Source organism: Procambarus clarkii, chromosome 51, assembly GCF_040958095.1.
Source record: "Procambarus clarkii isolate CNS0578487 chromosome 51, FALCON_Pclarkii_2.0, whole genome shotgun sequence".
Classification (NCBI taxonomy): domain Eukaryota; kingdom Metazoa; phylum Arthropoda; class Malacostraca; order Decapoda; family Cambaridae; genus Procambarus; species Procambarus clarkii.
The window spans coordinates 9,164,104-9,236,192 of NC_091200.1; the positions used below are offsets into that span (position 1 = coordinate 9,164,104).

Here is a 72,089-nt window from a genome sequence, read left to right on the forward strand (position 1 = left end):
GAGAGATTGAGAGAGAGAGAGAGAGAGAGAGAGAGAGAGAGAGACAGAGAGAGAGAGAGAGAGAGAGAGAGAGAGAGAGAGAGAGAGAGAGAGAGAGAGAGAGAGAGAGAGAGAGAGAGAGAATAAGGCGCGGATAATCGGGATGTTTTTATACATTTATTTCTTGTGTTGTGGTGAAGAAGTTTGTGGTACAATATGGACCTCATCTTTATTATCCAGGTCCTGGAAGCTCACACTCGCTAGATAATTAATTCCAGCGGCACCAACGGTTCCCGAGTACAAGACAGGTGGGTGGTGAGGTGCTATGGGGGGTGGGGTGGATTGTGAAGGAGGGGGGGATATGAATGATTGGAGAGGGGAGGGGGGACATACAGTGGTCAAAACTCTTGGTGGGGGGCTACGGGCTCAATATAGACCGTGCTACATGGACATCTTGTTCTCAGTAGCTAAATGTACAACAACAACAACAATCGTGGTGGGTTGCAGAAGGAAAGGTATAATTTACCAACATTACTGAACAAAAATGTTGATTGTATTATACTCTTAACAAAATAAAAGCCACTCGTGTGTTGAACTGTCTCCTGTTATCGTTTACATACAGTTATATCCGAAAACAATAATACAGGGTTTGTGACATATGAGTTTATGTGTTGTCATGGCAATTGTTCCTGTCGTTAGCCTCATATATTTTGTTTTAGTGGGACACAGGCCAGACCGAGGATGTAGTGGTCCACATGGGAGAACGTTGCTGGAAAAATGGAAATGAGACATAAAAGGTTGGGAACCACTGCACTAGCCATTCTACTTCATTTTATTAACACAAACCCAAGAGCCGAAGCTCACCTCCCTCCCCCCCAGCAAGCACAATTAGGTGAGTACCGAGACATCATTCAACATACCCACTGTGTGATTTAGTAACGCAACGCTGATTAAACAGTTCTAAATATGATTTAAAACTAACTTGCTGAACTAATGAAGTAAAGTTGATCAGTGGTTGTTGCCAGAAGACCAAGCTAGAGTTCAAGTATGTTTATTGAGATAAGCAATAAATACATCTCAAAGGGATAGAGTAGCTTAGGCTATTTCTACCCCCCTACCAAGCTAAACTGATGGGGCTGCGCGCGCCCGGCCCCCAGCGTGTGCTGGCGGCAGTAGCCTCACCTTCACACCCTCCGCCACCACCATACCCTCACCACCACCACGCCAACCACACACATCTAAACAACGTGATACATATATTATTGAGCTTAAGAGTAGCAGGTGAATGGTAAATGGGTGAGCAGGATGGAGTGTGGGTCTGGGTCCGGCTACTGTGGATTCTGTTCCTGGCTACCTTACCACCTTACCTCTCAGGTATGTAAACTTAAGAAATGACTGCATCTGTCCATAGACAATATCGCAGCCCATCCTCCTGTTTTGGTAGTACTTATAGTAACGATGAGGACCATAGTATATATACCGACGTACAACGCAATTAGAAAGTAGAATTCGTCACCATTGAGTTGGGCAAACCGGAAAACAATTTTCTACTTATGTTGCAAAGACAAACTAACCTAACCTAACCTTCCTAGGCCTAATACGATTATCTGAGGCCTAATATTGTAGATACGTGAGCTATACTAGGCCTACGAATATTAAAGTTTGTTTTTTAGCTTAATTTTTTCCTACTCTATAAAGTGAATAGTACAAATGTCTACTATGTAATTGCTTTGAACGGCAATCTTTGTACTATGGTGCACATAGTTACAAAAACTACTATATAAACAGGAGAAAGGGTTGCTATATCCATACACTATAGCAACTGTTTGGTATAGTTGTGAGGCAGACAGTAGGAACAGCCTCTTTGAAAGTATTAGGAAGTTAGGCCTTTATGACATTGAGGTGTAACGTCGGCTGAAGTCAGGAATTATGACTTTAACAACAAGATAACTTGGGCAAGTCAGTCTGCCTGAAGTATACGAGTATGTTCCTGATTACGTTTTACCTAAGCGTGTTAATAAGCGGATGTGTTATACACCAGTTATACGTAACAGGATCCACGTGTTCATGATTCCCCTCAAGAGAGTAAAATGAAAACCAAACAAAATGTTCTAACTTCAGGCTAAGTGTAGCTGTTGCAACAATAGCAGGACTTGCAAGTAGCAATGGTGCTGAAATTAAAGACCTAAAGACTGCAACATTGGCACTTTAGATTAAAAGAAGAACTAGGAATTAGAACTGTATATTTGAAAAATCTTTTTAAGAAATGTGTATCCTAGCTCTGATAAAAAACAATACGCTTGCATATTATTCAATCAATATTTCTTAAATAATATGTTAGGAAAATGTTTAATTATTCGTCAATCTTACAAAAATAAAAGTAGTAAACCATCTTATAATCCATTTAGTATTTTAATAAGATCATTACTAATGGAAGACGCTGATACGGCCACTACATTGCAGAAGGCCTATACTGGCCAATACTTCTGACGATGTGTTGATTAATATGAAAGTGCTTAAGTATTTTTGTTGTTTCATTTTCCTTCCTGGCTTAACGGTGCCATATGTGTGTATATATATATATATATATATATATATATATATATATATATATATATATATATATATATATATATATATATATATATATATATATATGCGAACAAGCCTGAATGGTCCCCAGGACAATATGCAACTGAAAACTCACACCCCAGAAGTGACTCGAACCCATACTCCCAGAAGCCAAGCAACTGGTATGTACAAGACGCCTTAATCCACTTGACCATCACGACCGGACATAATGAGGTGATAGCCGAGGCTATTTGAACCACCCCACCGCCGGCACTCGGATAGTAATCTTGGGCATAGCATTTTACCAAATCACCTCATTCTTTGGGGCACACGTGAGGAACACAAATGCGAACAAGCCTGAATGGTCCCCAGGACAATATGCAACTGAAAACTCACACCCCAGAAGTGACTCGAACCCATACTCCCAGAAGCCAAGCAACTGGTATGTACAAGACGCCTTAATCCACTTGACCATCACGACCGGACATAATGAGGTGATAGCCGAGGCTATTTGAACCACCCCACCGCCGGCACTCGGATAGTAATCTTGGGCATAGCATTTTACCAAATCACCTCATTCTTTGGGGCACACGTGAGGAACACAAATGCGAACAAGCCTGAATGGTCCCCAGGACAATATGCAACTGAAAACTCACACCCCAGAAGTGACTCGAACCCATACTCCCAGAAGCCAAGCAACTGGTATGTACAAGACGCCTTAATCCACTTGACCATCACGACCGGACATAATGAGGTGATAGCCGAGGCTATTTGAACCACCCCACCGCCGGCACTCGGATAGTAATCTTGGGCATAGCATTTTACCAAATCACCTCATTCTTTGGGGCACACGTGAGGAACACAAATGCGAACAAGCCTGAATGGTCCCCAGGACAATATGCAACTGAAAACTCACACCCCAGAAGTGACTCGAACCCATACTCCCAGAAGCCAAGCAACTGGTATGTACAAGACGCCTTAATCCACTTGACCATCACGACCGGACATAATGAGGTGATAGCCGAGGCTATTTGAACCACCCCACCGCCGGCACTCGGATAGTAATCTTGGGCATAGCATTTTACCAAATCACCTCATTCTTTGGGGCACACGTGAGGAACACAAATGCGAACAAGCCTGAATGGTCCCCAGGACAATATGCAACTGAAAACTCACACCCCAGAAGTGACTCGAACCCATACTCCCAGAAGCCAAGCAACTGGAGTTTTCAGTTGCATATTGTCCTGGGGACCATTCAGGCTTGTTCGCATTTGTGTTCCTCACGTGTGCCCCAAAGAATGAGGTGATTTGGTAAAATGCTATGCCCAAGATTACTATCCGAGTGCCGGCGGTGGGGTGGTTCAAATAGCCTCGGCTATCACCTCATTATGTCCGGTCGTGATGGTCAAGTGGATTAAGGCGTCTTGTACATACCAGTTGCTTGGCTTCTGGGAGTATGGGTTCGAGTCACTTCTGGGGTGTGAGTTTTCAGTTGCATATTGTCCTGGGGACCATTCAGGCTTGTTCGCATTTGTGTTCCTCACGTGTGCCCCAAAGAATGAGGTGATTTGGTAAAATGCTATGCCCAAGATTACTATCCGAGTGCCGGCGGTGGGGTGGTTCAAATAGCCTCGGCTATCACCTCATTATGTCCGGTCGTGATGGTCAAGTGGATTAAGGCGTCTTGTACATACCAGTTGCTTGGCTTCTGGGAGTATGGGTTCGAGTCACTTCTGGGGTGTGAGTTTTCAGTTGCATATTGTCCTGGGGACCATTCAGGCTTGTTCGCATTTGTGTTCCTCACGTGTGCCCCAAAGAATGAGGTGATTTGGTAAAATGCTATGCCCAAGATTACTATCCGAGTGCCGGCGGTGGGGTGGTTCAAATAGCCTCGGCTATCACCTCATTATGTCCGGTCGTGATGGTCAAGTGGATTAAGGCGTCTTGTACATACCAGTTGCTTGGCTTCTGGGAGTATGGGTTCGAGTCACTTCTGGGGTGTGAGTTTTCAGTTGCATATTGTCCTGGGGACCATTCAGGCTTGTTCGCATTTGTGTTCCTCACGTGTGCCCCAAAGAATGAGGTGATTTGGTAAAATGCTATGCCCAAGATTACTATCCGAGTGCCGGCGGTGGGGTGGTTCAAATAGCCTCGGCTATCACCTCATTATGTCCGGTCGTGATGGTCAAGTGGATTAAGGCGTCTTGTACATACCAGTTGCTTGGCTTCTGGGAGTATGGGTTCGAGTCACTTCTGGGGTGTGAGTTTTCAGTTGCATATTGTCCTGGGGACCATTCAGGCTTGTTCGCATTTGTGTTCCTCACGTGTGCCCCAAAGAATGAGGTGATTTGGTAAAATGCTATGCCCAAGATTACTATCCGAGTGCCGGCGGTGGGGTGGTTCAAATAGCCTCGGCTATCACCTCATTATGTCCGGTCGTGATGGTCAAGTGGATTAAGGCGTCTTGTACATACCAGTTGCTTGGCTTCTGGGAGTATGGGTTCGAGTCACTTCTGGGGTGTGAGTTTTCAGTTGCATATTGTCCTGGGGACCATTCAGGCTTGTTCGCATTTGTGTTCCTCACGTGTGCCCCAAAGAATGAGGTGATTTGGTAAAATGCTATGCCCAAGATTACTATCCGAGTGCCGGCGGTGGGGTGGTTCAAATAGCCTCGGCTATCACCTCATTATGTCCGGTCGTGATGGTCAAGTGGATTAAGGCGTCTTGTACATACCAGTTGCTTGGCTTCTGGGAGTATGGGTTCGAGTCACTTCTGGGGTGTGAGTTTTCAGTTATATATATATATATATATATATATAAAATTAGTATATTTTGGTAGCCGTCTTTCTTGTAAACATATCTTGTTGAATGTGACCGAAAAGGTAAGATTAATAATTCTAACACAAATCTTCTCAATATTTCTTATGTTTTTCTTCACTGTCGGTGGTAATAAAAATAACAATTCTCCGAAATTCATTTTTTAATTGTCTGACGCCTGAACGCGTTTCGTAATTCGTATTACATTTTCAAAGACTTAATTTACACACAAATTCTTCGAACTTATACTCTATTGGATGAGGTGATATGGTACAAAAGTTTTGGGTGAGGTGACAAACACAAGACAGAACACGAAACAATGGGTATAAATTGGATAAGTGAACATATGAATGGAAGTAACTACAGAAGGTCTATTGGCCCATACTTCCTCTTGCTACTTCCATATTGGTTCGGGGTCTTGAAGTAGGTAGAATATAGTTGTGCATTAATTAGCTGTTGATTGCTGGTGTGGACTTTTTGATGTGTAGTGCCTCGCAGATGTCAAGCCGCCTGCTATCGCTGTACCTATCGATGATTTCTGTGTTGTTTGTTAAGATTTCTCTGGTGATGGTCTGGTTGTGAGTAGAGATTATGTGTTCCTTGATGGCTCCCTGTTGCTTATGCATTGTTAGTCGCCTAGAAAGAGACGTTGTTGTCTTGCCTATATACTGAGTTCTTTGGGGCTTACAGTCCCCAAGTGGGCATTTAAAGGCATAGACGACGTTGGTCTCCTTCAAAGCGTTCTGCTTGGTGTCTGGCGATTTTTTCATGAGTAGATTGGCCATTTTTTTAGTTTTATAACAAATTATCAATTGTATTTTCAGATTTTTGTCTGTAGGGATAACATTCCTATCAACAATATCTTTCAGGACCCTTTCCTCCGTTTTATGAGCCGTCGAAAAGAAGTTCCTGTAAAATAGTTTAATTGGGGGTGCAAGTGTTGTGTTGGTTGACTCTTCAGAAGTTGCATGGCGTTTTACCTTTCTTTTTATGATGTCTTCAACGAAACCGTTAGAGAAGCTGTTGTTGACTAGGACTTGCCTTACCCTACAGAGTTCTTCGTCGACTTCTTTCCATCCTGAGCTGTGGCTTAGAGCACGGTCGACGTAAGCGTTGACAACACTCCTCTTGTACCTGTCTGGGCAGTCACTATTGGCATTGAGGCACATTCCTATGTTTCTTTCCTTAGTGTAGACTGCAGTATGGAAGCCTCCGCTCCTTTCCGTGACTGTTACATCCAGAAAGGGCAGCTTCCCATTGTTCTCCATCTCGTACGTGAAACTCAACACAGAATTCTGCTCAAATGCCTCCTTCAGCTGCTGCAGACATCTGGCATCAGGTACCTGTGTAAAAATGTCGTCAACATACCTGCAGTATATGGCGGGTTTCAAGTCCATGTCAACTAAGACCTGTTTGATGGTACCCATGTAGAAGTTCGCAAACAGGACACCTAGGGGAGAACCCATGGCGACCCAATCTATTTGCTTATACATGTGCCCATCTGGGCTCACGAAGGGTGCCTTTTTAGTGCAGGTTTGGAGTAGTTTCCTCAGTATGCTTTCTGGCATGTCAAGAGGAATGCAAGCCGGGTCACGAACCGAAAGGGTAATATCAATGATTCTAACACGAATCTTCTCAATACTTCTTATGTTTTCTTCATTGTTGAGGGAAGTTGAAAAATTAACTCTCCAAAGTTCATTTTCATTCTATATTTATGGTCTGACGCCTAGGGATGCGTTTCGCCAGACACTCCTTACACTTTCGAAGACAAATTTTCCATATGTTGTATTTTCCATACTCTGTATTTTACATACTTCCGTATTTTCCATACTCTGCTAAGGCTCATGTTCGCTTGGGGGTGAGGTGATACAAGACATGATTGAGATGAAGTAGTGGATCAGTGGCATAATATAAATAAGAGCTGCTTCCCATAGGCCAATATGCATTCTGCAATTTCCTTTAATCTCATGTTCTAAAGCGAATTCCGGACGATTACCAACTTTATTTCAAAAACTCTTATGTGGAACATCTCTCCCTCTTTCAGTACCCCAAACATCAGAATCACATTTAGTTTGTCCTGGAAACCTCACACCTCAGCGACTGTACAGTGCTTCCAAGCACGGCATCAACCTCACTCTGCATATTATCTTCACATTCAGCAAGGGAAGAGAACTATCAGGACAAAGTGCCAAGCCATTACGACTATATACAACTTGGAAGGAGTCAGGATAAGGATTTGGGATGGGACGGGGGGAAGGAATGGTGTCCAACCACTTGGACGGTCGGGGATTAAACGCCGACCTGCAATGAAGGGAGACCATCGTTCTACCGTCCAGCCCAAGTGGTTGGACGTTCAGGAATTAATGCGCCAACGTCTAGCTCGCGTATCTGGTCTGCCTCTTTGCCACAATTTCGATCTGTCGTCGCATTTAATAAGTTTGTGACATTAGCCGTCCGGCGCCAGCCTGTACATAATTGTCTCTTTAACCGCGGCTCTCATGTCCCGGCGTCTGGCGCTGGCTGCAGCCTGAGAGCTCCAGGGAGCAGGATATATAACACTGGCAGTACTTCATATACCACATAGCAGGTTATATAACACTGGCAATACTTCATATACCACATATGCTGTATATATTACCAATCTGAAAAATGATGATTACTTACACTGCTACTTTCAATATCACAAGAGATATTTCGTGGAATAAATAATCACCAGATATTTCTGCTAGCACCTTTGTCACTCTGTCACTCAAGAACCGCCTCTCCAACTCTATTTTGAATTTACTCATATATCTATTTTTTTTCTCTTCAAGGTTATGCATCGCTGAGTGAGCAAATTTGTCTTGGCACTAGCAAGGGAGCGCAGGGGGTTCCGGCTGTTCACTGAGAATCGAATTAGGACCGAGTGAAAAGAATTTAAGACGAGCCAAGAGCACATAGGCATTTCCAGCATTACAGTGGAGGACATTATAGAGACCGAGGCTTCCACTACAGTTATCGTTCCTCCGCATGTCACTGTCAATAGAAAATGACGGAGGAATTCTATACTTATTGTCAGACAGAACGTTGTAAAATTACATGTACTCTAAGTTAGGGCCAGTGTGACACGCTGACGCAAGGCGAGGGTGAGTCAGTGTACACCCAGGCATTCACCTATTTGTATTCCCCTATTTCCCCAGTGGGAACCCAGAGTCTTCCGGTACAATATGCGATGCTCTCGACCCACTTAATTCATTGTATACCAAGCCGACAGTTTAGACACTGTTTTGTGTATGATCCTGTCCTGTGTGACAGTGAATACGAGCATCATCTTCACTCCAACAGAACTAATAGGTCCGTTATGGAATACCTCGCTGCCGAAGTTCTGGAGGTCGCCGGTAACGCCGCACCTGACAACAAGAAGACCCGTTTCATCCTACGTCACTTGCAGTTGGCCATCCACAACGACGAAGAACTCAACAAACTTCTGTCTGGCGTAACCATTGCACAAGGAGGTGTTCTTTCCAGCATTCAGGCAGTTCTTTTGCCAAAGAAGAAGTGACTTGGAGACTCAGACTTGGCAAGATTGTAATTAATTTTGTCAATAAAGATATTAATAACACTATTCTTGCTGAGAACCATTTATGTTTCTAACTCATTACACTTGGTCATCACTCTTACACTCGAGAAGTCCCTCTTCGCATCTTTGTGTTTTGTCTAAGAAGTGGCAGAAGTGTGTTTATATGAACCCCGGATCTTTCTCTGCCTAATTCACCAAGAATTTCATGTACCATTTGGTACGTTGTGTCCGGTCTTCAGCTCCCTACACCTGATGTCATTACGTTGTAATTACTTGCATGAAATTATAAAACGTAACCACTAAACCAGTATGCCTATATAGCACAAGGAAGGATATGAACTGGGATAGATGAAGAAAAAGTTCCCAACCACTCGGACTATCGGGGATCGAACGCCGGCCATACAAGAAGAAGTAAACTCTAGTATCAATATGTTGCGCCATCCTTTCAGTTTGTCCAGATAGTTTGGAAATTTCATGCTGTCTTTCTCCGACTTAATAATCTTCACATTTTTGTTTATTTATCACCAAATAAGAGCAGAATTAGAATATTCCCTTTGTAAGATCATGTACACATATCAGCTAGGTTATCAGTGAGGTTATCAGTGAGGTACCCTGCTGTTGGAATGATTAAATAAAATGGGATGATTCCTGTATAATTTATCCCCAACACTGTGACTTCAAAAGAAAAATAATGGAATTTACTTGTATAAAAAATAATACAAATTTAAATATCTCCTCAAGGCAGTGAGTGGTTACCAGAATTAGTGAACGATTATGTTGTTGTTTTAGATTTAGCTACTCAGAACGAAATGTCCATGTATCACCGGCTATGGTGAACCCGTAAGAGCCATTATGTAGCCACGAGGTTATTACCTACTGCTTACACCTCTCTCCAGTACACATAACTTGATGCCATAATCTCAGGTCTCTATATTAATTTATTTTTCAGTAATTGAAAAATATAAATATATGGACCAGTCACAGACTGATCGTTCAGTGATGGTATCTTCCTGAAGGATCGGGGTTCAATCCCCTAAGTGTTTGGGTACCGTTCCTTCACTCAGTCCCAGTTACATATTCTCATATTTTTTTCCAAGTTTTATATAGTCATACTGGCGTAGTGCTTTCTCCCGATAATTATCTCATCTTGTATAAATATATAGGAAAAACGCCACAAATTCTTTCAATATGTTTCTCGCATCTCTGCCAGCCTGCAGTTAACATGACATGTCTCCGTATGATGGTAATGAATGTGCACTCTTTCTTCAGTTTTATTTATATTACAATTGTTCTTATTAATCTTAAATCTTTTTGAATTACTTTGTAACGTTGCTGGTGGCAGCCCATGCCGGGCACGGAGAGAGCAAGAGCAGTGGCTTGGGTCTCCTGGTGAAGGTGTACGGCCTCCAGGAGGACATGTGGTCTCCGCCCTCCACCCTCGTCTTCCTCCGCTACAACCTCTCCCTCAAGGTGACTATAACTCTGGCCTCTGCTTCAGCAAGTCTTCAGTGTTAACTGTACCTAAGGCACCGTCTACACTATTCATATTCTTGTAGGTAACATTCTCTAACAGTCTTCAGTTCGTCCAAATATAGCCAAAGTTAACCCATCCAAACCCCATCAAACCTCCCAAAGGGATTTATACACCCAGAGGTATATCCTTCACGGTGTATTTACACTGAGAGGTTTAGTCCTGGACTATGTTCAGCACTAAATTATACGTGGTGGTTCATCAGTAAAGTATTATGGTGGTCTAAATAACCCACCATATGTTTGATAGACCTTAAGTAACACGAAACCAAACCCACAATTAACACAATCACATTAATTCTCTATAAAACTCAGCAGCCTCTTTGACTACGACCTGGCATGATTGACAGTATTACAGTAGTCTACTGATGACCTACTGAGCGCCTTGGTATTTTAAAACGTTGTTATTGGACAGATTGTACCCATGTTACACGTATCTGGCTGTGTCACGCACTCACGGGTCTGGCTGTGTCACACACTCAGTGACAAACACAGGGCTGGCTCCGTGTTTGAGCTAAACTTTGTTAACTTCCACACACTGTAGTTCTGGCTATTATGTATCCCTTCAGTGTGACACATGCTTAATGTATGGAGGCTGCTCAACATTTTGTATATAAGTACGTTTTTTCACGATTTTTTGTATTAAAATCAACTCTGCTTAACCCAATCTAGTGCAAGTCAATTTAATCTATCCCAGCCCTAACTTAACGTAACATATCTAAACGTAGCCTAACATAATCTAACCCAGCCTTAACTTAACGTAACATATCTGAACGTAGCCTAACATAATCTAACCCAGCCTTAACTTAACGTAACGTATCTGAACGTAGCCTAACATAATCTAACCCAGCCCTAACTTAACGTAACGTATCTGAACGTAGCCTAACATAATCTAACCCAGCCCTAACTTAACGTAACGTATCTGAACGTAGCCTAACATAATCTAACCCAGCCCTAACTTAACGTAACGTATCTGAACGTAGCCTAACATAATCTAACCCAGCCTAATCTAAAGATATGTTTTAACAATTACAAAATGAGGACTGTGTTCCGTACAGGGTTACCCAAACTCCGAGGAGGTGAGTGTGTGTTACCGCATCAAGGCCACCAGCTTCACCAGGCTGGAGCCCCATGTCTCCATGGCCGTCTCTGACATCTTCGCCAACTCTCTCTACATCTGTGAGTAGCCTCGCCACACCTGGAGTGTTGTAGTCTCGCCACACCTGGTGTGTTGTAGCCTCGCCACACCTGGAGTGTTGTAGTCTCGCCACACCTGGTGGGCTGTAGCCTCGCTACACCTGGTGGGTTGTAGTCTCGCCACACCTGGTGGGCTGTAGTCTCGCCACACCTGGTGGGTTGTAGCCTCGCTACACCTGGTGGGTTGTAGTCTCGCCACACCTGGTGTGTTGTAGCCTCGCCACACCTGGAGTGTTGTAGTCTCGCCACACCTGGTGGGCTGTAGTCTCGCCACACCTGGTGGGCTGTAGCCTCGCCACACCTGGTGGGCTGTAGTCTCGCCACACCTGGTGGGTTGTAGCCTCGCTACACCTGGTGGGTTGTAGTCTCGCCACACCTGGTGGGCTGTAGTCTCGCCACACCTGGTGGGCTGTAGTCTCGCCACACCTGGTGGGCTGTAGTCTCGCCACACCTGGTGGGTTGTAGCCTCGCTACACCTGGTGGGTTGTAGTCTCGCCACACCTGGTGGGCTGTAGTCTCGCCACACCTGGTGGGCTGTAGTCTCGCCACACCTGGTGGGCTGTAGTCTCGCCACACCTGGTGGGTTGTAGCCTCGCTACACCTGGTGGGCTGTAGCCTCGCCACACCTGGTGTGTTGTAGCCTCGCCACACCTGGTGGGTTGTAGCTTCGCCACACCTGGTGAGCTGTAGCCTCGCTACACCTGGTGGGCTGTAGTCTCGCCACACCTGGTGGGCTGTAGCCTCGCCACACCTGGTGAGCTGTAGTCTCGCTACACCTGGTGGGCTGTAGTCTCGCCACACCTGGTGGGCTGTAGCCTCGCTACACCTGGTGGGCTGTAGCCTCGCTACACCTGGTGGGCTGTAGCCTCGCCACACCTGGTGGGTTGTAGCCTCGCCACACCTGGTGAGCTGTAGTCTCGCCACACCTGGTGGGTTGTAGCCTCGCCACACCTGGTGAGCTGTAGCCTCGCCACACCTGGCAGGACGTAACCATCTTTACTACTCACTATCGTCATCACTATAGGCATCTTAATCATGTAGAAAATACAGCCCAGCCTCCTAAACAATAGTACAATAGTAATCTGATTCACTAAGAATTCTATTGAGGAACAAGTGACTGCGAGGGATGGTCGTGAAGCAAGAGACATGCACGTCCTGGAAGTCCGGACATTCAACAAGGATATGCACGACCATAAGAGGAACAATGCAGTTTGGACAATAAGGAGCAGGGCGGCGCTTTCTAATGTCACAGAGACATTAGAAAGAACCTTTTCAGTGTCAGATTATTTAGTAAATGGAATGTACTAGGAAGTGATGTGGTGGAGGCTGACTCCATACACAGCTTCAAGTGTATACAACCCCATAGTCTCAGGAACCTGTACACCAGTTGATTGACTGTTGAGAGGCAGGCCCAAAGAGCCGAAGCTCAATCCCTGCAAGCACAACTAGGTGAGTACACACACACACACACACACATTTAACCCGGACATGACACCCCCCCCTATGACAGTCGGTGTACATCTACCAGTCAATCTGCAAAGTTTGGTGAGGCTGGCCACATGATTCTAGTCTTCAAGTTTAGCTAAACAAAAAACCAGACAGACAGACATCCTATTTTATTGATGTAGATAACATAGATGTTGCTTTTTAATTATCTCTATCTTAAACATATCCTCATATACTCCTCTACTGGAAAACATTCGTCACTTTACATACTAAAAACTTACAATCCTCCTTTCAACTTAAATGTCTTCAACACCTCATTTGTATACAAGTGCATTTATATACTAAATATTGTGTTAAGAACGGGGTTATGTTATAAAAGCCCACATTAAGATATAGGTGAATACATTGCTCTTAATATTTGTCTGCAGATCGACGAGGCGAGGATTTAGATATGTACTACGACGAAATCGTCCAGAATAAGTTTCCGAACTTCAAGACGGTCCTGATGCTTCACCAGTGGGTTCACTACTGCCACGTTTTCACCTCCGGACACTACCGTGTCTTTGTTAGCGGGGTGGAGCTGACGCAGGGGCCTCTGGAGGGGCAGGTGATGTCGCTCCCGCTCAACTCTACCCTTATACTAGGTCAGGACCAGGACAGTTTAGGAGGTGGTTTCGAAACCGATCAGGTGTTTCGTGGTCACATGACTCAAGTCAACATCTGGAACAGGAGTCTCAGTCAGCAGGAAGTTGAAGATATAGCCAAGTGCAAGCAGTTGGGACAAGGAAACATCTTCTCTTCAGACACAGATGATGTTGAGGTTTTTGGGGCCAGTGTCTCGCAGGAGCGGCTCGCCACGCTGTGTCAGACCACAAGGGACTTTGTTATCTTGCCTGAGGATCGAAATCACATCGATTCTCTTCTCTTGTGTCAGCGCCTCGGCTGTGACATGTATGGACCATCGTCGCGTGAAGAAAACATGGAGTTGTTTAACAAATCATTACTTTTTAAAGATAAATGCTCAAAATCTCTTATCTTATGGGTCGGTTTAACTGACGAAGGAGAAGAAGGAGTATGGCGCAAAATTTCTAACAACGAAATAGTTAAAGAAGTACCGTTTAGAGACAGACAACCCAATGGATATACGACTGAGAACTGTGTGTATATGAACCGGGATAGTGGACTTTTGAATGATGTGCGTTGTTCGCTAGACTATATGACCTGCGTCCCATGCACGAGGAACACGACCCGCACCCTCCGCTTGAGGGGCTTGTGCCTACTGCGAGAACATGAAACCTTTTTCGAAATGCTTGGCTACATCAACCAGAAACCATATTTTCACGGATATTATGGTTTTATGATTTACATGGTAGAATCGAAAATTTGGGTATTAAAAAATATCATAACGAGTGAAAATTTAGCAACTTTGACACTTCCATCTGTAAAATCTTACCCACTGGGTAAACACAATTGGTTGATCAGTTCAGAGGTTTGTAACACTCGTGTAAATACGAGCATCTTACTGTCTCTCTCAGCCTGTGATAGTTCTGAATATACCTGCAATAATGGTGAATGCATTCCCAAGGAGCAGAGATGCAACACTATAGACGAGTGTTCTGACTTCTCTGACGAAGATGGGTGTACGCTGGTGAAGCTTCCTCAGAGCTACAGGTCTGTAAGACCTCCGGACAATGTGAATGGCGGTAAGGTCCTGGAACTTGAGTCGCTGGTCCAGATCCTACGGTTTCTCAACATCAACGACGTCAAAAGAGTCATTGATCTGGAGATTAATGTACTGATTACTTGGAAGGATCCGAGGCTAAAATATCTTAACCTGAAAAATACGACGGAAATAAATCGACTTTCTTCAGCGGATGAAAATAATATCTGGAGGCCAGTAATTAACTTCCCAAACGTTCATGATGGAAACATTAAAATGTTCACCGAACAACTTTTCCTCAAAAAGACAGGCTTACCACTCGAAGTGGATTTCAACGATGCTAATATGGGTATGTTTTCATCTTTATATGCCTTAAATTTTGAGAGTAATTGCGGGACTCGAACCAGGGTTCAAGATTTGATATATCTACATGCTACAACCCCTAGAGTAATTTTATATGAACTATGAAATAACCAATATAAAAATTATTTAATTCTTCGAGGGCACTGGTCGCCAGAGTGTAACGGAGGAGTGTCTGGGACACCCTACCAGTGCTCCCAGTACACGCGGGAGAGACCAGGCAGTATAGCCAGGCATCACCTCCTTCCATTATACCCTCACCCCAGTCTCTCTCCCGGTTTATGTGTATATATATATATATATATATATATATATATATATATATATATATATATATATATATTTAAAACATATTTTCCTCGCAGATATATCCTACTCGGGGAAGTCAGCTTCAATCATTCAGCGACAGCACTACAGGTACCTTGGCTTATTTCCACACATTATGCATGCTAATTTTATATATATATATATATATATATATATATATATATATATATATATATATATATATATAATTACATTTTCAAAGACTTTAGTTTACAAATACACAACTGAATAGAACTTACGCATCTCCGATTTTATATCTACATTTTAGTGAGGTGGATGGGGTGAGGTGGCATTAATAGGGTATTAATTTCATCGCTGAAATGAAATTAATACCCTATTAATGCCACCTCACCCCATCCACCTCACAAAAATGTAGATATAAAATCGGAGATGCGTAAGATATTATATATATATATATATATATATATATATATATATATATATATATATATATATATATATATATATATATATATATATATGTGTATGCAACCCATCATCCTGTTTACATAGTATTTTGTAACTATGCGGTTATATACTGCGCAGAGACATTGATAATACTCAATGTTGAGAGTGGTTGTTGTTGTTATTTAAGATTCAGCTACTGGGAACAAAACGTTCCAAGTAGCACGGACTATGGTGAGCCCGTAGTGGACTTACCTGGCACAGGAACAGGGCTGTGTTGAGAGCGGTGAGAGGCATGATTTAATAGAATTATACGGTCAGGTGACAAAGATTAAGCAAGAAAGAGAAGGGTGGGCAGACTGCATTTTCTTGGACTGTCGGAAACCCCTTGACATAGTACCCCATAAGAGACTGGTGCATAAGTTTGAGAAACAGGTAAACATTATTGGTTAATAGTGTTTAACACATCTGTTTTTATATTGGTACTAATCCATCGTACATATATTGACGTAATGGACAATTAGATCAAATTTGGTACTATTCACTTTATTGTCCGGAAAAAAATAACGCTAAAAACTAAACTTTAATATTCCTAGGCCTAGTAACGCTCATACATGTACTGTATTAAGTTTTAGAAAGCTTGTATTAGGTCTAGAATGGTTAAGTTAGTTTTATTAGCAACATAAATACAAAACCTTTTTCGGTTTGTCCAAATTCAATAGTACCAAATCCTACTTTTTAAGTGTCCATTACGTCAGTATATGTACAATGATCCACATCTTTACTATAAGTACTATCTAAACAGGACAATGGGCCGAATAATGTATGATGTATACAAATGTATCAGAAATACGACTGACATTATTGACTGACTTAATATTCGTTTAATTACATAATAAAGAAGACTGTTGCTTTCAGTGGGAGCTTTGCTTGCGTGTTCGACGTGTTCTATTACCCTTTCGACACCCAGCGTTGTGTCCTGCTGCTGCAGCTGTCCTCCGTCAGCCACGAGGTGGTGACCTTCTCCGCGGAGCTGGCCGCGGTCGAGTACATGGAAGGCAGGAGCCTGCCTTCCTACACCGTCACCTTCTGCTCAGTAACTGTCACTCACAGAGGCAGCAACGCCACCCGGTACCCTGTTTTGTTGGTGAGTACCTCCGAGCTGGTGCCCGGTACCTTGTCTGGTCGGTAAGTACCTTTCAGGTGGTGCCCGGTACCTTGTCTGGTCGGTGAGTACCTCCCAACTGGTGCCCGGTACCATGTCTGAGCGGTGAGTACCTTCCAGCTGGTGCCCGGTACCTTGTCTGGTCGGTGAGTACCTCCCAGCTAGTGCCCGGTACCATGTCTGGTCGGTGAGTACCTTCCAGCTGGTGCCCGGTACCTTGTCTGGTCGGTGAGTACCTCCCAGCTAGTGCCCGGTACCATGTCTGGTCGGTGAGTACCTTTCAGGTGGTGCCCGGTACCTTGTCTTAGGTGTCATCCGGTACCTGGTTTGGTCGGTGAGCGGATGGTAACGTCATGAAGCTGTAGTGAACTGTGTGGTGAAATACACAATTTCAGGCAACAGAAAGGAAAGGATGGGCGTGATATGAAAAATAATTTGTGTGTTTGAGGTCCATCTTTATGATGGATATCACAGAACACCTAAATTACCTGAACACAAAGATGCAAGAAATTGGTGAGATAATTATGTGACCATTTCTGTCTGTGATTAAATCTAGCCGCGATATCAGATAACAGGTTTAACACACCTGTTAACTGCGGGTTTACTTATGTTTCAACCACTTAATATAGTATTTTGGGTCATGTTATTTTCACAGGTGGAATTTGGACTGGAACGGCGATGGACGGTGATAGTCTTGAATGTCTTTCTTCCCACCGCTCTACTCCAGGCCATAGGCTACGCTACTCTCTTCCTCCACACCAATGACCAAGGGGTGAGTGAGTAATGTGTTCCGTGTCTCACTTTACTGGTCTCTTCCAAGCCTCTCACAGTTTGACTTAAGACTTACATATTAAATCTTGAACGTGAGAAAGCATATCACTGACAGGCATCATGGTCGAGGTAGAGCAAGGAGAGTCCCACACTTTTAACAAATTATTATCCTAAACACGGATATTGCTGCACATTCTCACCAATTTGCAGACCTATCGATGACTTTATATAAAAAACTAATCACAAACCGACTATATTTTTATTATTGTGTCCAAAACCTATTTAGTTGAACTATTCTTAAATTTTGTATTTTTATTTCTGACACGAAGGATCGTCTTACGCTGAGTCTGACGACGCTGCTGGTGCTCTACACGCTCTTCAACAACACCTCCGATGCCCTTCCCGTCACCGCCTACGTGAAAATGATCGATGTGTGGTTCTTCTACTGCATCTTCCTCCTATTCTCCATCATCCTCTGCCACGTGAAGGCTCACCACCAGTCTGAGAACCTCGGGAAGGTGACCCAGGTGACCCCATCAGGCACTATGAAGGGTGTGGCTCGGCCGGCCTTCACCGTGGACATACTCAGGACGGCAAGGGTGATCATCGTGCCCGTGTCAGTCGTCATCTTCAATGTTCTCTACTGGTCTCTCCTGATATTCGGTTCCAATTCTACATCCAACTAATATGCTGAATACTTTAACTTTTCAGATAACTTATCCTTGCGTTAACCAATTTTTGTGTACTATTTTATTCTCATGATAATGACATTCGTAAAAAGTCCAGTTGATTGTAAAGTTTAGCACTGGTAATAATCGAGGATGAGTGTGAATTAAATGTTTACATACCACGTGTTACATGAAAATATTGTGACTACTGAGGGTCAACTGGTGCTAGTTCGTTAATAATTAACAACGTCAGTTTGAATAATGAACTATGTCGGTGGTTCTGGCATCTGGATATTATGAAGAAAAAAACTGTCTCAAGACCCAGTAGCCTCCATTTTGTCAAAAATTTTTTAATACTCTGCGCGTTATATGTATCTACGTGTGTTATTATATCTCGGTTTGAAACCGGTGAGAGTCTCTTCCTGCCCTTCAAGCAACAGCTGTAATGAGTGGTTGGGAGAGGTGTGTCCAGATTAGTTTTTCCAGTACTAATGTCCCCGAATCAACCTACCCAGGCTTTGCGCCCTGGTGAGGCCACTCCAGACCGACAACCAGAGCGCAACTCCATAGTCTCCTGAGACTGATGGATGCCTACTCAATGTCCTCGGTCTTTACTACTAACCGGTGATGGTACAGTATATAGCCTAGTTAACTATAAACCGGAGGTTGGTGGTTTACAACAGCCACATGACGCATTTAAATTTAAAATACAAAAGAATTTTCCATTGCACTTATCCATTAATTACTATTATCATCATAATTCTTGCGAGTGTGATATGCCAACTAAACATTATTTTATATATTTTAGTTTTTCTTAGGGAAATGTGTGTGCTTAGGGGTACCTACTAACCCATCCCCCCCCCCCTCATGCCCTGTGGTGGGGGGAAGGAGACCCCTGAAGCCACATAAACATCCTACACCCCCGGAAGTAACAAGGGAAGGAAGGGAACAATACTTATGGAGTACTTACGAGTTTTCTCAAAATATTACTTATTGTTTATTTATGAGCTTATATGCTTGTTAATTTTACGAGTATATATTCTAGTATCTTAAGAGTTTAGATATTAATTTTGATTTAGGAATTTGTTAAGTAAGTACAAGACTATGAATTATTTGTGCCATTTGCAGTTGTGCAAGTACTCTAGTTAAGAATAGTTTTTGCAATAAATGTTCGCATCTTAAAGAGGCGCATGTTTTATTGTCCCTTCTAGTTCAGTACTCTTATGACAATACTCTTATGGTAATATTCTTACTGTAACACTCTTATTGTAATGCTCTCATGGTAATACTCTAATGGTAATATTACCATTAGAGTCCAACTCCATAGTCTCCTGAGACTGATGGATGCCTACTACTAATACTTTCATGATAATAATTTAGCGGAAATAATATGGTAACAATCTTACCGTACTGGCATAACAACGGCTGTCTTCCATATTTTCTAATAGTTCTGTTTGGAGTGATTTGTTATGCATGAGAACCCTGCCATCACAGAGCCTCTCCCTCTGCCTCCCTCTCCATGATGACACCGTATTTGGGGCTGTACCCCACTACAGTTCTGAGAGCCTTGAGCCTGTCTCTACATTGTTGATGTAACTTACTGACTGCAGTTGAGGTAAAAGATGGTGAGATCCTGGCTGGTGCCGCAGCCTTTTCCCTGCCTCCTTACTCCAGCTCTGGTTATCTCAAGAGATTTCCAGTGCTGGTTGGCTTGACACTATCTCCCTTAGTTACGGCACTTTTCCTTGCTCTTTCCATGTGTCTGCAGGGGTCTAAATGTGTCTGCAGGAGACTAAATGTGTCTGCAGGAGACTAAATGTGTCTGCAGGAGACTAAATGTGTCTGCAGGAGACTAAATGTGTCTGCAGGAGACTAAATGTGTCTGAAGGAGTCTAAATGTATGTAGGAAGTCTAAAAGTGTCTGCAGGGGCATTAATTTATCTGTGTTTACTAGTTGTGTTTTTACGGGGGTTGAGCTTTGCTCTTTCGGCCCGCCTCTCAACTGTCAATCAACTGTTTACTAACTACTTTTTTTTTTTTTTTTTTCACACCACACACACACACCCCAGGAAGCAGCCCGTGACAGCTGACTAACTCCCAGGTACCTATTTACTGCTAGGTAACAGGGGCATTCAGGGTGAAAGAAACTTTGCCCATTTGTTTCTGCCTCGTGCGGGAATCGAACCCGCGCCACAGAATTACGAATCCTGCGCGCTATCCACCAGGCTACGAGGCCCCCACCGGGTCTAAATATATCTGTAGGGGTCTAAATGTGTCTGAAGGGGTCTACATGTGTCTGCAGTGATCTAAATGTGTCTACAGGGGTCTAAATGTGTCTTCAGGGGTCTAAATGTGTCTTCAGGGGTCTAAATGTGTCTGCAGTGGTCTAAATGTGTCTGCAGGGGGGTCTAAATTTATCTATAGGGGGTCTAAATGTGTCTGCAGGGGGTCTAAATGTGTCTGCAGGGATTTAAATGTGTCTACAAGGGTCTAAATGTGTCTACGGGGGTCTAAATGTGTCTGCAGGGGTCTAAGTGTTTTTGCAGGGATCTAAATGTGTCTACAGGGGTCAAAGTTTGTCTACAGGAGTCTAAATGTATCTGCAGGGGTCTAAATGTGTCTAATGTGTAAATGGTTTGTGGCGTGATGCTAAAATTTTAAGGGATACAGGAGTATCCAATCTTTACTATTAGAGAGTGTTTTACAATATATATACAGTCTACAGAGACTGGGGAAGTAATAATTATACAGGGAATCACTGGAGAATTCCAGACTGTATCCTTGAGGAAAGTAAACCTTGAGTATGATTTTATTAAAGGCAAAAGTTTAGTAGGTGTTAGTCCTAAATTACCATTTGCTGGCGTTCATCTAATTGTGGGGTATGAACTTGCTGGTAATGACCACCCAATAATGCTAACTAAGCCAGAGGTGATTAGGGCACGGACTGATTCTGAGGACACGGTAATGTACTCAGCATGTACCGTGACCCAGTCTAAATCAGAGTCTCAATTAACAGAAACTTCCAATAGTGCAAGTCAGGAGACAAAAATAGAGGTTAACAAATCAAATAGTGAAGTGGATCTTTGTGACACTTTTATGGCCAAGGTGGAAGAAGCAGATGGGAACAGGATGGGGAGGTGTTCCCTGTTACGTACCCCTATATGATACGTAAGTAAATATATTAATATGTACATTTATAATTGTGTGTAAATTACAAGCATGTATATTGATATACTTATATGTTCTATGCAAACGTACATTCATGTTACAGTGTTGGCGTTAGGCCCAACGTATCGTGGGAATGATTGTTTTATTTCTTTGTGTGCTCAGTTTTCCCACGGGAACTAATGATTTATATGTGATCATATGTGGGTAACAGAGGTGAAAAATAATTGAGTGAACTGTATCTGGCAAATTGTCGTGGGACCGTCCGTTGCTGGGTGTGCATGCCATTATTTCCTTCTGTATGCATATTTTAATTACTATGTAAAGAAACAAGTACTTTATTTTTGTATATCAATATGTATTAATTATTCATTAAGTTAGTTTAAGATTACTCTTGTCACAATGTATTGCTCCATTGTTGAAATAATAAATATTGTAACTTTGGCAATTTGTTCGCGGGGCAAGGCAATGTGTTTTGACTCTCGCGTTATGTTATTCAGTAGCTGATCCGGAACCAGGGAGATAACATCTTGTTGGAGTTAAGTTATACATTTTTGTTCTGTCATAGCCATACATATAATAATTTTAATTTAATGTCTGGAAGATACAGTGATATTTTTAATGTGATATATTGTGACCAAATAATCATCTGTTTGCTATTGAGATTTATTTAATATATATGTATATAAGATATTGTATCTATTCTTCAGTCCTAAGGAAGATTTATTATTGTGCTCATTACTTATCAAGGGGTTATACTGGTGATTCGCTATTGAAAACAGCAGTTGTCTCGTATCCCTAGACGTAATTAAAGTTTGGCTGCTGTAGGGTCACGAGCCGTAACGTACGATAGGTAACATTCCCCATCTAGGGGAAAGGGGGTAGGGGAGAGTATATGACGACCACACACCCCAATTGTGACACGGGGATTCCACGCCGGGGCGCCACACGCCGTAATGGCCTTCATAGACGTAATGTACAGAGCTCGAGTAGAGTCTAAGACCTGAGAAAATCTTCTCCACTCTACTTAATCGATACTCTTTAAGTAAACTTACTTAACTTAACCCAACCCTACCTGACCTAATCTAATAAAAATATAAACATTTGTTTTATATAAGGTATGCACAAGGTACAGTGACGTCACTATGAAGTCATCATTTTATGTCAATTCAGGTATTAGATTCTACTGCGTATCTGAATGTTTCCTTCCTTTGGTTCCTCGGTGATATTCACATATGTCGCATATACTGATGTTTTCCTATTTATATGAGACTCTGGTGCTAGGCTATGGCTTATGTAACGTTTCTGATATTTTTGCATTTTGAGAGGTTTCGTCTTCCTTTCATTTCATTTTATTTAGTGGATCATCTTGTCATTTTCCCGAATATTATCATCTTCCATCTGTCTGGGTTCAAGTCTGATAATCATTTCACTGACCATCCCTCAAGTTCGTCAAAGTTGTCCTGCAGCTGTTTGCAGTTTTCAAGTGTTTTGAATCGTCGTGAATTTTGAATCAATTTCCTCTGTCAAGTAATTTCGGTATACCAAGAATATCAAGTTCATAGTAATAATCCTCGTGACTTCCCACTACTGTGAGCCATCTCATCTACCCGTAACAGTATCCTATCAGAAAGGTACTCTCTCATCCACTTTATTACACTTCCGGTTACCACTGATTTAGTCTTAAGTTTGTATAGCAAACTTGTGGGGAATTGAATCATAATCCTACAGACAGTCCACAATCCGTGCATGGAGTCTGTCTGCACGACCACTGTCGCATCCTCGTAGCAGTTTTCACTCGATTACCCATATTCGTGTCCCCCCCCTCCCATATCATGTGTTCGTATCCCTCACTAATATTCATGTCTCCCATATATTCATTTCCCTCCAATGTGCTCGAGTCCCTCCCATGTACTCGCCTCACTCCCATGTGTGTCTGAGCACCTGCCCAGGTGAAATCATGCCTCAGGGAATGAGAGGTCAAGGGCCTTAGTGATGCACTTGGGAGGCTGCCAGCCCCACGCCCTGTTGTGTTCACGTCCCACCACCTACACTGGTAATACGTATTATATAATATTAGTAATAATACAAATAATAAGTGATAAAATATTAATATAACAATAATTATTATTAGGTAATAACAATAATAATGAGGTATTAGTAATATATATATATATATATATATATATATATATATATATATATATATATATATATATATATATATATATATATATAGGTGTATACTGGCAGCAGGTTTTCTTTCAAACATGTCTCACTGAATATGACCGCATATTCTGTATTTACTATTTTCTGATTTAGGGCTTCTATCCCTCTATTTTCTTAGCATCAGGGCTTAGCTGAAATAGGAGTTCTCCAAAACTCATTTTCGTAATTTTAAGGTGAAGAAAAGAAGTGAATTAATATAGAATGTATTGCAACTATTTATACAATTTGCACAACGTTTCGAACCTCCATGGTTCATTCTCAAGTGAAAAGAATTTTCAGGTTTGGTTGATTTTATACCAGCACTGGGTCAGGTGATAAGACAATAAAGGTGAAAATATGGGGGATACATAAGAATAGAGGTAACTGCGGAAGGCCTATTGGCCCATACGAGGCAGCTGCTATCTACATACAAAGATTAATCAAGTGTAATTGGCCTGTTATGTTGAACGGTATCTTCTGTGTTGGCATCGTTGTTCTGAACATAACAATGCCAACACAGAAGATACCGTTCAACATAACAGGCCAATTACACTTGATTAATCTTTGTATGTAGATAGCAGCTGCCTCGTATGGTACTAATACTGGTACTACCACTACTACTACTACCAGTGATAATACTGGTACTATCACTACCAGTGATAATACTGGTACTACCACTACCACTACCAGTGATAATACTGGTACTACCACTACCAGTGATAATACCACTACTACTACCACTGATAATACTGGTACTACCAAGAATAATAATAATAAGGTAATTTCTAGTAATATGAAGCTGCACTTAGGACTTAATGAATCAAGGATGAATCAAGGGGAAAGTATCGAAGCTGACAGACACTTGGATGAGCAGTTGTGGAGTTTGGATAAGCAAGATAGGGAGTTTTTCTTGGTCAAGAAATATTTGGGGAGGATGGTGAAAGGAGAATCTGGATCAAGTTGTAGGAAGAGCAACAATAGGTGGGAGTATTGCGGGTCGCTGGGGGTGAAGGGACGGGTGGAAAGCGAGCATGGAGCTGCCCCAATATATATAGTGGTGTAAGGTGGAGGAGCCAGCAGTGGTGACGGGTCCAGGGTCGAGGTAACACCGCTGCGCATCACCATAAATTACCATCGAGCTCTTTCAGCACTGGTCACGAGCTCCCTCAACGCCAGAGCGTGACACACTTAACAGATTGATGAAGATTAAGCTACCCAAGTGGTGGCACGGGCATGAATAACCCATAAAGACTATTAGTGAGAGAGGTAAGTAAATCGCCTAAGCCAGGCTCATTCAAACTGTTTTATATGAGAAAAACTCTAATATTTGCTAGTATAAAAATAATATTGAGAAGGCTAGGTATTTTTTTGTTTTGTCAGCAACAACTCTGTCCTTGTGTTGTTTACCACAATATATGTCGTCGTCACCACAATATATGTCGTTGTCACCACAATATATGTCGTTGTCACCACAGTATATGATGGTGACTCAAACCGACCTTGGCTGCAAGACAACCAATGTACGTCGAAGGCTCTTTGTTATTCAAAAATATTAAAAATAATAAAATTTTCAGGACCAGGTGGAGTAGCCAGAAGATTCCGTGGCGTCTTGCAGGTTGAGAACCCCAGGCTACCAGGGACCCTATAACCCCCTCCCTCACCGAGACCTGCAGCGTCATGCTTCACTTCTTGCAGGTAGTGTTGCGAGTCTCTGGCTTCCTGGCAGCCACTGTCGCTACCACACTCAGTTTGGAACATATTGTTATCGACGAGCAGGTTGTGTTGATTAAAACTTGTAATTAACTTGCCAGAGAAGAGGAGTTGTTCGTGAGACTAAGGTCTACTGGACTAGGCTTAAAGTTGGTTAGGAATGAAATTGGTCGTTGAAGAGTGAGTGACCTTCCTTTATCACAACTGGAGAGAGGTCAGGTCTGGTGGGATGTCAGTAGGTGACGGTGAGGGATTATCTACTATACTTTAGTTTTATGATGTATTCACTTAATAAGAAAGAGTAATACTGTTGAGGAATCCTTCAATATATTTTATGGTGTTGTGGTGGTGGAAAGCAGCAGACTCACTACCCAGTCTCCTAGTTTTATTGTTTTCTACAATGCTGAGTTTAGCATCCTGAAGTTCATGAGGTGTTGTTGCTCCTGGTTCGTGTGTGTGTCACAAGTGTTGTTGACGCAAGATAAATACGTCGGTTCGTAAACTTTTGCCTCGGAGTGTTTCAGTGATGTTTACATTACAACTCTTACATTGTTAATAACAACTCGAGTGTGTGATGGTGCTGTTGGCAGTCCTGCTGCTGACGAGGACGCTGACTATACTGGAAGTCCTGTGCATATTCCCTATATTGCACGGGCTCACCATAGCCCGTGCTACTTGGAACCTCGTTCCAGGTAGCGAATCTTTGACAACAACAACCATCCTATATTATCTGTATTGTAAGTGCTGGTTAGGTTTGTTGTCTGTCCTCTGGGAAGAATGGCACGCTGCTCCGGTTATATTTTGTTAGATGATCATTTTTGTTGCTCGGTTTTTGCATTCTCTGATGAAGGATTCAGGGAACAGGGTATTTGAAGTTGAGGAAGGAATCAGTGATGTACGAGCACTTGTCAAGGAACTGCTGGATTCCTGTCTTCAAAACTCTATGATAAATCCGGTTATTGTGTCTCCTTCATCATGCTATGATGGTAGAGTAAATACTGAGGGGTTTTATAGGACGGTTTGATGTAAACTTTGAGTTTCAGTGAGTCACTGTCAATCTTAGTTTATGTCTAAGATAGGGTGTTATCTTTAATTTTTGTAATTAACTGAAATGTAGGTTACATCATTACGTCAGTTGCTAACATTAGTCAGGTGTATATGTCGTGCTTTTATAGTTACGATATCATCAAGATAACGAAGTCATCCCAGTGCTCGTGACGATGATGGAAAATGGTCATGCCTCCAGAAATTCCATGAATAAATTAGGAAACAACATTAATAGGAGACCATTACTGAAGGATAACTACCATTCTACCATCCTCCGCCCTGCAATGATGCCATTGACCTGGCAGACCTATTCATACATTGTAATTACTAACAAGGCTCTCAGTTCTATCGCCAACAATTTGGCACGACAAATTAGTGCTATCGTTTCCAATTTATTCATGGATTCTCGCAACAGGACCATAGTCCAGCATTGTCACAAGTGCTGTTAAATGGCTCCGTCGTGTACCATTGCAATAACTGAGGTGAAGAGTGAAGATGATGTGGTTGACTATAACGTAACACTGGTGATGCTGCAGGTGGTGTGGGTGGCAGCAGTCATGTCCCAGGCACTGCTCGCAACATCCTTCCCACTCTCGGTGAGTCTTATATCAACCCGGTTTATTTGAAACATATCAGAATGTTAAATTTTGTCTCAATACTGTCCATTATCTAATTTAAATTTATAAAGGGTGGTAGAAGACAATATGTGAGTGCACGTTGGAGCCCCACAAGGCTCCTCCGGGTGCTGCCTATCCTCTTCTTCCAGACTGAGGGTCTCTACACAGTCTGTCTTTACGTGAGTTTATAATTTCACCCTACAAACCAGAGATGGTACCACCTATTATATATATATATTATATATATATATATATATATATATATATATATATATATATATATATATATATATATTTATATATATATATCACTTGGTCCCGAGGAGTCTTGACTCAATTCCCCCCCCCCAAGAGCGAGAGACGATAGCTTTATCAACTACACTAAATATTAAACCACAAGCAAATATTAAGCATTTGTCCAGTTAATCAAATATAAACTTGAAATAAACGTTAAGGTATAAAAACTACGTTGAATGATGGAAATATTCACCTCTTTAGTAAAGCTTTCCTGAGCAACACAAGGTGTTTTTATTAATTACTCTACATTGCATTTCTAACGACTTCACTGATATATGCACACGTAAATATTCCTGTATTTTGATTCGTTTGGAAGTTTAATAAAAAAACGCATTCAGTCCACAGACGAGTTCCCGGGTGGTCAGGCCGGCCACGTCCCTCATGCCCCCCCGACGACAGCACGTCCAGATCATCACGAAGGAACTATTAACCCCATAGCAGTCATAAGACCCATCACATACCCTACTCCATTCCCCAGACCAGCCAAATAGAAGTTCCTGTACATAGAAAAAACCTGCTTTTTCTAGACCAGCTGGAGGACCTAATATATCTTAAAGGTACGCGGCGGATGTAAGATTACAGCACCCTGCTGCTGTTTTCAGCACAAGCTGACGTTGCATTCCCAAACACCAACAAGAAGTAAATAAGGTTGCACTTTCCAAGCCAACTCCAGGTTCCAAAATTATTAATAAACAATTCTAGGATATGATCCTGTAATTATCGCGGCTGAATTATCCTGCCGCTTTTTCTGAACCACCTTTAAACCAACATTCTACTTCAGAACTTCCCAGGGATCCATGACCAGTTGCCAGGCTGCCCTGAGGCAACCGAGGCGATGCATGGCGTCGCCCTGGTACTGTACTGCAAATATCTCACCGATTCATATTAATACCTGTCTAAATGTCTAAATACTCTAAACACCTGTGATTGCTATTAAAGTCTCGCAATTATTTTATATAAATCTTATTAAGAACTCTGCAAATATTCTCGACCCTGGGCATAGGTTGGTGCTCTTAAGTAACTAACGGCATGTAAACTTACCTGTTGTTCCTTGAATATATTTATCATAAAAAATAACTAAAGTGTGTTTACTGTATTTGTTTTCCCTTCCAGAAATAGGTTTTTGATGTGAGTAACTTGTTCTCAGACACTGTACGTGTTGGTGACACTAGGCTATTGCTACTCGCTCACTTGGTTTACAATTTGGCGTCACGTGATTTTTTTGTTAACTTCTATTTATATTTTCGAGGACAAGCTCTTTGATAATGATGTAAGGTACGGAAGGGATGGGGCTTATCTCCCTAGGACAGGGATGGGGTTTATTTCCCTAGGATAGAGAAGGTAATTTACAAAGTTCAGTAGAGGAGTTTGAATTAAAGTCCGACAAACCCAGCAACAATGTACGTACTGGCCAAGTCTTAGGTGTCTGCTGGTGAATGGCAAATGAGTTTTAATGTTGAAAATGCAAAATAATACACCGGGATGATTGTGTAGCCATGTGTTGACACGGGTATTTATTTGAACAATTTATGCGTGTATCAGTATGTGAAGCTATAGCGCAATAAGGTATGGGATACTTGATCACTACAAACACATAATGGCATGTCTGGTGTGGTCAAGCTGATGACAATATAGTACACACACTTCTTTGAATATTATGTTATGGATATTACAAAGTCTATTGTAACGCTAAACTTATTTTTCACTATTAGTTTAAATATCATGGCCATTATTAAGTACAAACGCACTATTAACAACAATAAACTCATAACACACTAACACGCGGGAACAATAAATAGACAGAATGAATTGACATTAAATACAAGAGTGCATCAGAGGCTCAGGAAACTAACTACAGATCCAGCCGTAGTGACTGACAGCAGGCGTCAGTTAATTGGCCACCTGTGGACGCTCCTCCTGCTGCAGGTCGTCTGGTGAGGCAGCTCAAGTCTCACCTGTTGGCCTTCAACTTCCTCACCTGGATATTAGAATTGCAGTTACTTGTGGTATTCGAATCCTTACGATGTGAACATAAGAGCCCACTTAGTGGTGGACACCAAGATGAGATTTTAGCGTTTGAAGAAAACTATTTACAAAGAAGAGGGAATTCTGGGTGTTACCGAGCACTAAATGCAGTTATTTGTGATGATAAACACACGAGCAGTCACCAGACTTAGATGGCGTATTGGCAGACAAATCGTTGATTTAGATGGCATGGCATGTCGTTGAGGACGGGATGCCAGTCACTCCTGAGGGTGAGACATTGTTCCACTGGCCTGTTGTCATTGTCAGGCTGTCTGTTGCCCCAGTCAGCGCTATCCACCACCTCCCCGTTCACCCAGCGCCATCCACCATCCAGACCCAGATCCATTCCTCCGATCCATACCCCTTTCGGCCCTGGAAATAGTACAGAGACGCATGAAATCATTTCTCTAGTAGGCCAATAAAGCATTAGGATGAGTGGATGAGTATCCAGCACTTGAAGTTTGGGGAAATAGGGTGTATGTGTATTTTCCTTGAAGCACTTACCTAACACCGTCTTCAGAGTAAAGCTTGAGCTCCTGAGCCGTCATTCCAACTGTCGTTCATTTAAGCAATGACTCCCGGCTACTTTATTCTTGTTATATGTGCTTGAAAAACTACAGTTGGAGGAAGCCTCCACTATTTTCCCCTGTAGTTCGTTTCATTTACTGACAGACCACACACTGAAGATGTTTCCTCACATTCCTGCGTGTCTAGCCTAGTCCTCTCGCGCTACGCTGTTTTTTTTTTCCATGGATATTCCTGCGCGGGCCCTAAGCCTCTGACTGGCCCACTAAGTGTTGCTTGTTTCTGTTTTACTTGGGCGGAGTATAAGTATTTATGACTCGTATGGTCGCTTCAGTAAGATTTTGGTCCATATGTTTAACAACTTCTTCGGCTCTGTTGAATCTAAGTTGAAATCTTAATGGGTTTGTAACTCTCCTCCTCTGTGTTAGATAATGTTCCATTGGTCTGTCGGGCTCTACGCTGCTCCTCACCCCTACATTAAACATTCCGTCTCTATAGCCTGAATTTCAGCGATTTTTTTTTTTTTAGAATCATAACTGTCTGGATCATGTCTTTTCAATTTAAATTTTCTTCCTATGTCGTTGAGCTTAACTTTTTCAGTTTATCCTAGTAAGTCAATCTCTTTAACTCTGGAACAAATTATACTTCTGTACTTTCTTAATGTTTGCACAATACTTTTGGAGGTTGAGGCTCCACACAGGTGCTACAGTCTAGCACTGGTCGAACATAGGCTGGATGAAGCATTTTAAATGCATTTGTGTTGACGTTCGTGTCCTAATGTCCGCCAGCTTAGCACGTGTGCTGATGCGAGTCTATTAATGTGCCGCCAGAAATAGATTCGGTGTTTCTACTTCAACATTTTGTTCTCGCTGACCATGTTATTCCTCCCTCTCATTATATATAAATATATATATATATAACTGAAAACTCACACCCCAGAAGTGACTCGAACCCATACTCCCAGAAGCAACGCAACTGGTATGTACAAGACGCCTTAATCCACTTGACCATCACGACCGGACATAATGAGGTGATAGCCGAGGCTATTTGAACCACCCCACCGCCGGCACTCGGATAGTAATCTTGGGCATAGCATTTTACCAAATCACCTCATTCTTTGGGGCACACGTGAGGAACACAAATGCGAACAAGCCTGAATGGTCCCCAGGACAATATGCAACTGAAAACTCACACCCCAGAAGTGACTCGAACCCATACTCCCAGAAGCAACGCAACTGGTATGTACAAGACGCCTTAATCCACTTGACCATCACGACCGGACATAATGAGGTGATAGCCGAGGCTATTTGAACCACCCCACCGCCGGCACTCGGATAGTAATCTTGGGCATAGCATTTTACCAAATCACCTCATTCTTTGGGGCACACGTGAGGAACACAAATGCGAACAAGCCTGAATGGTCCCCAGGACAATATGCAACTGAAAACTCACACCCCAGAAGTGACTCGAACCCATACTCCCAGAAGCAACGCAACTGGTATGTACAAGACGCCTTAATCCACTTGACCATCACGACCGGACATAATGAGGTGATAGCCGAGGCTATTTGAACCACCCCACCGCCGGCACTCGGATAGTAATCTTGGGCATAGCATTTTACCAAATCACCTCATTCTTTGGGGCACACGTGAGGAACACAAATGCGAACAAGCCTGAATGGTCCCCAGGACAATATGCAACTGAAAACTCACACCCCAGAAGTGACTCGAACCCATACTCCCAGAAGCAACGCAACTGGTATGTACAAGACGCCTTAATCCACTTGACCATCACGACCGGACATAATGAGGTGATAGCCGAGGCTATTTGAACCACCCCACCGCCGGCACTCGGATAGTAATCTTGGGCATAGCATTTTACCAAATCACCTCATTCTTTGGGGCACACGTGAGGAACACAAATGCGAACAAGCCTGAATGGTCCCCAGGACAATATGCAACTGAAAACTCACACCCCAGAAGTGACTCGAACCCATACTCCCAGAAGCAACGCAACTGGTATGTACAAGACGCCTTAATCCACTTGACCATCACGACCGGACATAATGAGGTGATAGCCGAGGCTATTTGAACCACCCCACCGCCGGCACTCGGATAGTAATCTTGGGCATAGCATTTTACCAAATCACCTCATTCTTTGGGGCACACGTGAGGAACACAAATGCGAACAAGCCTGAATGGTCCCCAGGACAATATGCAACTGAAAACTGAGGTGATTTGGTAAAATGCTATGCCCAAGATTACTATCCGAGTGCCGGCGGTGGGGTGGTTCAAATAGCCTCGGCTATCACCTCATTATGTCCGGTCGTGATGGTCAAGTGGATTAAGGCGTCTTGTACATACCAGTTGCGTTGCTTCTGGGAGTATGGGTTCGAGTCACTTCAGGGGTGTGAGTTTTCAGTTGCATATTGTCCTGGGGACCATTCAGGCTTGTTCGCATATATATATATATATATATATATATATATATATATATATATATATATATATATATGGGACCTAAAAAGGGGGTCCCGGTAGTACAGTCGGGTTCGTTCTCGACGCACAATCGAGAATTCCGGGTTCAAATCCCGGGCGGGACAGATATGGTTGGGCATATTTCCTTTCACCCAATGTGTCTGTTCACCTAGCAACAACTAGGTACTCCGGAGTTAGTCAGCTTGTTGTAGGGTTGCATCCTGTGCGGGGTCAGTAATTTGACCCTTGAGGAGGGGGGCCGCGATAAAAGCCTAATGTGTATGAATACACTCTGGCTTTCTGTCCCCCCGGTACAGTGAATTATATTGCTCCTCATAGATACGTCTAACCTTCGCTTGAAGCAATGGTATGGATCCCAACAATGATCATATGGGACTCCACTTGTGATATTTTCCCATTTCGATATGTCACTTCTTACTGGTATTCGCCGTTTCCAGTCCGTTAGGTAGTTCTTCACTCAATCTAGTACTCTACCAGTTCCTTCGGTCTGGCTCTCTAGCTTGCAATAGAGCCTCTTATGTGGGACAAGATCAAATACTTTCTTACACTATCAATATGCAACCTGCCCAACCTCTCCGTCCTTGTCTTAGTCAGCTTACTGTGGAACTCCAGTAGGTTTTTTAGGCACGATTTCCTCTCCGTGAACCCGCTTTGGCGCTAAGGTGTGTGCGTGTGTGGGTATTCACCTAGTTGTGCTTGCGGGGGTGTTGAGCTCTGGCTTTTTCGGTCCGCCTCTCAACTGTCAATCAATCAACTGATTTTTTCACACACACACACACACACACACACACACACACACACACACACACACACACACACACACACACACACACACACACACACACACACACACAGGTATGCCACTAGGTTAGTCCCAGAACTAAGAGGCATGAGTTATGAGGACAGACTACGTGAACTGCACCTCACGTCGCTGGAAGACAGAAGAGCTAGGGAAGACATGATCACCACATACAAAATGCTCAGGGGAATTGACAGGGTGGACAAGGATGGATTATTTAACACGGGTGGCACACGCACAAGGGGACACAGGTGGAAGCTGAGTACCCAAATGAGCCACAGAGACGTCAAAAAGAATTTGTTTCAGTGTCAGAGTAGTTAGTAAATGGAATGCACTAGGAAGTGATGTGGTGGAGGCTGACTCCATACACAGTTTCAAATGTAGATGTGACAAGAGCTCAGGAATCTGTACACCAAAAGATTGACGGTTGAGAGGCGTGACCAAAGAGCCAAAGCTCAACTACCGCAAGCACAATTAGGTGAGTACACACACACACATACACACACATACACCACTCTCACCCAAGTGTGCCATTCTCTATGGTGTATAACAGGTCACTGGAAACAGGAGACTTACCAGAAAGTTGGAAGACAGCTAACGTGGTCCCAATATACAAAAAGGGTGACAGGCAAGAGGCACTGAATTACAGGCCAGTTTCCTTAACTTGTATACCATGCAAGGTGCTGGAGAAGATCGTGAGGAAAAGGCTCGTGGAGCATCTGGAGGGAAATAACTTTGTAACGCACCACCAACATGGGTTCAGAGATGGTAAATCGTGCCTCACAGGTTTAATAGAATTTTATGACCAGGCAACGAAAATTAGGCAGGAAAGAGAAGGGTGGGCCGACTGCATTTTCCTGGATTGCCAAAAAGCCTTTGACACAGTACCCCATAAAAGGCTGTTAAAAAAGTTGGAGCAACAGGCAGGAGTAAAAGGGAAGGTGCTCCAGTGGATAAGGGAGTACTTAAGCAACAGGAAACAGCGAGTAACGGTGAGGGGGAAGACATCAGAGTGGCGAGATGTCACCAGCGGAGTCCCACAGGGCTCAGTACTTAGACCCATTCTGTTTCTAATATATGTGAACGATCTTCCAGAGGGTATAGACTCATTCCTCTCGATGTTTGCTGATGATGCAAAAATTATGAGAAGAATCAAGACGGATGAAGATAGACAGAGACTACAGGATGACCTGGATAAACTGGAGGAATGGTCTAGAAAATGGCTGCTGAAGTTCAACTCTGGAAAGTGTAAGGTGATGAAATTAGGCGAAGGGAGCAGGTGGCTGAACACAAGGTATCATCTGGGAGGGGAAATCCTGCAAGAATCAAATAGAGAGAAGGATCTGGGGGTTGATATCACACCGAACCTGTCCCCAGAGGCCCACATCAAAAGAATATCATCAGCGGCATATGCTAGACTGGCCAACATAAGAACTGCCTTCAGAAACTTGTGTAAGGAATCTTTCAGAACCCTGTATACCACTTATGTAAGACCAATCCTGGAGTATGCAGCTCCAGCCTGGAGTCCATACCTAGTTAAACACAAGACAAAGTTAGAGAAGATTCAGCGGTATGCCACCAGGCTCGTCCCGGAACTGAAAGGATTGAGCTACGAGGAAAGGCTAAAGGAGCTGAACCTCACATCCCTGGAAAACAGAAGAGTAAGGGGAGACATGATAACCACCTACAAAATTCTCAGGGGAATTGACAGGGTGGACAAAGACAAACTCTTCAGCACGGGTGGGACACGAACAAGGGGACACAGGTGGAAACTTAGTACCCAGATGAGCCACAGAGACGTTAGAAAGAATTTTTTCAGTGTCAGAGTAGTTAATAAATGGAATGCACTAGGAAGTGATGTGGTGGAGGCTGACTCCATACACAGTTTCAAATGTAGATATGATAGAGCCCAGTAGGCTCAGGAATCTGTACACCAGTTGATTGACAGTTGAGAGGCGGGACCAAAGAGCCAAAGCTCAACCCCCGCAAGCACAATTAGGTGAGTACAATTAGGTGAGTACACAGGAAGCAGCCCGTCTAACTCCCAGGTACCTATTTACTACTAGGTAACAGGGGCATCAGGGTTAAAGAAACTGCCCATTTGTTTCCGCCATCGCCGGGGATCGATCCCCGGTCCCTAGGATTTAAGAGTCCCGAGCGCTGTCCACTCAGCCACAGGCTCCCTGTGTGTGTGTGTGTGTGTGTGTGTGTGTGTGTGTGTGTGTGTGTGTGTGTGTGTGTGTGTGTGTGTGTGTGTTTAAAATATTCTGATGACAAACTAGTAAAAATTATGGACAAAAAGTTACAAATAAAACTGAAAAAAAGTCACTATCACTTAATGGTGAAATCACTGCCCATCCCAAGCCAATTACCTCGTTCTTCCGTGATAAAAGCCTTGAGTGCGTAGAGGTGCTTGGGGGCGGAGAGATCACCGCCCATCCCGCGACAGAAGTGCCTTGCACTGTGCCAGCTCAACACACTTGGGGACAGGTAGAAGCACTCACCCACCACTGCCGTAAACGGCTTGGGACACGTCACTAACACCTCCAGATCTGAAGAGACGACATGCATTAGGCGCCTCGTACTAAATACTGAAAGTACATAAATGACGGTACTCTTTCGTTTAATTACAGTGTATTTATGGTTGCGACTTTCAGTACCAGGTAAAACCTGTTCTGAGGATGAGGTTAGATAATGTTGAACCAGAAGCCTCGTCTCCGCAGGCAATAGACCCGCATGCGTTACTGAGAGAGCCAGCATGAAGTGTCTTCTATCCTTTAGCTGAACACCCAAGTCTGGTCTGGGATAAGAAAAGATCCCAGATCTAGGAACAATTAAAATCAGATTACAAGTAAAGTGAATCAAGTATATATTTCTCAATAATTCATCAAGTATATTTATCAGGATAGATATCATAATTCAAGCAGTCAAACTGAAGGTTCACTATTAATATACAAAGTGAGTCATTACCAAAAAATTCGAGACCATTACCACTGTCTGCCCCCTGATAGTCACACAACACTAGTAAACACGACTAAGTCACCTTCACGTTCACTCACCGAGGACTGAGTCTAAGTTGAATAGAGAGGGGGGAGGGGGGGAGGAAGGGTCTGCAGTTGACAGGCAGCGTCACCCCCGACCGGCCGACAGCCTATCTCGGCGGCTGTCTGCTGCCCTGCTGTGCTGTTTCTGTTGTCCTATTGCTTATCCCTCTCCAATCTACAGCTCTCTTAGTATTTATTGGGAAACCTAGTAGCTAACTCCGCCCACAAGTAGATAGCCCCAGGCACTCTACCAAGCCACACCTAAAACTGGCAGCCTGTGTGAAGGCTACCAGGCTACAATTATCAGATTAGCAGAAGCAAGGTGAAATTAGCATGAGCTGACCACAGGTCAACTTGAGGTCATTAACGCTTACAGGTGTGAGTTTCAGGCCGACAGAATGGCGCTTCTCAAATCCTTGTCTGTGACTCATGAACCATATATATATATATATATATATATATATATATATATATATATATATATATATATATATATATATATATTAAATAAAACTAACAAAACACCTTTACGGTGTTACACGGCTTCTATGGGCTGCTTCCTGGGGGTGTGTAACAAAAAGGAGGCCTGGTCGAGAACTGGGCTGCGGGGACGCTAAACCCCGAAATCATCTCAAGATAACTTCAATATTTCAAGATAATGGCACCTGCAACCCGTCCTCAACTCAAGTCCATTACATCCAGCGGTCGACCCCACAAACGCATTCATAAATTTGTACATGATGTTCATTCAAAACAGGAATGTTCTCAAATATAAATTAATAATATTATAATATATTAGCATATTGTGCATATATACGCATAGGTCGGTTAGGTGTTTAGGTTCTGTTAGCAATTATTTGTATTTGTAGTACGTGGGTGAAGCATTTACAGCGTTGTGATTCAAACAAAATTCGTCAGTGAAGCACTTGTTCCGGAAGTGTTCGAACGTCAGCAGTTGTACAGCAGCAGTTGAAGCATGTACAAATTTTATGAATGCGTCTGTGGGGTCGACCGCTGGATGTAATGGACTTGAGTTGAGGACGGGTTGAGTTAGTGTAAAGCCAGAGATGAGACCACCGACCACAGACAGACTCCGCCAGAGGGTTGCCGCCCCATCACGCCCTCCTGGAGCTCCCACAACAAATCAATAATCTAGGTGGTTATATAACGAATTCTCTTGTCGAGGACTATAGCTAGTGGGTTGTCCCCTTGTTAATTGTACCTGGATGAAGTTGTAGCCGTTATACTCCCCAAGCCCGGCCCAGGCCAGGCTTGGCTTGTGAGAGTTTGGTCCAACAGGCTGTTGCTTGGAGCGGCCCGCAGGCCCACATATCCGAACCAATCGACCAGCCCGATTGATCCGCAGCATTTCTTTCACAAAAACAAAAAAAAGTTCTGTTTTTTCTTGAAGACTGAATTTTTTTTAAGCATCCTTCTCAGCATTCTAAACGAAGAGTATTTTGTATTTTCTAAGCAAATCAAAATTTACTTTCCTATTTATAAGTTCTATTACAAACGTGATACATTCACACTGTACACCGTATGGTAAACAAAGGCGCGCAAATCGTACCTGATCTTCCGAGGCTATCACAACAGCTGGATCTGCTTCTAGTTACATTGATGAGTTCCTTGAAGAACTGCGCCTGCTGGGCCAGGACAAGCTGTGACATGGCCACGGCAGACCTGAGGTCATGTGGTGAAGTATCTGTTGTATATACCGCGTCACTTGCCCAGAGCGCGACTATCAACAGCAGCAGAGCACCGCGGGTCACCATCTTGTCCTCAGAGACGACGCTGCCGGTGGTGAGAGAGGGGACGGTGGTGGTGACGGACTGTAGCCTACGAGGTGCTCCTGAAGACTGGCGGAGGTGGTGGTGACGGACTGTAGCCTACGAGGTGCTCCTGAAGACTGGCGGAGGTGGTGGGTCGTGGGAGGCAGACGCTCGCCTTGACAGCACTGTAGGTCAGAGATGACTATAAGTAGACCGCAGGAAACGCCGGTGTTGGCAGTATAGCGTGAACGATCACTCCGCCCTGGTATTAACAAACCGTCACCTACGCAATTGTTAGCTTCGCTTGAACCACTGCAGATTTTTTTCTTTTACTCTAAGTTTAGTAGAATTTTTCGCAGGGTCCGCGCAACTGGTACAGGAGGTGTAACACACGCTGAACACTGATCTGCTGAACAGCTACTATTAATTATAATATGAACAGTGAGCGTCAACACTTTAGATTAAAGGGAGCCGGTCGGCCGAGCGGACAGCACACTGGACTTGTGATCCTGTGGTCCTGGATTCGATCCCAGGCGCCGGCGAGAAACAATGGGCAGAGTTTCTTTCACCCCTGTTACCTAGCAGTAAATAGGTACCTGGGAGTTAGTCAGCTGTCACGGGCTGCTTCCTGGGGGTGGAGGCCTGGTCAAGGACCGGGCCGCGGGGATACTAAAAAAGCCCCGAAATCAACTCAAGATAACCTCAAGAAAGGTTTTAAAGAGAACACACACACACACACACACACTGTGAAAGGGAAGGTACTCCATTGGATAAACGAGTACCTAAGCAACAGGAGACAACGAGTCAGTGTGAGGGGTGAGGTCTCAGATTGGTGTGACGTCACAAGTGGAGTCCCGCAGGGGTCAGTCCTTGGACCAATACTGTTTCTGATATATGTAAATGATCTCCCAGAGGGTATAGAATCGTTTCTCTCAATGTTTGCCGATGATGCAAAAATTATGAGGAGGATTGAAACAGAGGATGATAGTAGGAGGCTACAAGATGACCTAGACAGACTGAGTGAATGGTCCAACAAATGGCTATTGAAGTTCAACCCGAGTAAATGCAAAGTAATGAAACTAGGCAGTGGAAACAGGAGGCCAGACACAGGATACAGAATAGGAGATGAAGTACTTAATGAAACGGACAGAGAGAAAGATCTAGGAGTTGATATCACACCAAACCTGTCTCCTGAAACCCACATAAAAAGAATAACGTCTGCGGCATATGCGAGGCTGGCTAACATCAGAACAGCGTTCAGGAACCTGTGTAAGGAATCATTCCGAATCTTGTACATCACATATGTAAGACCAATCCTGGAGTATGAGGCCCCAGCATGGAGCCCGTACCTTGTCTAGCACAAGACGAAGCTGAAAAAGTCCAAAGGTATGCCACTAGACTAGTCCCAGAACTAAGAGGCATGAGTTAAAAGGAAAGGCTGCGGGAAATGCACCTTACGACACGAAAACAGAAGAGTAAGGGGAGACATGATCACAAACCTACAAAATCCTCAGGGGAATCGACCGGGTAAACAAGGATAAACTATTCAACACTGGGGGGACGCGAACAAGGGGACACAGGTGGAAACTGAGTACCCACATGAGCCACAGGGACGTTAGAAGGAACTTTTTCAGTGTCAAAATAGTTAATAAATGGAATGCATTAGGAAGTGATGTGGTGGAGGCTGACTCCATACACAGTTTCAAATGTAGATATGATAAGAGCCCTGTAGGCTCAGGAATCTGTACACCAGCTGATTGACAGTTGAGAGGCGGGACCAAAGAGATAAAGCTCAGCCCCCGCAAGCACAAATAGATGAGTACAAATAGGTGAGTACACACCCAAGTTACACTTAAATTTTGCAAACAATGTAAGTCATCATGTGACTATTAGTTCAAATGCGGAGTTCTGGCGTGAACGTCACCGTAGCAGTGGGTGTCCATTCTCGTGCCTCGCTCACTGTAACAAGGCACCATAACGAGACAACTACAGCTACAGTAATTGGCGTAGAGCACCTGCTCAGTACGTGCCGTCATCTACCAAGAGCGAGGCTGGGTGTTCCGGAAAGCTTGGTCGTGTGAACTCCGTTGTATCAAACCAGGTATATTAAAATTTTTACCTTAGCTCTTATTCTTCTTTTGGAAAAAAAAAACTGACTCGTATTGAGAAAGTAGGTTAACAGTCACGATATTTTCCAGTCACAGTGTTCCTGGGGTGACGGCTTCACCGGAGACTCGTACACAACAAGAAAAAGTCAACGTCATCACAAGCTAAAAAAAAATTAATACATCAAACTTCAAATATAAATGGTAAAAGAAATCCTTTATGCAGCAACAGTTAAGAGAAAAGCCAAGAAAAAAAATAATGATTTTATTCAGAGAGGAGCTACTGGCAAGCCTGGAGGAGGGTGTTGTGGGCGATCCTGGAGCTGAGGGAAGTAGGTGTGATGGCCGGGCGATGTGTTCTCGTTGCAACCCGTCCTCTTGAAAATAACGTCACTTTTCGCTCGTATGCGCACTATGGCCAAATTTGGACGTAATTTGAAATGAAATCGACTCACAAAAGTGACGTACTGTTCCATTTTCTGTTTGAGTCGTCCGGCCTACTCGGCAAGCTTAGAAAAGGATTCTTTCCTCACTCAGCGCCTCAGATGATTCTCTGATGATGGGGGGGGCTAATGGCGTTCAATATGCAATTCCTTACAACATTTGCACTTGAAGATTGGAGCTCTTTAGGCAGAACATGAGTGTAAAGAGCTCATTACGGAGGCCATGATGTGACTGCCAGCTAAGATGTACACAGACGCCCTCACATGTGACCGTACTCGTAAATGAGACCACTGATGCTTTCCTAAAGAGAGCAACAGATCACTCAGAATTCTCATTTAACTATGAAGCAAAATAAGACAAGGATGAAGCTGATCAAGACGATATATATATAACGTCAAGAGATCGCTAATGCTGATCGCCATTAAAACATTAAAATATTACGTGCAAATAAACACGAACTCTTCCTCCACGTATAGCGGGGTTAAGATAACATGTAAGGACTCACTGTACCTGGGACTGACGTAGTAATATTGCGCTCTACAAGTGAATAAAGGACAAGAGCAGCAAGAGACAGTGTCACAGGACCACACTCCTTCACTGTGGACAACTTGCAGTCTTAGACAACTTAGGTTAATTTAATAATTATATACAGTAGAAGTAAAATGTACATCCTCTATATATTATTTTGTGCCTTTTGAGGAAGTAACTCCTAATCAAGTAATGTGTAACAGAGTATTGCCGAACAGGGATGTAATGTGTAAAGGTGGAGGGGTAATAGCCCCCCCTTCTTGAGGGGCGTGTAACACTGGAGGGGTAATAGCCCCCCTTCTTGAGGGGCGTGTAACACTGGAGGGGTAATAGCCCCCCTTCTTGAGGGGCGTGTAACACTGGAGGGGTAATAGCCCCCCTTCTTGAGGGGCGTGTAACACTGGAGGGGTAATAGCCCCCCTTCTTGAGGGGCGTGTAACACTGGAGGGGTAATAGCCCCCCTTCTTGAGGGGCGTGTAACACTGGAGGGGGTAATAGCCCCCCTTCTTGAGGGGCGTGTAACACTGGAGGGGTAATAGCCCCCCTTCTTGAGGGGCGTGTAACACTGGAGGGGGTAATAGCCCCCCTTCTTGAGGGGCGTGTAACACTGGAGGGGTAATAGCCCCCCCTTCTTGAGGGGCGTGTAACACTGGAGGGGTAATAGCCCTAAGCTACTCTATTTCAAGATGTAATATATAACTTCACAATTACCTAAACACACACTTCTTGTGTCGTTCACACCACTGGTGCTCACACCTGTAAACTAACGGTGGACTCAAGTTAATGTGTCAACAGTCCACATGTTTTATTTGCAGTTTATAACATATTTTGTTGTTGCTTTTACAACAAACACGAAGGGTTTCCCGGTGTAAATATCACAAGAACAAGAGACACTGTGAATATGTCACAAGCGCAACTCTGGAAAGACTTGCACAATACAGCGTAAGTACTAAAGTTAACGTGGATGCTGACATCTGCAGGAATCTTGTAAGCTTGAGTTGTTCTTATGTGTTTAATATTGATCCGTCACTTATATGTCATTTCCCGTGAGCTGAGAAAGTTCGTCAGTTTGCATGGTGGCGGCGTGCAACGTGCAGAATCTGCCAGTTATTACTATGCCCTATCCTATGCCACCATCATCCTATGCCACCATCATGAAAGAGGCAGTTTTCTGTGGCGTCCAAGACACAAGGGCAGAGAGGATGCAGGATACAGAGATACGTGACGCCGTGTGCGTCTGTACTGCACTACGTGGCACTCTGTTGTGAACCACAGCCAAGAACGAGGAGCACATATGACACAATATTTGCAGTAATATGTGGGAGACATGGTGGGTATTGAGTGTCAAGCATGGCTCATGTCAGTACTCGGAGGATCTCTGGGGGACAGGTGAGAAGCTGCCAGCATGAGAAGTGAGCGAAGATGGTGTCAGACCACACTGAAGAAACAATGAGCAGAGTGCAAAAATAAACATAGCCGTGACGCCAAACTAGAAAGAAACACACTTGGAAACCGAGTGGTTCAGAAGAGCGTATAATAGTTAGAAAATCATGAGAGAAATTAACAAAGGCCACCAACAGATGAAAACACAAATACCTTTAGGAGAGGCTCCTCGTAAGTACTTGTCCACACCCACTTCCTCTTCTTATATGTGGCAAATGGTTCCATAATTTGTTATAATAACCAACCATTACCAAGACTAGTCCCAGACTTGGAATAATCTGTTATGCCCACCACCTTGTGGACAGGGCCGGAAGGCGGTACCTTCCTTGCCCCACCACACTCTTCAGCCGCCCTGGTGAGTTGATAGCTATAGTTAGTGTCAGATTAGTTGTATCCACTGCATTAAACACCTCGACGACAATTTTCTCATAACTGTTACTGGGACTGTAACATTATCGTGTATATATGGTGGAGTTCGTGTCCTGTGGCCACTCTCAGGCTCCTCCACACTACCACCCATCTCAGTCTCACTCAACTTATCAATATTAGCCATGTTAATATCAAACATTAGTAAGAGCCGTCGCCGCCGCCGCCGCCGCCGCCGCCGCCAGCCTCTGCATGGACAGTGCCCATCTACATTCAGATCCATTGGATTCTGAATGCATCTCTCGAGCCTATTTTTTCAAGCTAGTTATTGCATTTACCATTATGATGTTGGTCACCAAACTAATACACTCGTTCATTTTATTATTATTATTCTTAATAGTGAGTGCAGTTTGCATGAAGAGTTCGACCTCACCATGACTGCACCGGAACAGATGTTGGGAGACGCGGGTATGTGGAGAATATTAAGAGTCAAAAGTGCTCGTCGCGGTGAGCCGTAGAGAAGCGGCGAAGGGAACAGCGGCGTATGTTAGAGGGAGACTTGCCTCACCGTAGGGCGGAACGTGGTGTTTAAGGCGTCGCTGGTTCATCTACAAGGTCAGCATATAGTATACCACAATGCGCTGGGACCCAGTGGATAGAAAGTACACAACACGGAACAAACAAAGTCAAGGCACACAACCATACGCCTGATGAGCTCATAGCAGATATAACAAACGGGAGACGATAGCAAGCAACGCCACACCTACTCATACTTCTCGGGAAAGTCCGCCACCGGAAATCACAGACAGTACGCCACCCAAAGACACTCCGTATCAGGATTTACAGGCGCACGAGGACGAGCCATGAATTCTGGAACCCCGGACATAAAAACACGTACACGAGGTACCCAAATAATAGACGGGCACAGCGTCAACACCCGCTCCCACTGTAAGGGCGTCTCGCTAGTACGTATTTCGTCGAAAACATCTTCACCAACAGGCCGGCCATCCTGGTCAACATCGCCAGACACGTCCGCAGCGAGCTGCACCACAGGAGGAGGCACGTCAGAGGAGCAACACCACAGGGGGCCACATCCTGAACAACAGCCACAGGGTCGGACACCGGCACAGAATCCCGGCGACACGGACATCCTTATCTTGAGGTTATCTTGAGATGATTTCGGGGCTTTAGTGTCCCCGCGGCCCGGTCCTCGACCAGGCCTCCACCCCCAGGAAGCAGCCCGTGACAGCTGACTAACTCCCAGGTACCTATTTACTGCTAGGTAACAGGGGCATTCAGGGTGAAAGAAACTTTGCCCATTTGTTTCTGCCTCGTGCGGGAATCGAACCCGCGCCACAGAATTACGAGTCCTGCGCGCTATCCACCAGGCTACGAGGCCCCTCGTACGAGGTCCTTCCTGAGAACCACCACAAGGACCCGGCCCACATCACCATCTACGCCACCCACCACAGTAGGGACCACCCCCCATTGCCGGGGAACCCCTTGTAGGAGAAGAAACAGAGGTTAATGGAGAGACACTGTCACCGGCGGCAGCAGGCACGGGAGCTCCCTCCACCACCGTCACAGGCAACACCACCGCCCCGGGTATCACCCGATCGACACCCGCATACTCACAAGTATCAAACTCACCCACATCGGCCCAGGCAGGAGGAAACGCCGCAAGCGCTTCGAACCCGGCTGCACATCGTCAGAGCCAGAGGCAGAACCTGAAGCACGGGAAGCGCTGGATGGGCGCACTTTCGCCTGCGAAAGGCGTCAAGGGAAACCGGTCTAAACACAGCAGGAGACCCCACCTCCACATGACCCCCAGCACAGCCGGGACAAGCAGCGGGGACGGAGAGACAGAATTCATAGGACAAGGCAGATGATCCGGTGCAGAACACGAAGAAGCTGGAGACGGAGAGGGAACACCCAGAAGATCTACAGCAGCAACAGGAACGCCACCAACAGCAGTACACCCAACCGAGGATGGCACACCCACCGGAGCACAAACCCCACCAGGAGCAGGTGCATAGTCTGACACAGAGCGCGTCACATCAGCCAAAGGCACGTGCACAAATGCATCCACCGGGTCCTCCTTGGCTATATACACATCTGGCAGGTTAGTTAGGCTGAGCCACTACCAGAATACTCAGATTGTAAACTCTGTGATAAACCTTTAATGCATTCACTAGAACACTATATTGTTGAATGTGAAGCCATAAAGGACTTTAGACCTCCTGGCCTCTTGTACCACCAACTGTGTAACTATTTTATTGACTCAGGTGTTCTGGATGACATCCTAACAGTTTATCTAAAATTTTCTTCTCCATTTTAAAGATTGAAGAAGAATTTTTATTTATATTACTTCTAAGCTGCATCACTTATGAACCCATCCCTGCCTTTGTGCGGCAGTGCACAATAGAAGTTGTTTTCACATATCCATACATTAAAACATTGATTGTAACCATGATATATATGTGCTTCAGCCTACAGTTTAGACCTATTGTCTTATGTATGACCCTCTGTCCTGCGTGGCAGTGAATACCAGCATTATCCTCACTTTAATAAGACTTAATCAAAATCCTCAGATTAGGCAAAATTGTAATAATTTTATCAATAAAGATGTTAATAAAAATAATACAGGGTCATCCACAGCCAACGGCGGGAAATCTTCCTCACGAAAAAGGAAGGGACGACAGCCGCCGAGCAGGCAGCACATCCGGACAGCCGCCGAGCAGGCAGCACATCCGGACAGCCACCGAGCAGGCAGCACATCAGGACAGCCGCCGAGCAGGCAGCACATCCGGACAGCCACAGAGCAGGCAGCAGCTAGGTGGCCCGACAAACCACAGCGAAAACACGTGCGAGGCTGACGGGCATAATATATCCTCTCGAAAACAACTGACGAAACAGCATGTTTTCCCCTATCATAATTGGATAAAAAAAATGTTCATTCGAACTAACATTTGTAGTTTTTCTATAATGCAGAAAACCAAAATATTTTCAAATTTATTTACTAACACATCTAACAATGATTACCTGTTGAAGGTAACAATAAATGATACAAAATTTCTTTGCTCATTTTCCATTGTGAAAATAGACGTGGCTAGATTATTTAATTCCAGTAAGAATATTTACAGATTCTTACTGTTTTACCTGGACCGTAACTACCCACTGTGCTCCGTCATGATTCCGTAACTACCCACTGTGCTCCGTCATGATTCCGTAACTACCCACTGTGCTCCGGCATGATTCCGTAACTACCCACTGTGCTCCGGCATGATTCCGTAACTACCCACTGTGCTCCGGCATGATTCCGTAACTACCCACTGTGCTCCGGCATGATTCCGTAACTACCCACTGTGCTCCGGCATGATTCCGTAACTACCCACTGTGCTCCGGCATGATTCCGTAACTACCCACTGTGCTCCGGCATGATTCCGTAACTACCCACTGTGCTCCGGCATGATTCCGTAACTACCCACTGTGCTCCGTCATGATTCCGTAACTACCCACTGTGCTCCGTCATGATTCCGTAACTACCCACTGTGCTCCGGCATGATTCCGTAACTACCCACTGTGCTCCGGCATGATTCCGTAACTACCCACTGTGCTCCGGCATGATTCCGTAACTACCCACTGTGCTCCGGCATGATTCCGTAACTACCCACTGTGCTCCGGCATGATTCCGTAACTACCCACTGTGCTCCGGCATGATTCCGTAACTACCCACTGTGCTCCGGCATGATTCCGTAACTACCCACTGTGCTCCGGCATGATTCCGTAACTACCCACTGTGCTCCGGCATGATTCCGTAACTACCCACTGTGCTCCGGCATGATTCCGTAACTACCCACTGTGCTCCGTCATGATTCCGTAACTACCCACTGTGCTCCGTCATGATTCCGTAACTACCCACTGTGCTCCGGCATGATTCCGTAACTACCCACTGTGCTCCGTCATGATTCCGTAACTACCCACTGTGCTCCGGCATGATTCCGTAACTACCCACTGTGCTCCGTCATGATTCCGTAACTACCCACTGTGCTCCGGCATGAGTCCGTAACTACCCACTGTGCTCCGTCATGATTCCGTAACTACCCACTGTGCTCCGTCATGATTCCGTAACTACCCACTGTGCTCCGGCATGATTCCGTAACTACCCACTGTGCTCCGGCATGATTCCGTAACTACCCACTGTGCTCCGGCATGATTCCGTAACTACCCACTGTGCTCCGTCATGATTCCGTAACTACCCACTGTGCTCCGGCATGATTCCGTAACTACCCACTGTGCTCCGGCATGATTCCGTAACTACCCACTGTGCTCCGTCATGATTCCGTAACTACCCACTGTGCTCCGGCATGATTCCGTAACTACCCACTGTGCTCCGTCATGATTCCGTAACTACCCACTGTGCTCCGGCATGATTCCGTAACTACCCACTGTGCTCCGGCATGATTCCGTAACTACCCACTGTGCTCCGGCATGATTCACCGTTCTGTGCTTCCTGGCCCTCAACCTCCTCCACACACAATGAAATAATCCGGATAAGTGAGTGGAACAAAGTAACGGTCTTCAAGAAATAAATTATCCGTGAAGAACCGTTGGCGGTTGAACCCGTATACCGAAAAGTCGGTACGATAAGACTGAAGTTATAACATATGCCAGTCGATCAAGAGTCAAGAAGCAGGCCCGAGAGCTACAGCTCACCCGTATACACCCACCAAGGTGAATATAATGCAGATGCCGATTGTGAATTCACCTGCATGATTCCTTTGTCCGCCAGGGGGTGTGAGGTGGTTTGTACAAACTACAGTTAGGTTGTTATTATTCCCTAAGAGTGCTGGAGGGAGGGGGCGTGGGGGAGTGCTGGAGGGAGGGGGCGTGGGGGAAGTGCTGGAGGGAGGGGGGCGTGGGGGAAGTGCTGGAGGGAGGGGGCGTGGGGGAAGTGCTGGAGGGAGGGGGCTGTGGGGGAAGTGCTGGAGGGAGGGGGCGTGGGGGAAGTGCTGGAGGGAGGGGGCGTGGGGGGGGAGGGCTGGAGGGAGGGGGCGTGGGGAGAGGGTTGGAAGGAGGGGGGCGTGGGGGGAGGGCTGGAGAGAGGGGGGCGTAGGGGGAGGTGCTGGAGGGAGGGGGGTGGGGGGAGGTGCTGGAGGGAGGGGGCGTGGGGGAAGTGTTGGAGGGAGGGGGCGTGGGAGAAGTGTTGGAGGGAGGGGGGCGTGGGGGAAGTGTTGGAGGGAGGGGGCGTGGGGGGAGCGCTGGAGGGAGGGGGCGTGGGGGAAGTGTTGGGAGGGAGGGGGCGTGGGGGAAGTGTTGGGAGGGAGGGGGCGTGGGGGAAGTGTTGGGAGGGAGGGGGCGTGGGGGAAGTGTTGGGAGGGAGGGGGCGTGGGGGAAGTGTTGGAGGGAGGGGGCGTGGGGGAAGTGTTGGAGGGAGGGGGCGTGGGGGAAGTGTTGGAGGGAGGGGGCGTGGGGGAAGTGTTGGAGGGAGGGGGCGTGGGGGAAGTGTTGGAGGGAGGGGGCGTGGGGAAGTGTTGGGAGGGAGGGGGGCGTGGGGGAAGTGTTGGGAGGGAGGGGGCGGGGTGGAAGTGTTGGGAGGGAGGGGTATGGGGGGAGTGCTGGAGGGAGGGGGCGTGGGGGAAGTGTTGGAGGGAGGGGGCGTGGGGGAAGTGTTGGAGGGAGGGGGCGTGGGGGGAGTGCTGGAGGGAGGGGGCGTGGGGGGAGTGCTGGAGGGAGGGGGGCGTGGGGGGAGTGCTGGAGGGAGGGGGGCGTGGGGGAAGTGCTGGAGGGAGGGGGCGTGGGGGAAGTGTTGGAGGGAGGGGGCGTGGGGAAGTGTTGGGAGGGAGGGGGCGTGGGGGAAGTGTTAGGAGGGAGGGGTATGGGGGAAGTGTTGGGAGGGAGGGGGCGTGGGGGAAGTGTTGGGAGGGAGGGGGCGTGGGGGAAGTGTTGGAGAAAGGGGGCGTGGGGGAAGTGTTGGAGGGAGGGGGCGTGGGGGGAGTGCTGGAGGGAGGGGGGCGTGGGGGAAGTGCTGGAGGGGGCGTGGAGGGAGGGGGGTGTGGGGGGCGTGCTGGAGGGAGGGGGGCGTGGGGGGAGTGCTGGAGGGAGGGGGGCGTGGGGGAAGTGCTGGAGGGGGGCGTGGGGGGAGTGCTGGAGGGAGGGGGGCGTGGGGGGAGGGGGTCAAGGATGGAGGGCTCGATGGAGGGGTCGTGGGGGGGAGGCGGACACGAGGGGTGCCGACTGGTCATACTTGGTAGTCTTGACAAGACCCTCCACAACCACTCCCGCTATTGACCTACATTTTGTTAAGGAGACTACGCAAGATTGTATTCATTCCATACAATGCTCAGCGTGGTTCAGAAAATGGTACACATATTCCCGTTCTCCAACTCAAAGTAACACTTGTATAGGTATGACTCGTGCATACGCTAGCCTGGTTTATTTATCCTGTATAAACCGCCGTCTGCTGTAGAGGCCTCCATCAGGGAGGTCATACGGTGATGGTCACAGTGGAGGCTGTGTTCCAGTACTGTGCTATACCTTCTCTATTCAGTAATTCACTTCCCGGCCAAACAAAGGGATAGCGTAGTGGATTAAAATATTTTACGTAAAACAACATTTTGTAGTAAAATTTATGAGAACAAAAAGTCATGAACAGTTTCTTTAGTATTTCACCATCCATATAATATAAAACAAGTCTGAAGTTGAAAAGCGACGCATACGCTCCTCTCACAATGTTTTTTGTGTGTTCCTCTGGCGACACTTTACTATCCAAAAACCACCCCTAAACATCAGAGGTCCACGATTGTTCAACATCCTCCCAGCGAATATAAGAAATATTGCCGGAACAACTGTGGACATCTTCAAGAGAAAACTAGATCATTTTCTCCAAGACGTGCCGGACCAACCAGGCTGTGGTGGGTATGTGGGCCTGCGGGCCGCTCCAAGCAACAGCCTGGTAGACCAAGCTCTCACAAGTCAAGCCTGGCCTCGGGCCGGGCTTGGGGAAAACTCCCAGAACCCCATCAAGCAGGTATCAAGCAGCAGGTAGGTTTCGTTCTTTCTTAGAGTTCTGTAATTCCTTTTCACATAATTTGTAAGTTGTGTGTGGTCTATTTTTTTCGATTCCACATTCCATAACATGGCATTTATCCACATTGAATTCCATTTGTCACTTTACGCTCCAAGCACTTTTTTATCCAGATCAATTTGAAGGGCATTACAATCATCTGCGTCTCCTATCTTTCACAGTATCTTAGCATCATCTGCAAACATGTTTATATAATTCTGTATTCCTTCTGGTAGATCGTTTATGTAGACAATGAACATTACTGGTGCAAGAACTGAACCCTATGGTACTTCGCTAGTAACACTCCTCCAGTCAGACACATTGTCTCTGATTACTGCCCTCATCTGTCTGTCAGTCAAAGTTTTTCATTCATGTCAGAAGTCTCCCCTCTCACCCCTCTAGCATGTTCCAGTTTCCAGAGCAGCCTCTTGTGTGGGACTATCTAAAGCTTTTTTAAGGTCCAGATTGACACAGTCAATCATAATCATCAATCAGGGACATAAGGAGTCAGCAAGCCGTTGAGTCGTTTCGCCAGTCTGTACGTGGGTGTGGGTATCTGGCTGATGATTGGCCGAAGTGGGTTTCCAGGCTTATGTGTCAGACCAAACTAAATTCCAAAGGGTAACGAAGGATACTACAGCCGAATTGAAAGCAAAGGTCAACAAATTGATCGAAACTGTGAACGCCAAGAAATCCGGACTCCACCTGCCAAAGATTATTGGGGAATATAAACCTGGATACGCGTATGGAAATGTCAAGACACATAAGCCTGGAAACCCACTTCAGCCAATCATCAGCCAGATACCCACACCCACGTACAGACTGGCGAAACGACTCAACGGCTTGCTGACTCCTTCTGTCCCTTGCGCCTTCAGCCTGAAGTCTCCAAAGGAATTTGTTGACTTACTACGGGGAACACGGGCCACAGGGATAAGAGCCTCGTTGGACGTAGAATCACTGTTTACCAACGTACCTGTGGATGAAACAATCGGGATGATAGCGGACAGAGTGTATCGTGATCCGGCCTGTACTCCTTTTGACATACCAGAAAACATTCTAAGGAAACTACTCCAAGCTTGTACTAAAGAGGCACCCTTCTTGAGCCCGGATGGGCACATATATAAGCAAGTAGATGGGGTCGCCATGGGTTCTCCCCTAAATGTCCTGTTTGCGTACTTCTACATGGGTGCCATCGAGCAAAAAGTCTTAGTCGACATGAACTTGAAACCGGAAATATACTGCAGGTATGTTGACGACATTTTTACACAGGTACCTGATGTCAGATATCTGCAGGAGCTGAAGGAGGCATTTGAGCAGAATTCTGTGTTGCGTTTCACTTACGAGATGGAGAAGGATGGGAAGCTGCCCTTTCTAGATGTAACAGTCATGGAAAGGAGCGGAGGTTTCCACACTGCAGTCTACACTAAGGAAACAAACACAGGAATGTGCCTAAATGCCAACAGTGACTGCCCAGACAGGTACAAGAGGAGTGTTGTTAACGCTTATGTCGACCGTGCTCTCAGCCACAGCTCAGGATGGAAGCAAGTCGACGAAGAAATCTGTAGGGTAAGGCAGGTCCTAGTCAACAACGGCTTCTCCCAATGGTTTCGTTGAAGACATCATAAGAAAGAAAGTGAAACGCCATGCAACCTCTGAAGAAACAACTAACACAACACTTATACCCCCTATTAGACTATTTTACAGGAACTTCTTTTCCACAGCTCAGAAAACGGAGGAAAGGGTCCTGAAAGATATTGTTAATAGAAACGTTATCCCTACAGACAAAAATCAGAAGATACAACTGACGATTTACTATAAAACCAAAAAAACGGCCAGCCTACTCATGAGAAACTCCAGACACAAAGCAGAACGCTTTAAAAGAGACCAACGTCGTCTATTCCTTCAAATGCCCTCTTGGGGTCTGTAAGCCTCAAAAAACTCAGTATATAGGCAAGACAACAACATCTCTTTCCAGGCGTTTAACGATGCATAAGCAACAGGGCTCCATCAAGGAACATATAATCTCTTCCCACAACCAAACCATCACCAGAGAAATCTTAGCAAACAACACAGAAATCATCGATAGATACAGCGATAGCAGGCGGCTTGACATCTGCGAGGCACTACACATCAAGAAGTCAACACCAGCAATCAACAGCCAATTAATGCACAACTATATTCTACCCACTTCAAGACTCCGCTCCAATACAGAAGCATCAAGAAATATGGGCCAATAGGCCCTCTGCAATTACTTCCATTCTTACCTTCAATACCCATTGTTTCGTGTTCTGTCTAGTGTTGAAAGTTTGTTTTCACCTCATCCAAAACTGTTGTAACATATCACCTCACCCAAATGCAGGTATAAGAAATCGAAGATGTTTAAGCTCTATTCAGTTATAGTTGTGTGTGTGTGTGTAAACTAAAGTCTTTGAAAATGTAATAAGTTTTACGAAACGCACTCAAGTGTCGCGTCAGACTAGAAATAAAAATTTATTTTGGAGAATTGATTTTTCAATTACCATCAACAGTGAAAAGAAACATAAGAAAGATCGAGAAAATTCGTGTTAGAATTATTAATCTTACTTTTTCGGTCATATTTAATAATATATATATATATATATATATATATATATATATATATATATATATATATATATATATATATATATATATATATATATATATATATATATAATGTGTGTGTGTGTGTGTGTATAAAGTATATGTGGAAGCTGATCAGAATTACATTTCAGCTTTGTAAATGCACATTAATGACACTTTAAAAAGATACATCGAACACTTTATGAAGGGCAGACTATAATAATAATAATAATAATTTATTTAGGAACAGTACATACATAGTTACAGAGATACAGTATAAACATTCTGTTAGATTTAAAGATAGAGGTAGTACATACAATACCTAAAGCCACTAGTACGCATAGCGTTTCGGGCAATACTATATACACAGATATATCTGTGTATCAATGTATTTATGTATATAGGTTAGCTTAGCATTTTAAAAGCACTACAATCACCTTCTGTGGTTGACTGTTCAATAAATCCTTGAACTATATGTTTAACAGATCTCTAACTCTGTCCATGTAGGACAAAAGAAAATGTATATATGCTGGTTAGCATTGTAAACGTGTGGCCACGTCTGTGGTAGAAAAAAACCTCACGCGATGAGTATGGGGTGCACAATAAATTAGCCACCGCTGGGGTCATCAGCCAATGTAACAACATAACATATAGCAATAGGAAGAGGGGGGTTGGGGGGGTTGGCGTGGGGCTAGTGGGCTGGGGGGGAGGTTAAGGCTGTGGGTTAGTGGGCTGTGGGGGGGGGTGGAGGCTGTGGGTTAGTGGGCTGGGGGGGGGGTTGGCGTGGGGTTAGTGGGCTAGGTGGGGGGGGGGAGGTGGAGGTTGTGGGTTAGTGGGCTGGGGGGGTGGAGGCTAAGGGTTAGTGGGCTGGGGGGGGTGGAGGCTGTGGGTTAGTGGGCTGGGGGGGGGTTGGCGTGGGGTTAGTGGGCTAGGTGGGGGGGGGGGAGGTGGAGGCTAAGGGTTAGTGGGCTGGGAGGGGTGGAGGCTGTGGGTTAGTGGCGCTGGGGGGGGGGGTGGAGGCTGTGGGTTAGTGGGGTGGGGGGAGGTGGAGGCTGTACTCACCTAATTGTACTCACTTAATTGTGCTTGCGGGGGTTGAGCTTTGGCTCTTTGGTCCCGCCTCTCAACTGTCAATCAACTGGTGTACAGGTTCCTGAGCCTATTGGGCTCTATCATATCTACATTTGAAACTGTGTATGGAGTCAGCTTCCACCACATCACTTCCTAGTGCATTCCATTTATTAACTACTCTGACACTGAAAAAATTCTTTTTAACGTCTCTGTGGCTCATCTGGGTACTAAGTTTCCACCTGTGTCCCCTTGTTCGTGTCCCACCCGTGCTGAAGAGTTTGTCTTTGTCCACCCTGTCATTTCCCCTGAGAATTTTGTAGGTGGTTATCATGTCTCCCCCTTACTCTTCTGCTTTCCAGGGATGTGAGGTTCAGCTCCTTTAGCCTTTCCTCGTAGCTCAATCCTCTCAGTTCCGGGACGAGCCTGTGGGTTAGTGGGCTAGGGGGGGGGGTGGAGACTGTGGGTTAGTGGGCTGGGGGAGAGGTGGAGGCTGTGGGTTTGTAGGCTGTGGGGGGTGGAGGCTGTGGGTTAGTGGGCTGGGGGTAGGGGTGAAGGTTGGGGAGGCGAGAGGTGTGAGTGACCGACCCCGAGGAGGAGGGGGGGGTGTTTGTAGGTTACCCACCCACACTCAGTCACTCCAACACTCCTGCTCTCTCTCTTCTCTATACTACACCAGCAGAATATAAGCTCAATACACTCACGTCTTGATCCGCATTGTGGTCATCCTCCGTCTTTCTGTTGCGACCCACAATGTACAGTATACAAGTGTATTTGTGACGAGGCAGATCGAAATGAATTTGCACTGCGCTGTAGAAAATTCCTGCATGGCCTTCACTGCGGAAAAGTAGTAACATATAAGGCAAGACGAAGTCAATGATATCATTAAGAGGAGTCTTGCCTATGCCCAGTGTCAAGCAGAGAGTGGGAGCTTCGTCTTCTAATGTTCTGTAACTCTACTGCCTTTGCTAGTCAACCGGATGTAATGACACGTCGCTCTTGGAGGAATGGCACACAACTGGCATGAGACTACGCGTGCGTATCCATCTTGGCCACATACAACATCCTCTCTTGTTGGTCAAGCTGGAGCCGCTACCACACACAGAGAAATTAAAAAAGAGACCATTCAAAAGAGCTCGGGGAAATAGATCACTGATACAACTTTGATCCAATAGGATGTGCGTGCGTGCTTGCTTGCAGTTCTGATGTAACTTTAAAATCCTTTTATAGGTACATTACGAAGAGAGGCAACAACGCCCAAGCAGGTGGAGTCAGGACGGAGTTCAAGACCCCTCTCTGGCTCACCTGGATGGCAGCCAACATCGTCGCCTGTTGGATTAAAGTTTAACACATCAACAACAATGGTAATAATAACACTAATAATAATACTTTTCTCTGTACCTGCTGCTGCGGCGCTCAAGAAGATCCAGGGGAAGATTCAGGGGATAAGTATGAAGTATTATGGGCAGTATTAAGGGCAGCATCCATGAGCTTTAAGGGGACCATCAATTATTTACGAGGACGACCAGCATCATCATCAACAAAGGCCAAATGCTCGTTAATCCAGCCGCCTAACTCCCTATTTATGAATGACAAACACACATAACTCTCAACTGATGACGTTCGAATATTTCTTGAGTAGTGCTTCGCTGCCTATATTCTAATTGCACATTTATAAATCCAACCCGGTCACAGATTGATTAAATCAGGTCAGTCGAACAAAAATACCCTACTTAATTAACATATCTTAGGCCTAAATATACAGCCCGAGCTGTAGCAGCTCCCCATGCAGGTGACTTCCTATTAGCAACTCCAATGTCAGCAACCGGCACGTGTCTCACACCGCAGGCCCTCCGAATTGCTGTGGTTCTCTGCCCCAATCCACACCGAATGCAGGTGTATTTGTGGCGAGGCAGAGGCCGACAGGTACAGACGGCATGACCTTCTCTGCCAAAGGACAGGAGGATGGCATGCAAGACAAGGAGAGGTTAACGACATTTTTAAAAGAAGCCTTACCACAGCCGGTTGTCCAGCAGAGAGAGAGAGCCCCGTTACCTAATGCCCCGCAACTCTGATGAGCCTGTCGGTCATTGATACACAGATTATATATATATATATATATATATATATATATATATATATATATATATATATATATATATATATATATATAAATATATATATATATATATATATATAATATATATATATATATATATATATATATATATTATATATATATATATTATATATATATATTATATATATATATTATATATATATATATATTATATATATATATATATATATATATGTCGTACCTAGTAGCCAGAACTCACTTCTCAGCCTACTATTCAAGGCCCGATTTGCCTAATAAGCCAAGTTTTCCTGAATTAATATATTTACTATAATTTTTTTCTTATGAAATGATAAAGCAACCCTTTTCTCTATGTATGAGGTCAATTTTTTTTTATTGGAGTTAAAATTAACGTAGATATATGACCGAACCTAACCAACCCTACCTAACCTAACCTAACCTATATTTATAAGTAAGGTTAGGTTAGGTAGCCAAAAAAAGCTAGGTTAGGTTAGGTTAGGTAGGTTAGGTAGACGAAAAAACATTAATTCATGAAAACTTGGCTTATTAGGCAAATCGGGCCTTGAATAGTAGGCTGAGAAGTGCGTTCTGGCTATTAGGTACGACATATATATATATATATATATATATATATATATATATATATATATATATACAGTATATGTCGTACCTAGTAGCCAGAACGCACTTTTCAGCCTACTATGCAAGGCCCAATTTGCCTAATAAGCCAAGTTTTCCTGAATTAATATATTTTCTCTATTTTTTTTTCTTACGAAATGATAAAGCTACCCATTTCATTATGTATGAGGTCAATTTTTTTTTATTGGAGTTAAAATTAACGTAGATATATGACCGAACCTAACCAACCCTACCTAACCTAACCTAACCTATCTTTATAGGTTAGGTTAGGTTAGGTAGCCAAAAAAGTTAGGTTAGATTAGGTAGGTTAGGTAGTCGAAAAACAATTAATTCATGAAAACTTGGCTTATTAGGCAAATTTGGCCTTGCATAGTAGACTGAGAAGTGCATTCTGGCTACTAGGTATGACATATATATATATATATATATATATATATATATATATATATATATATATATATATATATATATATATATATATATAATATATATATATATATATATATATATATATATATATATATATATATATATTATATATATATATATATATATATATATATATATTATATATATATATATATATATATATATTATATATATATATATATATATATATATATATATATGTCGTACTTAGTAGCCAGAACGCACTTCTCAGCCTACTATTCAAGGCTCGATTTGCCTAATAAGCCAAGTTTTCATGAATTAATTGTTTTTCGGCAACCTAACCTACCTAACCTAACCTAACCTAACTTTTTCCGCTACCTAACCTAACCTAACCTATAAAGATAGGTTAGGTTAGGTTAGGTAGGGTTGGTTAGGTTCGGTCATATATCTACGTTAATTTTAACTCTAATAAAAAAAAATTGACCTCATACATAATGAAATGGGTAGGTTTATCATTCCATAAGAAAAAAATTAGAGAAAATATATTATTTCAGGAAAACTTGGCTTATTAGGCAAATCGGGCCTTGAATAGTATGCCGAGAAGTGCGTTCTGGCTACTAGGTACGACATATATATATATATATATATATATATATATATATATATATATATATATATATATATATATATATATATATATATATATACACAAATACATATACAAAAAGAAGAGGTGTGGTAGGAGAAGAAAACATCAAAGTGTTCAGTGAGGATCCACAAGGTCTTCTCTGAGGTACTCCTTATTGTCTTCTCTGAGGCTATGGGTCCCTACACTTGCACCAGAGGTGGTACCCCGTAAACTATAATATATATATATTCGATAAAATATTGCTTTTGTTAAACGATTTTAAAATTGACGAATGCTCTTAGTGGGGTTGGCCAGCACCTGGAGGGCATAGTCTCAGGCTTTAAGGAATGTGACTCAGGGGATGAGTCACATCTAAGCCCTGAGAAACTTTCACCGCTGCGTCTTCAACCTAACCTGACCTATCCTATCGTAACCAAAGTAAGAGAAGTGTGTATTTTATATATGTACAAGATATGTGAGTTCGTTACGATTTCTGAATCATATTCCGACTCAGGAATATGATTAAGAGGCCAATTATAAAGTGAAGTTTTGTAATGCGTGTTTTGATACCTTGTATGTTGGTAAATATGAAAGATGATGAGGTATTTGTGGAAGTGTTGGGTACTGTACTTGGTGATAGTATCTGTGGTTCTGGTAAGGCTTCCTCATTATCTGTGGCCTGTTTACCATCTGACCCAGATAGTGATAGGAGGCCTGGTCGAGGACCGGGCCGCGGGGACGCTAAGCCCCGAATTCATCGTAAGGTAATCGCAAGGAGTTGACGGTAGAGTTTGGACATTTCTTGGCATTCTTTTTCTCTTTCTCTTACTACAATATCCCCCCCCCCCGCCCCCTGGTATGTATGGGTGTTGCTGTGTTCATAATGGTGTTCTTCTGGAGGTATTCGCTTTGTTCCTTTGATATGAAAATCTGGACAGTGTTAAAACACTCCTTTTTGGTAGCGGATTTTTACACAGTTTCTAGTGGAAGTATTTGCAGTTATCATAGCGACACGTTCCAGTATTTAGGGAATAATGCGGTGAGCTAGTTTCATAATTTGACTTGCTTATCATCCACGTCACCCTCAAGTGGGCAGTGGTGGAAGGTTACAATAAGTCACATTTACTACTTACAGTTAGCAAACCGGATATTTGGCTAAAATGTCTGGTAGAAGATCATTTTGAGCTAGATATTTACAAATATTTTAAACAATTATTATAGAGCTATCTCTAAATTCATGTCTCTGACTGTTTTTATGGATAAGTCTCCGTGGTTGTAGTGGTAAGACACTCGCCTGGCGTTCCGCGAGCGCTTTGTCATGGGTTCGTATCCTGGCCGGGGAGGATTTACTGGGCGCAAATCCTTAACTGTAGCCTCTGTTTAACGCAACAGTAAAATGTGTACTTGGTTGTAACAACGATTCTTCGCGGCGGGGATCGTATTCCAGGGACCTGCCCGAAACGCTACGCGTACTAGTGGCTGTACAAGAATGTAACAACTCTTGTATATATCTAAAAAAAAAGTATGTTTTCGCACTCCATCAAGAGTCAAATTAATTCATTCATTCATTGTGTTGGGGGACGGGCAGCCAATGTATATATACATGTTAGGTATATATCGAGTCCCCCCCCCCTAAGGTCGAACTCGTCATTTAAATGCGAGCTCAGCACACAGTATATGACGACCACGACGAACGATCACATTCACTCCAAAAATTCTACCACTTGCGGGCTATTCATGCCCGTGCCACCTCTTGGGTGGCTTAATCGTCAGCAATCAATCAATCAGGTCGAACTCCTTACCCTGACAAGAAAACAACCCCACAAGAAGCTGACTAACTCCTGTGTACCTATTTACAACACGGTGAACAGAGACATTAGGTGATAGGAAACGTGCAACTATTTATATTCAATCCGGGATTCGAACACAGAATTCCCGAGTGTGAGTTGAGAAGGAATCATATATAATCCTATACAATTGTATAGTAATGATATTTTTAAAAATTATATTAATACGTTGTAACAATGTATCAAAAACGCTCTTTTTCAACTCTCCGAGTCAGATATATTTGTGATTAGATATATTACTAGTGATTAGTCTTCAGTAAAGAGAAGGGGGTTGGGGAGGGGAGTTTTGGTTAGAGCGATTGGTAAGGGGATTCGTGGGGGATGGGTAGTGCGATGCGTCGGGGGATGGGTCAAAAATTATCACCGGTGGGGACCGGTGGGAACCTACGTATTGTGAGGACGGTGGGGGTGGAGGGAGGGGAGGGAGGGGAGGGAGGGGAGGACACAGCTGGCCAAGGTAACTAGCTTTGTAAGGTTGAGGAGCCAGCAGTACTGACGGGTCCTGGGTCGAGGTCACACCGCTGCGCATCACCACTGGCTCTGAGTCTGAGCCTTCCTTCCTCTTAACTGCTCCATCATGCTTCTCTCCACGCAGGTAAAGTTACCCCGATTATAAAGTTACTTTTATTGCCATATATATAACTAACCTTTATTTAGTGAAATTAAAAGTATCGTAATATTGCTGCTGCTTCAGGTTTTTTTATTTTAATTGTATTTATATATATAAGAGTTCTCACATTATTGTAGAGCCACTAGCACACAGCGTTTGGGGCGCGTCCTTATCCCAAATTTTCCCTGGAACACGACCCGCCTAATCGTTTAACAACCAGGTACCCATTCACTGTTTTATGAACAGAAGCTACAGTTAAGGATTGGCGCCTAATCAATCCACCCCGGCCAGGATACAGACCCAGGCCAAATTGCTCGCGAAGCGCGGGGCGAATGTGTTTCCACTGCGCCATCAAAGACTGCATTATGAACACTGGTCTACGGACGGGCTGGCCGCTCGACGTGTACCTAGGTTGCCAGCGTTCTAACCCTTCTGGTTAGGCAAAACCAGTTCAGATATGAACGGTGAGAACTGACCGGTCCAAATAGCCGGTTGACTGCAATATTTTAATTCTCTCGTCTATTTAAGTGTATAGGATCGTACTATAATATGTTCAGTATACAGTTAGTTTCCTTCGTTAAGAAATGATTAAGCGCCTTTAATTTCACCTAATGGATCTGTTCACCTAACCAGTGAATAAGTACCCGGGAGTTAGTCAGCTTGTTGTGGGGCTGCATCCTGGGAAGGGTCAGTAGTTGGAGCTACGGGGGGATCTCGAGTGAAGCCTAAAGTGTAATTACCAAAGTGTAGCTACAGAATGAGAACTACGCTCGTAGTTGTGAGGTTGTTGAATCACTTTTGACACAAAAGATTATCGATGAATAGATGATTATATGTATTTGTGTTATATATATATATATATATATATATATATATACACTATGGAGGCCAGGCCTCCACCACCTACAACTGGCCTGGTGGAGGCCAGTTTTGGCCTCCACCACTTTTTCACTTAACTTGTTCCAACCGTCTACCACTCTGCAAAAGAAAACTTTCTAGTATTTTTTCGGCACATTTGTTTCCTTAGCTTGAATCTGTGTCCTCTTGTTCGTGAAGTTGCTGGTTTTAGGAATTTCCCTTTGTCAATACGTGTGTGTGTGTGCGAAATATATATATAATATATGCACAGCCTTCCTGTTATCGACAAAACTAATTAATTCGGCCGCTAATTTTAAATCTTGCTCGGCGTTCACGGTAGGACGTCCGTCACACCCGTGTAACTTTTAATATAAAATGTGTAGTTGACCAGACAACCAACCAGGAGGCTCCGGGCTGCGGGGACGTTGATCCTCGTAATCACCGCAAGGTAAGGTAACCGCGGCCTGACCGTCACGCCCCATAAACCAAAGTATTGCCTTCAGCATTGTATGTTGTTGTTGTAGATTCAGCTACTCGGAACAATTCGTTCCAAGTAGCACGGGCTGTGGTGAGCCCGTACTTGGCACAGGAGCGGGGCTGTGTCCAGCTCTGTATTCGAGCACACTTCTTGTGTGACAGTAACACTGGGAGTCCGTGGCAAGATCATGTAGGTCATGCAACTGTATTTCTAAGGTGTCCTTGATCTTAGGAACGGTGCTTTTCATCATTATTGTAAATATATATTATTTTGTCATGTGCAGGCGATGAGTCACAATAACGTGGCTGAAGTATGTTGACCAGACCACACACTAGAAGTTGAAGGGACGACGACGTTTCGGTCCGTCCCTGGACCATTCTCAAGTCGATTGTGACTTGTCAACATTTTGTCATGTATTTTGTATTCATGCTTGTACACATAAGCACCTGTGTATGTGTGTGCCAATATGATCTGAAGGACACTGCCGATATGTGAAGATGACCTTGTGACTTACACACAATGTAACGCCAGCTGGGTGAAGATGGTTACACGCCTGACCTGCCGGCACGCCGCCGTACTCACCAACACATCCCGTTACCTCTTTGAAAGTCAAGACCAATGTCGATGACTTGGCTACGAGATATTCAGCGGAAGGTTAGGGAGGGAGAGACGAAGGGGGGAGATGGTGACACGTTAGTATTCGGGTTTGTGTATAATTGGCTTTACATAGACCCCATTCCTTTCATTTGGACGGTAGCGTGAAGGTTACTGTAACCTGTATTAGGTTACGGAGTAAGCATTCACAGGGAAAAGTGTGAAAAATTTCATTTATTGATTTTATACTAATAATAAACCATGATATATTTGCATAATTTTTTATGGAACTTTGACTAACTGTATTAGTAAAACTAAATATATTTTGGAAAATCCGCGGATAAGGATCCTTTTATTATATGCTAATGTGATAGAAGAGTGTCATAGAAATGATTTCATTTGAAACTTGTGGTTGTAATTTCGATTTGAAAATGTGTAAAATTCGTCGAAAAAAAATCTCCCTTTCTATTTAGGCTGCAATACTGAAGCTTGAAACAATTACAGCCCTTTTCATATACTGTACAACTAGTCAAAAAATATTTGTTGACATTGAACAACATGAGTTATAAAATGGCCCCTTAGTTATAAAATAACTCATGGCCCCTTAAGGCAAACCTGTCGCACATCCGTAGCAGGTCATTTGCATGTGCCTGTTCATTTAGGCTACTTCCTGGTATTCTTTCTGATATTACTGTATTAGCCAGGTACTTCCATTTCAGGTGCCGTAGGTTGAAATCCCCAAGCAGGATGATGTTCGGAGCTGGATTTGTGAGGTTTTCCAAGCAGTGTTCTATTTGCATTAGTTGGTCTTTAAATTGCTGAGGGTTTGCCTCCGGTGACATATATAAGGACAATAACTACATTTAGGATCTCTATTTTGATTATCAGCACTTCCACCATATCATTTGAGGTGTTTAGCAGCTCAGTACAGATGAGTGTGTCTTTGATGTAGAGGCTGACCCCACCTTGTAGCCGGTGTTTCCTGTCACATCTGAAAAGATTGTACTCTGAGATCCATATTTCACCATCATGGTAGTCCTTTGTGTGGGTTTCCGTTAGGGCTGCAAACACTGCATTTGCCTCATGAAGGAGACCATCTATAAAATGAACTCTGTTGGATTTACGTGTTTTTATACCCTGGATGTTGGCAAATATAAATGATGTTATCGTGTTAGTGGAAGTGCTGGATGCCTTGGTGTTAATATCTGAGGCTCTGGTAAGGAGGCCACTGTGTTTGCGTCCTCTCTAGCATTTGACCGAGTAGGTGGTTGAGTCTGGTCATTTTTAGCCATTCTTCTCCTCTTTCTCTTGCTTAAAAATCATCATTTTTTGTATATCATGATATTCTCCTCACAATTGTTTTCCTAGTTCACTAACCACGGTTCTGTGGTTCTAACTATAATTTAGAGGAAAGGTGGGTAATTATCAGGAGAAAGCACTAATCTATTATGACTATAATACACTTGGAGGGTATGTGAGGATAGGGGTTTGGGATACCTGTTTGATGGGGTTCTTGGAGTTCTTCTGCTCCCCAAGCCCGGCTTGATGCCAGACGTGACTAGTAAGAGCTTGGTCCAACAGGTTGTTGCTTGGAGCAGCCTGCAGGCTCACATATCCATCACAGCCCAGTTGGTCCGGCACTTCAAGAGAAAACTGGATAGTTTTCTTCAGGAAGATGTCCACGGTTGTTCCGGCAATATTTCTTATGCTCGCTGGGAGGATGTTGAATAACCGTGGACCTCTGATGCTTATACAGTGTTCTCTGATTGTGCCTATGGCACCCCTGCTCTTCATTGGTTCTATTCTGCATTTTCTTACATATCGTTCACTCCAGTATGTTGTTATTTTACTGTGTCGATTTGGGACCTGGCCCTCCAGTATTTTCCATGAGTATATTGTTTGATATCTCTCTCGTTTCCTTTCTAGCAGAGTACATTTGGAGAGCTTTGAGACGATCCCAATAATTTAGATGCTTTATCGCGTCTATGCGTGCCGTATATGTTCTCTGTACTCCCTCTATTTCAGCAATCTCTCCTGCTCTGAAAGGGGAAGTGAGTACCGAGCAATACTCAAGACGGGACAACACAAGTGATTTGAATAGTACAACCATTGCGGAATCCCTGGATTTGAAAGTTCTCATTATCCATCCTATTATTTTTCTGGCTGACGCAAATATTTGATTGGTTACGCTCCCTAAATGTTAAGTCGTCAGACATCATTAAACCCCTGCTAGCAGGCCCGAGAGCTTTCCCTTCCTTAGCTCATGAAAAGCCAAACCCACTAGTTTTCCTGGAATACGACCTGTCAATCGTTTAACAACCAGGTACCCAACCACTGCTGGGTGAACAGAGGTGTATAGTTAAGGACTGGCGCCTAGTCAATCCTCCCCCGGCCAGGATACGAACCTAGGCAAAATCGCTTGCGAAGCGCGGGGCGAGTGTGTTACCACTACGCCACGATCTTTTAGATATCCCTAGAGAGCGACTTAACCAAAGCAAAAACGCTCTACAAATCAAGGGTTCTAAATTGTAGAATGACCGCCCAAATAAGATTAAAAAAGTCTTCTGGCCAGTTTAAAAGAGAAGCTAAGAACTACATTATTAACGTTATGTAACCATTTTTCCTAACTTTTTCTACTCCTACATGTCAAAACCTGTGTTTTGTTGTTTTTGCGAATATTATTTATTAATTACCTAATATTTGTTGTTCCTATATAGATACTACTGTCTTTATATACCATAAAGTATTGTATGTTATTATTCTTATTCTCATTTACTTCAACCAACCACTTGTGCTGGATGGTAGAGCAACGGTCTCGCTTCTTGCAAGTCTGCCTTCAATCCCCGACCGTCCAAGTTCTTGGGCATCATTCCTTCCCCGTCCCATCCCAAATCCTTATCCCGATCCCTTCCAAGTGCTATATTGTTGTAATAGCTTGGCGCTGTCTCCTGATTAGGCACCTTACCTTCTTTTAAACTGCCATTTGTTGTCAAAACTTTCAACAATTCAGATTTGTACTCATATTTGATTTTTATGTCAGCCCATTTCTTGTTTGTATTGTCTACCACATCAGACCTCTAATTAACCTAACTTGTTATCTTGTTATGAAACACGCACTGCGCATTAGTAGCCTTATGCAATGGAGCACCGCTCCTGTGCCAGGTAAGTCCACTACGGGCTCACCATAAGAACATAAGAACAAAGGTAACTGCAGAAGGCCTATTGGCCCATACGAGGCAGCTCCTATCTATAACCACCCAATCCCACTCATATACATGTCCAACCCGCGCTTGAAACAATCGAGGGACCCCATCTCCACCACGTTACGCGGCAATTGGCCATGCTACTTGCCCCGCTCCTGTGCCAGGTAAGTTACGGGCTCACCATAGCCCGTGCTACTTGGAACTTGTTCCGAGTAGCTGAATCTATAACAACAGTAGCTGAATCTATAACAACAACAACAACTTATGCAATATCTTACCCGTGTATCTTCCTCTGATCACGTATCATATTATGTATATTTGTGTAAAATCAGAAATTATTATAAGGGTACTCACCAAGTGTCCAAATGTTTCTTCACGTGTGATCTTGGGGTAATGTCTTGGTAAGTATGGTAGTGTTAACCGAGGGTTAAGGCTGAGGTGTTGAAGGTACGGCTAACATACCCCAGTACAAGCTTGTTTCATCGGCATTATCAATTTGCTCAGGAGATAAAGAATCGTCCTGCACGATCTCAAATTTGGGAACACATTCCTCTGCACCTTTACATCAGCATATTGCTTTTCACCTTGTAATTTCGCACGTATAATATCATGACGAACCTTAAAACCCCTTTAGCCATCCAACACTACACTCTTAACTACACAACACGAAGCTTCATTTGTTGGTGAAAATGTTTGGCTTTTTCCTCAATCAGCCATCCTGTCTGATTAATCACCCTGACTTCTTTTGAATGCGTCTTGTGTCTTCCTATACCACCCCCAGATAGCCTCATAAACACTTAACACCAGCATTACTAATAACTTTTCTGTTACACATTGCTACATCACTCACTTTTAGCATAACTTGCAAAAATCTCCTTTAGCCTTCAGTATATCATGAAACTCAATATACTCATGAAGTTCTGCTAAATTTGTATTTGGCACAGGCGACACACCAAGGAATTCCAGATTCAACTTCCTTTATAAGCTGTATTTTTTGTTCGAGATTCATCATAACAGGGTTTTCTCTTGACTTCACTGTTTGTTGAAACCCTAAACAACAGATTTCCGGCATTCCCTGATGGCATAGTGGCAGGATGCAATATATTTTCACAAATTTTAAGCGGTGAAAGAGGGTGGATATATGGCCGCCACAGGTAAACACAAGACTTGGTCGTGATGCAAAGGTCGCGCCGCGGCACCTGGTGGCCGCCCGCCAAACTACACAGACCTCTTGACAGCTTGGTGCCTTCTTTTGATAATTACTTACGGGCCTCTCATGGGTGGAGTGGCCTATCTTTGCGTTTTTCCACTCCCAAACGACGGAATAATCAAATTGGGATCTGAGGCTGAGTGGACAACCCATCCTCAGACCAAGTCCATTTCATCCAGCCGTCGACACCAAAGACGCATTCATAAATTTTAACATTCTGTTCATTCAAAACAACTTTTCTCAAATATAAATTATTATTATTGTATATTAACATATTGTGCATATTTAGGCACTGGTTAGGTTAGGTTGGGTGTTTAGGTTCTGTACATTTAGAGCGTTGTGGTTCGAACAAAGTCGTCAACGAAGCATTTGTTCCGGAAGTGTTCGGACGTCATCAGTTGTGAGTCGCAGCCTGTCCTCCCACAACCCGTCCTCGACTCAAGTCCATTACATTCAGTGGTCGACCCCACAGACGCATTCATAAATTTTTACATGCTGTTCATTCAAAACCGGAATTTTCTCAAGTATAAATTAATATTATAATATATTGGCATTTGTGTATATATAGGCATAGGATAGGTTAGGTCAGGTGTTTAGGTTCTGTTGACGATTCTGTATTTGTAGTATGTGGGTGAAGCATTTATAGCGTTGTGATTCGAACAAAATTCGTCAGTGAAGCACTTGTTCCGGATATGTTCGAACCTCAGCAGTTGTGAGTCGTGTGTAAACCGCTTTTCATTCATAAACATAAACATTTTCATTCATATTTCAGCAATTCAGAGATTGCTGAAATAGAGGGAATACAGAGAACATATACGGCACGCATAGATGCAATAAAGCACCTAAATTATTGGGATCGTCTCAAAGCCCTCCAAATGTACTCACTAGAAAGAAGACGAGAGAGATATCAAATAATATACACCTGGAAGATACTGGAGGGCCAAGTACCAAATCTACACAGTAAAATAACAACGTACTGGAGTGAACGACATGGAAGAAAATGTAGAATAGAACCAATGAAGAGCAGAGGTGCCATAGGCACAATCAGAGAACACTGTATAAACATCAGAGGTCCGCGGTTGTTCAACGTCCTCCCAGCAAGCATAAGAAATATTGCCGGAACAACCGTGGACATTTTCAAGAGGAAACTAGATTTATTCCTCCAAGGAGTGCCGGACCAACCGGGCTGTGGTGGGTATGTGGGCCTGCGGGCCGCTCCAAGCAACAGCCTGGTGGACCAAACTCTCACAAGTCGAGCCTGGCCTCGGGCCGGGCTTGGGGAGTAGAAGAACTCCCAGAACCCCATCAACCAGGTATCAACCAACCAGGGGGTTTGGCGGCTGCATGGAATCACTTTTGGATCTTTGTTTGGAGGACAGGCTGCCGCCAAATAAAGCAACCCGTTCTCGCATACAAAGATCCAAGCTCTTTAATCCAACCGCCAAACCCCCTGTGTATGAATGAATAGGGGTGTACCCACGACTCACAACTGATGAGGTCCGAATACTTTGGGAACAAGTGCTTCGTTCACGTCCTCTATTCAAACCACAATTCTATAAATGCTTCACCCACGTACTTCAAATACAAATAATTACCAACAGAAACTAAACACCTAACCTAACCTACACCAAACTATAAATACAATTCTTATGTATACGAATATTATTTTTATATATGAGAACAACCCCATTTTTAATACACAGTATGTTAAAATTGATGAATGCGTCTGGGGAGGGAGGACGGCCGCTGCTTTAAACAGCCTGGTGTAAAAACTTTGTTTGGGTTGAACAAAGACCCAAAAGTGATTCCATGCAACCCGCCAAACCACCTGTTTATGAAGGAAAAACGGTTTATACACGACTCACAACTGATTTCGTTCGAACACTTCCGGAACATGTGCTTCACTGACGAATTTTGTTCGAACCACAACGCTGTAAATGCTTCACCCACGTACTACAAATAGAAATAATCGCCAACAGAACCTAAACACCTAACCTAACCTATGACTATATATGCTTAATATGCTAATATATTATAATATTAATTTATATTTGAGAAAATTCCCGTTTTGAATGAATAGCATGTAAAAATTTATGAATGCGTCTGTGGGGTCGACCGCTGGATGCAATGGACTTGAGTCGAGGACGGGTTGCCATGTTTTGCTGTTAGATTTACCATACTCTGTTAGTTTTAGTTACATATAAATTGCCACACAGTAAGTACATTATGAAATTAAATAATTATAAAATGGTTTTATAAAGAGGAAAATACAAAAAGACTTAACAAGAATAAATAATAGATAAAATAATTATATTTATAAAATGACAGTAATAATAAGTAATAAAATGATTGAAGAAGTAGGTGAGACGGTTGTATAATACTGGCGATGTTGCAGGTGGTCGCTGTGGTGTTCCAGGCAGTACTGGTGGCTGGGACACCCTTCACACTCTTCTGGGTGAGTAAACTACGTCACAATCTGTCGTAATTCCTCTCTACTCATTTTAGCTTTCACATTATCTTGCTTTCATTAAAAAGTTAACATTTCTTTAAACATAACAGCATTAATAGAAAACAAGCACCATTCAAGGATGCTGGAAATACCTGTACATGGAATGAATCTACTGAATGATGGAAGCATTAAATTTTTATTTATTTATTGTACTTGAAAGATGGAAGCATTTAATTTTTATTTATTTACTGTACTTTTAATCACCTCTGAACTAGTACCTCTTTTTCTGAGGTAAGCAAATTGTTCTTAGGATAATTCGGGACATCAACTACTGTCGCGTCTTGTACCCATAACTGAGAAGAATGTGACTTGTTTATTTTATATAAACTATAGATCAGCACTAGTATTGCATCTGTATTTTGGATTTCGAAATTGAATAAAGCCATACTGGCTCAGCACTTTCTTTTATAATTACATGTTTATAGTGATTACAAACATTTGTTTCAGTCAAGAGACCAGGTGCCGCAGAAGAGTGAGGGAGAGGAACGAGCAGCAGGGAGCAGCGATGTGGTCACGAAACTATACGCAGACACTATAGCTCCCACAACACAATATGCACAGTCTGAATCAGAAGACCTAACAGAACAATTCCCTATTTATTCCAACGCATCAACAGTACAAAATAGTGATGAAATTTTGACTACAACAGATGCAGCTGCTGAAACGACGCTGGTGCAAAATACTGAAATAATAAAAACAAATTTGGACGCAACTGTTGATAACATTCCTGTTCGCAAAAATACGGAGACGACGACGCCTGCAGAGAACAATACAGAAATAACGAGTTTGCCATTTCCAGTTAACTCTGTCAACTCGGGAGAAATTTCCACCCAACAGGTAACAACGTTCGCACCTGAATCTGAAAAGAAAATTGAGATGCTATTAAAAAATAATGCATCGAAGTTTCACCAGAATGCTGGTTTGGAATACCAGCAGCAAAGTGTCAGTTCTGTTATCGATACGTTGAGAAGCGCTCTGGCGAATGCTGAGGATGAGAAGCCTGCAGAGGATCCTGCCATAGAGCAATCTAAACTACATTATATAACTATTTGGAATCAGGAAGCAGATCGACTAAATGCTCCTTATATGAAAGTAACGAAGGCATGGCCAGAAATCGGGATGGTCTACATGCCATTGGTGAACAAGTTGTCCGACCAGATTCAGAATTCTGAGTTAGTTAAGGAAGCAGCTCAGAAGTTCAAAGTTGTATGGGAGGAGACACATTCTGCTAAAGATTCCACCAGCTCATCAAATCTGCCAATTCTTAATGTCCTCAACAACTTCATGAATGCTTGGTCTTGGGCGGTGGGCGCAGAAGATGGGACTGATGCCATTAGTGCCCATTCAGCCAGTGACGTCAATAGAATTGATGGTGTCTTGAACAATTTACTTAAATATAGTACTTTACCTTTGGAATCGGTACACTCTCCAGTTTTTGAGGACAACCCTATTTTAGAGCAAGTTGGTGATAAAAAACAAAAATATTCTCCTGCTAAAATTAATATACAATCAACAAAGAATTTTAGACCAGTTGAAACTTTAAAACCGTTACCTGATTCTTCAGCACCAGGCTCTGGCATAAAGCAGACACAACTAAATTTCTTCAGACCTGCCTCTATACCATCCCCTGCGTCACCATCTACCGTACACATGCCTACCTTAACAGATCAGAGACCGTGTGCTAACAATCACGGACCTGAAGCAGATCACATTTCAATTGATGACTACAGTCCATCTCGCCCTGATACGCAGACTGAGAAACCTATTAATCCCATAGTAGCCATAAGACCCATCATACCCACTCATGCAGCTCCCATATCAACTGAAGCTCCTGTAAATCAAAGACCTATTTTTTCAAGACCAGCTGAAGGACCCAATGACTTTCCGAGACATACTGCTTTAAGACCATTTAGTCACCATGCTGCCATTCCTCATCCAAATATTCAAAGACAAAACCTACCTGGGATTCAAAGACAAAACCTACCTGGGATTCAAAGACAAAACCTACCTGGGATTCAAAGACAAAACCTACCTGGGATTCAAAGACAAAACCTACCTGGGATTCAAAGACCTGTTAACTGGCATTCAACATTGTATCCCTTTAAATCAATATATGATGACAGATATTCCTATGATTCTGAAGGTGACTCACATTCCTATGATTCTGAAGGCGACTCAAATTCCTATGAATCTTTTATGCATGATACGATCCCACTTCCCTTTTATTTATTGCGTAAAAGGTAAGATATATATTGCTGATTTACATATTTCTCTTTAATGCTCCTAAGATCTCTCATAATTGCTACTTCAGTTTCATATTTATTTGAAATATATCTGGAAGGTGTGCATAGAGAGGGGCACTTTAAGTGTAACTATAATGGCCAACAAAAATAATACTTGTAACTTGCATATTTTTATACTGAAAACAATAAGGTTAACCTTATTGGGTCGTCCAATAAGGTTAGCAGACTTCTAGATGTTACCACTGCTAGGCTTAGGCTCGGCTACAATACCTCTGGGAGTTTGTAACATCTGCTGATGAAGATTTGACTAAATGTAAACCCTGTCAGCAGAACTATTCGCATACTTTGTGTCATTATATAATGGAATGTAAAAAAAATTGCAGAATTCAGAGATAACACCATCAATGGAGTCCAAGAAATGTTTAAGTACTTCATTCATAATGATGTACTGCCAGGAATCTTAGCGAAGTATCCAAAGTTTGCTTACTGTAGGTGCAGCCTGCACGACTGTAAAGCTGCCGCCCAGTTGGGTGGGTGTGCAGCAAGACTAGTAACTGTGTGACTCACCATAGATGTAAAGTGCCTTGTATAGTGACTTATGAGCCTCTTGGTATAGTGTTGTTGAATCACTTGATATAAAAAGATTATTGATATATGTATTTGTGTAAATGATTATATGTACAATATACTGTATATATATATATATATATATATATATATATATATATATATATATATATATATATATATATATATATATATATATATATATATATATATATATAAAACATTAACAATTGTGTAACTAGTTTCAAAAAACTGTCACTTGCTTAGCTAATGAACTATGGGGTTCAGTTCCTGAACCCAATATGGGCCTCTGTAACCTTTTTCACCGCCACCCACAAGATGGGTATGGGGTGCATAAGAAAGAAAGAAGTTGAATTGTATTATCCTCAATATAATAAATGATTGCAATACTAAGGGTTAAATTATATTTTT

The 72,089-nt window shown here is 43.6% G+C and overlaps 3 protein-coding genes and 1 long non-coding RNA gene across 4 annotated transcripts; 3 read left to right on the forward strand and 1 right to left on the reverse strand.

The window, feature by feature from the left end:
- The first annotated feature begins 13,535 nt into the window (after window positions 1-13,535).
- On the forward strand, window positions 13,536-19,571 carry LOC138351845 (uncharacterized). Its single transcript, XM_069303856.1, has 5 exons — window positions 13,536-15,108; window positions 15,485-15,536; window positions 16,770-16,998; window positions 17,672-17,788; window positions 18,117-19,571. Exons 1-5 carry the CDS (start codon window positions 13,551-13,553, stop codon window positions 18,471-18,473), a joined length of 2,313 nt encoding a protein of 770 aa, XP_069159957.1. The 5' UTR covers window positions 13,536-13,550; the 3' UTR covers window positions 18,474-19,571.
- A 5,060-nt stretch (window positions 19,572-24,631) lies between these two features.
- On the forward strand, window positions 24,632-28,586 carry LOC123774603 (uncharacterized). Its single transcript, XR_006774967.2, has 4 exons — window positions 24,632-25,094; window positions 25,403-25,523; window positions 27,122-27,181; window positions 27,838-28,586. It is a non-coding gene; the product is annotated as an uncharacterized lncRNA (long non-coding RNA).
- Window positions 28,587-28,982: 396 nt separating this feature from the next.
- LOC123774602 (perlucin-like protein) lies at window positions 28,983-38,378 on the reverse strand. Its single transcript, XM_045769045.2, has 3 exons — window positions 37,961-38,378; window positions 35,719-35,898; window positions 28,983-29,896 (listed from the first exon to the last, which is right to left on the reverse strand). Exons 1-3 carry the CDS (start codon window positions 38,163-38,165, stop codon window positions 29,673-29,675), a joined length of 609 nt encoding a protein of 202 aa, XP_045625001.1. The 5' UTR covers window positions 38,166-38,378; the 3' UTR covers window positions 28,983-29,672.
- Window positions 38,379-59,859: 21,481 nt separating this feature from the next.
- LOC123774510 (uncharacterized) lies at window positions 59,860-71,762 on the forward strand. The gene is made up of 3 exons (XM_045768845.2): window positions 59,860-59,980; window positions 68,734-68,793; window positions 69,295-71,762. The coding sequence occupies exons 1-3, from the start codon at window positions 59,963-59,965 to the stop codon at window positions 71,089-71,091; spliced, it is 1,875 nt and encodes a 624-aa protein (XP_045624801.2). The 5' UTR covers window positions 59,860-59,962; the 3' UTR covers window positions 71,092-71,762.
- Window positions 71,763-72,089: the final 327 nt, after the last annotated feature.

Coding starts and splice junctions, on each gene's coding strand:
- LOC138351845 (XM_069303856.1), top strand. CDS start 13,551: ATGTACTACGACGAAATCGTCCAGAATAAGTTTCCGAACTTCAAGACG. Junction 15,109..15,484: donor TTTCAACGATGCTAATATGG/GTATGTTTTCAT, acceptor TTTTCCTCGCAG/ATATATCCTACTCGGGGAAG. Junction 17,789..18,116: donor TCCACACCAATGACCAAGGG/GTGAGTGAGTAA, acceptor TCTGACACGAAG/GATCGTCTTACGCTGAGTCT.
- LOC123774602 (XM_045769045.2), bottom strand. CDS start 38,165: ATGGTGACCCGCGGTGCTCTGCTGCTGTTGATAGTCGCGCTCTGGGCA. Junction 35,899..37,960: donor TGATAGCCTCGGAAGATCAG/GTACGATTTGCG, acceptor TCGTCTCTTCAG/ATCTGGAGGTGTTAGTGACG. Junction 29,897..35,718: donor TTTTATCACGGAAGAACGAG/GTAATTGGCTTG, acceptor TACTATTTCCAG/GGCCGAAAGGGGTATGGATC.
- LOC123774510 (XM_045768845.2), top strand. Junction 68,794..69,294: donor CACCCTTCACACTCTTCTGG/GTGAGTAAACTA, acceptor CATTTGTTTCAG/TCAAGAGACCAGGTGCCGCA.